Source organism: Chroicocephalus ridibundus, chromosome 3 (assembly GCF_963924245.1).
Source record: "Chroicocephalus ridibundus chromosome 3, bChrRid1.1, whole genome shotgun sequence".
Taxonomy (NCBI): domain Eukaryota; kingdom Metazoa; phylum Chordata; class Aves; order Charadriiformes; family Laridae; genus Chroicocephalus; species Chroicocephalus ridibundus.
In genome coordinates this window covers 127,628,866-127,696,755 of record NC_086286.1, presented here as the reverse complement: position 1 = coordinate 127,696,755, position 67,890 = coordinate 127,628,866, and the positions used below count along the sequence as shown (strand labels likewise).

At 53.7% G+C, this 67,890-nt stretch overlaps 3 protein-coding genes across 7 annotated transcripts; 2 read left to right on the top strand and 1 right to left on the bottom strand.

Moving 5' to 3' along the window:
• The first annotated feature begins 9,031 nt into the window (after nucleotides 1-9,031).
• ZNF395 (zinc finger protein 395) lies at nucleotides 9,032-25,265 on the top strand. Of its 2 annotated transcripts, none has more exons than XM_063330736.1 (10): nucleotides 9,032-9,188; nucleotides 14,207-14,465; nucleotides 16,458-16,687; nucleotides 17,075-17,187; nucleotides 17,925-18,160; nucleotides 18,283-18,383; nucleotides 19,427-19,691; nucleotides 20,682-20,774; nucleotides 20,994-21,097; nucleotides 21,258-25,265. In XM_063330736.1, the coding sequence occupies exons 1-10, from the start codon at nucleotides 9,082-9,084 to the stop codon at nucleotides 21,367-21,369; spliced, it is 1,620 nt and encodes a 539-aa protein (XP_063186806.1). In that variant the 5' UTR covers nucleotides 9,032-9,081; the 3' UTR covers nucleotides 21,370-25,265. The 2 variants fall into 2 exon arrangements, with proteins under 2 accessions (XP_063186806.1, XP_063186807.1); XM_063330737.1 differs by lacking the exon at nucleotides 9,032-9,188 and adding an exon at nucleotides 9,486-9,524.
• Nucleotides 25,266-27,074: 1,809 nt separating this feature from the next.
• PNOC (prepronociceptin) lies at nucleotides 27,075-36,720 on the bottom strand. 3 transcript variants are annotated; one of them, XM_063327874.1, is made up of 4 exons: nucleotides 36,679-36,720; nucleotides 32,762-32,898; nucleotides 28,769-29,275; nucleotides 27,075-27,758 (listed from the first exon to the last, which is right to left on the bottom strand). In XM_063327874.1, exons 2-3 carry the CDS (start codon nucleotides 32,879-32,881, stop codon nucleotides 28,793-28,795), a joined length of 603 nt encoding a protein of 200 aa, XP_063183944.1. In that variant the 5' UTR covers nucleotides 32,882-32,898; nucleotides 36,679-36,720; the 3' UTR covers nucleotides 27,075-27,758; nucleotides 28,769-28,792. The 3 variants fall into 3 exon arrangements, with proteins under 3 accessions (XP_063183944.1, XP_063183942.1, XP_063183943.1); XM_063327872.1 differs by having other exon boundaries at nucleotides 28,840-29,275; XM_063327873.1 differs by lacking the exon at nucleotides 27,075-27,758 and having other exon boundaries at nucleotides 28,476-29,275.
• A 10,358-nt stretch (nucleotides 36,721-47,078) lies between these two features.
• LOC134512486 (serine/threonine-protein kinase PDIK1L-like) lies at nucleotides 47,079-56,613 on the top strand. 2 transcript variants are annotated; one of them, XM_063327870.1, is made up of 5 exons: nucleotides 47,079-47,110; nucleotides 49,563-50,189; nucleotides 51,212-51,428; nucleotides 53,407-53,659; nucleotides 56,502-56,613. In XM_063327870.1, the coding sequence occupies exons 2-4, from the start codon at nucleotides 49,644-49,646 to the stop codon at nucleotides 53,640-53,642; spliced, it is 999 nt and encodes a 332-aa protein (XP_063183940.1). In that variant the 5' UTR covers nucleotides 47,079-47,110; nucleotides 49,563-49,643; the 3' UTR covers nucleotides 53,643-53,659; nucleotides 56,502-56,613. The 2 variants fall into 2 exon arrangements, with proteins under 2 accessions (XP_063183940.1, XP_063183941.1); XM_063327871.1 differs by lacking the exon at nucleotides 47,079-47,110 and having other exon boundaries at nucleotides 49,450-50,189.
• Nucleotides 56,614-67,890: the final 11,277 nt, after the last annotated feature.

Below are 67,890 nucleotides of genomic sequence, written 5' to 3'. Positions count from 1 at the left end.
GCTGCGGCGAGCGGCTAAAAGCACCGTTTCCGCCGGAGAAACATGGCTGGGGCACTTACATCGCGATTTGGAAATGCGGGTTTTGGGACGAGCTCTTTAATGCAAGAGTGGGCTCCGCTTCCCCATGGGTGTCCCAGCAGCCGCTGGAGTGGGAGCTGGGAGCCAAGCGGCTTTACTCCCTTCCCCCTTCCCAGCTCCACCGGCAGCTTGTTGAGACGAGCCGGCGCTGGCTGCTGCACGCTTGCCAGCGAGGGAGCGGGGAGCTCTGCCCAGGTTTGGCTGGGCATGTTGCCCGGGTCGCACGCAGCAGATTTGGGATAAAATACACTAAATACATCGTCTGCTTGTAATTTGGGGAACAAGGAGGTGCCATGGTGGTGCAGGCACACCAACACAGGGTGCAGGCACAGCCGATATGCAGTGCCTGGCAGATGAAGTATAACCAGGCATGGTCCCGTTATCATATCAGAAAAAAATTATTTGGTTACAGAAAACTGTAAGGAAAGAGAAGGGGGAGCCCAGGGATCCCTGGATGATTTTAAGGTGATTGTTCCCCAGATGAGCTTTTGACGATGGGGCTCAATCGGTGACCTGCAAGAGAAGAGCCCCTTTGCCAGAGCAGGTGCTGGTTTGGGGGGTTTTGCTTTTACATGGCCCATGTGGTGCCCGTCAAACGCTGTTTTTTCAGACTCTCTGGGAGCACTCACATCACATTTCCAAACATTTTCTCACTGGCATTAGAAAAAGCAATTTTTTTAACGTGTGAGTAGGGCGACTCCGTGGGGCTTAGTTACACTGTGACTGAAAAAAGCACCCTGACACTGATTTTTCAGGTAATGGTGATGCATCATACAAAAAAAGATCATTTCCCCTGCTTTTTCCCCTCCCTAACTGCTTGTTGCATCAAGTAGGGGCGGAGAGCCAACAGCTGGAAGCAAGCGAGAGGCAGCGGAGGCAATTGGGAGATTTGCAACCCGGCCAAGGGCTCTGCAAACCTCTGCCAGCGCCTGCCTCTCCTCCTTCCACGGCCCCCTTCAAAAAACAGGGGGAGAGGAGGCGCAGGCCTGGGGCGCCGGCAGCGCTGTTCCGAGCCCGCCACGAGGACGGGCTTCGTTACCGATGTTTACATTGTTCTTTCCTGTTTCCTTTTTTGTATTACAATTGGAAATCCCAAGCGCAGCCAGGCTGCTGTTGAAGGCTGCTCGCAGCCACGCCACGAAGGATAAACAGCCGGGGAGCCCCTTCTTGCACTATATATGGGCAAGGAGTTGAACGCCCTTTTTAATTTTGAAACACCCTCCCACCACAAAAAAGTGCACGCTTTCTTTTTAAAACCTGCTTACTCCTTGCAGTTGGTTTCATTTGAGACAGCTCGGCTAAAAAGCATTCCCTACAAACGCAAAGCAGAAGCGCAGCACAGAGCAAGCGTCCAGGGCACTGGTTTCTGCCTTTTGCATGAACTGTTGCAGGCTGTTTTGTTTATGATGTTGAAAAGAGCCCGGAGGGGCATTTGGGAGGAAGCCAAATTGCAAACGGCTGAATTGCATAACCAGGAATCACGGCCGCGTATCACCATCTTCCTTGCAACTTAGAAACGACGCAGCAGCAGCCGGGAGCCGCAGGACGTGCGTAGCTCAGAGCTTCCTCCATGGATGCTGACGTGACGAACCCCACCGCCTCCGCGGAGCTTTCCTGGGTCCCCCTGCTTGTGCGAGACACTGCAAATAACCACATTGCCGAAAGCTCTCCCGACGTCACGTTTTGCTTCGCCATACGCGGCTTTGCGGATAATCTTTTCAAGCACCTCCCAATGTCCTGCTCGGTGTCCGGCACGCTTCTGCATGGGAGAATTGGCAAAATTGCATTAAAAGGGCGTTAGGATCAGACCATCAGCTTTTGTGTCAGTGACTGGAACAGCTCGCTGAAAAGAAGAAAAGAAAAAAAGCTGGGATTATTTCATTTAAAAACAATAAGCACGTAAATTATTCTTCGCAGACACCTACTTCCCTTCTCCTCAGACCAGCCCCTGACCACACAGTGTTTACCGCAGCAGCTCTGGATCAGATGAGGGTTCGTAGCTGCTTGTAAATCTGGGAGGCTTTTCCCCCTCCAGCTGGTCCCGAGCATTGAGCCTGGGAAGGTCACATAATCTGCTCCCAAACAGAGCCTGCGCTGAGGCACACGCTCCAGCCCACTGACCTCCTGCTCACTACAGCGTGCAGGAACTTCATCTCCTCCCAAGGGCCCAGTTCAAGCTTTTCCTATACATTGGAAGAAGTTACACTCTGCAAAAACAGAGATGAGCACGGCAGGTGCCCTGAATCCCGGCAATTGGCTGCTTGCAGGAGATGATGCTCGGCCACGGCTTCCTCTCGCAGTTCTCAGCTCGCCAGAAGTGTCCACGGGGAGATGAACCACTCCACACGGTCGCCACAAAAGCACTCCCATCCCACGAGAAGTGGTTTTGCAAGCCTTGCTGCAAGAAGGTAATTAATCGCTTGCAGCATGGGAAGTAAGCAAGAAGTCACATTGAGACGTGATTAACTTCAAATCGATGGAATCGCTCACGCTGATAGCACAGTCCTCAGCATAATTTTGCGGTGGGTCGACTTGTACGCCTCCAAATAACTCCCAGGAGTTAGCACGGGCTGTGGATAACTTCCTGGAAGGAGCTGGCATAAAGGAACTCTTCTCCTGAAGCTCAGAGACTTCAGTAGCGGGGATGTGGCCAGACTTTGTCAGTAGTTCTCAAGGTGGTGTTGAATTCACTAATACCGTTGTTGCTATTGAGGTTAAAACAAGGAAATATAAGGGAAACTCTCGCAAATCCAGTTGTCTTTTGTTAAGGCCAGGATTTTAGGCAAATATTCTATGCATGTGCACCAATAGAGCAGGTGTTCAGGCATTGCACGAGAACAAGGGGTTGAAGGCAATAATTTTAGAAGATGTGGTCTCCGTTTTAGCTGGACACCGTGTCCCACCGCAGAGGCTCCTCCCTTCCAATGGCCAACCTAAGAGTTCTGACAAGCTCTGAGGTCCTGTGGGATGAAACACTCCAGAAACCAGCGGACAAGTCTGGATTCCCAACCAGATGGCCCCTAGAAGATGTGACTTCAATGAGTGCCTGCGCCTTGAGTCTGGGAGGGCTTTTAGCTCTTCTTCTGCTGGTCTCAGCTGCTGACACTCGATTTGGGAAGCAGGGCGATGAGCAATGGTGGGTCTGTTGACTTGCATAAGTCAGCACAACTGCAGCCGTCAGGAAGACGAGCTTCTGTGTCTCAGGAAACCCAAAGGGCAGCAGCCAAACTCACAGAGGATGCTTTTTAGGAACTTTTCATACTTTTCTTCAACTGCACAGTCAATAAAAATTGACGTAATTTTCTCCTCCCCTCCCCACATTTCTTCCTCAAATGTTTTGATCCCATGAGCTGCAGATTTTAACAGCATCGCGTTCCAAAGACTGCAAGTATTAGCAACTTTGAGACCTGGATTTTCCCAGTCTGGAGTTGCTCAGATCACAGTACGTGTCGGTCCTTTTATAACAGCAACGAATGCAGGAAAATCTAGTAAAAAAACCCTCCAGTTTATTTGGTTAATTTGGTATCAGTGGCTTGGCTCCAATTCATCTCCTATCAAAACAAAATGAATGATATTAATAGATTCAGAATGTCAGTTAAGCAGTTTATCGTGAGCTCGTGTATTCAGAAATGAGTAATCTCTTGAGGTCGAGGGACAGAGGCCAAAGCGAAATGTCGGGCAGAGCAGTGGGTGGGTAAAACCAAGCCAGACTTATTCAACTGCTCAGCGTTGTTGGACTCGAACTAACATTTAATATTAATTGAAATTGAAGCTGTGAGTAATGGTCATCCTGTGGACATGGGTTTTTTTATGTACGGCATTTTTTTCCATTGTGTTTTTTCCCCCGTTTTAAAATGTTGCACAATTAATTAAAAAATTGGGTGTGTTGCTCACATCACATACATAGCAGTATTGGGAACACTACAGAGAGTAACAAAAGTAACCACCAGAAATAAGCATACCTTAGTTCTACTTACATAAAGCAGGCTAAACCATCACTAAATGTTTTTAATTGGGATTTTTCACTTACGGGTTCATGGAGATTCACCAAGATTCCCTATAAAACTCAAGGTTTCGTGGGATAGGAAAGGAAAACTCTGTTGTAGATAACTGGTTTAAAAATTTTGAGAAACCAAGGGTAGGAATAAATAGTTTCATGTCTATTCCCCAAGGCAAGAGGCTAACAGATGGAATCCCTCATGGATCTGGGCCGGGCGATCTGTTGTTCAACACGTCATTACAAAATCTGACCAGGGAGTGAGTAGTGAGGTGACAACGTTTACAGGCAAAATTATCCCAAACAGCCGTGCCTGAAACCAGGGAAAGATCTCACAGCACAGTGCGATGAGGGGATACAATGGCAGATGTGATTTCATGTCAGAGAGAAACACATCTTGGAAAAATTACGCTAATCATATGTATATAGTTGTGGGCTCTCAATCAGCTATTACCTTGCAGGAATAAAGAAATTTGGGGGTGATTGTTGATAGTTGTCTGAGAAGATCAGCTTAACACTCAGCAGTAGTCAAATCAAATGTTGGCAGCTGTTAGAAAAGAAATAGAAACCAAAACAGTAAACATCATTATGCTGGTGTATAAAATACCACATTTTGATGACTGATGCCGATCCGGCCACCCCACCTCCAAAAGCATATGTAAAACTACTAAAGTTACAGCGAAGGGTTATCATGGTTAATCAGAGGGAGAAGTCAGCTTTGGCACAGGGAAGACCAGAAGTCTGCGAGGGACGTGACTGGTGGGGCAGGGAGGGAGAACATGATAGAGCTCCTGAGTCACGAATACTGCAGGGACAACGAAGGAATAATTAGGCAGTAAAACCTCAGACAAAAGCTGGAGACACAGAAGAAATTCCCAGGCAAACAAAAGCAAGAAAGTTTTTCACGTAACGCGTCGGCCCCCGGTGAAGCTGCGGTGCAGGATGTGGTGGAGACCAAGCGAATTAAAAGGGTTTAAAAAAGGGACTAAAGAAATTAATGGATTAGAGGTGCATTAGTGCTATTAAACATGATAGGTGGATGCTCTCCAGATTAAAAGTGGACTATTAACCACAGAAAAGCCTTCTACCCTCTGTGAAATGATCTCAGTGCAAGATTTCAAAGGCCGGTCCCGCGACACACACGCTCATCGTTGGTGCTACCATGCTCTTAGCAGAGACGCCACAGGGCGTCAACTCCAAATCCAGCCACGGACCTTCTCATTTGGGGGTCAGTTACACCAAGGTATCCATGAACTTTACACACCGGTACCAATCACGTTACATTTTATTGGTGTACAAAGGAATTAGCTGCCCAGGACTGTGTAAGTATCTGGGATATTGAAGCACTGCATCGCACACACATACTGTTTTCACCACATTATTAAACTCTATATAATACTACAGCTATACCAAGCCTCTAAATCTGGACTATATACAGTCACCATTAGTACTTTTCTCCTCAGATTTAGCCCATTTAGCTTACTTTCAGCTAAGATTTAACCTGACATCAACCCCAAACTCTGACAGTAAAGGTAGAATCTCAAAACCGTTTGGGTGGGAAGGGACCTTTAAAGGCCATCTAGTCCAACCCCCTGCCATGAGCAGGGACATCTTCAACTAGAGCAGGTTGCCCAGAGCCCCGTCCAACCTGGCCTGGAATGTTTCCAGGGATGGGGCAGCCACAGCTTCTCTGGGCAACCTGCAGAATTAGTAGCAATGACAATCAGTAAAGCTGTGAGAGATCAAACAACGTCCTAAGGTGAGGGTTTTGCATGATCTTGGAAGGATTTTGGAAGATTTAGGATATACAGTTGATTGGTGCCATTACTTACTCACTCTTACACATTTATGGTATCTTTTTTTTAATGGGCTGTAAACCATTTTTTACAACACTGGGCCGAAATGTCTCTGGAAGCAGGAAACACCTGTGCGTGTTGCTGTGGCCACACTGCATGCCTGGGCTGGGTATCCAGCCTGGGCAGCACAGGGCTCACTTGCCACACAGGCAAGTGCCTTGCACTCAGCACCTTTGCTTCCTCCACTGAAAACAACAAAGTGAAAATACAAGATCACACTCCCTAAATTTTAACCGAACTTTTCCCCCTTTTAATAAAATAAAACTAACAGTCACCACACACCAACCTGAGGTTGAGCCCCCTGCCTTTATTCCCCTCTGCCCCCTTCTGAAAAGCAGCCCACACCACCCCTGGGCTGTGGCCGCGCCGTGACTGAAGGCTGCGCTCTCCCCTTCCCTCAGAGGGAGCTCCCACGCCTCTACTGCGGAAGGGACGGCGGGAGAACCAGGCCGGGCCCTCACTGCTCCTCAGGGACGCCGGTCCAAGCGGTGTCTCCCTCACGGGAGACACTCCCGGGCGCTGGACAAGGCCCAAGTGAGGCCTCACACCACCCCCCACCCCCCCGCCAGCTGAGGCGCTGGCCTGGGTGACCGGTCGCCGGCGCCGAGCCACAACCCCCTCCGGCTGCTGGGAAAGGGGCCAGCTCCTTCGCACCGCTCCCCACGGGACGGGGGACAGGGGAAGGCAGGAACCTCTGCCTGCCCGCCCGCCAGCCGCGGCCGCTCCGAGCTGGCGCCGCACTCGGCCGCAGCGCCGCTAGAGGCGGTGGGGGGGCGGGGCCTCTCCCGCGGCCCGTCTCGCTATTGGCCGCCGGGCGGTGCCGCCTCCCGTCATTGGTCCCTTCCGGCTGCCCTGCCGCCTGCCGATTGGCGGCGTCTCCACCCCCCCCCAGCCCCTCCCGCTTTCTCCCGGCTCGCGGACGGGGGCGCGAACGTGCCGGGCGGGCTGTTCCCTGGCCGGGGGGCGCGCGCGGCCGCCACGTGGGGAACTGCACGTAGTCAGGGCGGGCAGGGGGGGGAGAGCACGCGCCGTTCCCGCCAGCGCCGGGCGGCGGAGGGGGGGGCGTCAGGGACGGCAGCGGGAGGGGGAGGGCGAGGGGCGGCCATGGGGAGGGAGCGGCGGCCGTGGGGGGACATCCTGAGGGGAAGATGAGGGGCAGCCGTGGGGGGAGAGGAGGGGCGGCAATGGCAGTGGCAGCCGTGACGGGAGATCATGAGGGGCAGTCATGGGATGGGGGAGGTGGCTGTGAGGGGAGATGATGAGGGGAGATGAAGGGCGGCCATAGGATGAGAGAGGCGGCCATAAGGGGTCATCATGAGAGGAGATGAAGGGCGGCCATGGCGAGTGAGGGGCAGCTATGAGAGGAGATCATGAGGGGTGGCCATGAGGGGAGCTGGTGAGGGGAGCTGAGGGGCGGCCATGGGATATGAGGGGCAGCCATGAGAGGAGATGATGAGGAGAGATGAGGGGCAGCCATGGGATGTGAGGGGCATGGGATTTCTATGAGAGGAGATCATGAGGGGTGGCCATGAGGGGAGCTGGTGAGGGGAGCTGAGGGGCGGCCATGGGATATGAGGGGCAGCCATGAGAGGAGATGATGAGGAGAGATGAGGGGCAGCCATGGGATGTGAGGGGCATGGGATTTCCATGAGAGAAAATCGTGAGGGGCAGCCATGAGGGGAGGTTATAAGGGGAGATGAAAGGTGGCCATGGGATGCAAGGGGTGACTGTGAGGGGAGATGACAGGCGGCTACAGGGAGCAAGGCACAGCCATGAGATGTGAGGGGTGGCCATGAGGGGTGAGGTGCAATGGCAGTGGGGTATAAGGAGCCGCTATAGGGGGAGATGAGGGGCAGCCATGAGTGGAGATGATGAGGGGTGGCCATGGGGAGATGAGGGGCAGCCCTGAGTGGTGGCCATGGGGATATGAGGGGCAGCCAATGGTGGGAGATGAGGGATGGACAAGCCAGGTGAGGTGTGATGGCCGCAGGGGTGTAAGGGACTGCCATGGCAGGAGATGAGGAGAAACCATGAGGGGTGAGGTGCGATGGCCACGGGGACATAAGGGGTCACCATGGCGGGAGATGAGGAATGGCTGTGAGTAGTGAGGTGCAATGGCCATGGGAGTGTCAGGGGCTGCCGTGGTGGGAGGTGAGGGGTGGCCATGAGGGGTTAGGGGCAGCAGCCATGCAGTCTGAGAGGCCACCTTGGATGGAGATGAGGGGCAGCCATGGGGAGATGAAGGGCAGCCATGTCTGCTTGTGAGCCCAGGGGAAGGTGACTGGCATTGCATCCCTCTGAGGAACAGGGCTGAGGAACCACCCACCAGCTGCTTCCCCCAGAGCAGCCAGCACCCACTGCCCACGGGAGTCCTGCTCGTGGCCAGCCCCGCTCCTCTCCCCCAGCCCCAGATCAGTGGAGACCCTGGGAGGCCTCTGCCAAGGCTGGTGGTGTGTGCAGTGCCCTCCCGGCCCCCGTCCTGGATGCTTTGCAATGGCTTCGCTGGCGTGTAGCAGCAGCACGTCTGCAGGGAGCAAAGCTGCCTCCTGACCGTGAGGTGCGTGAGGTCACGGAGCGAGGGGTTTCATAGGCACCTGCCCTCGTCTGCATAGGTAGTAACTCGCTTTTCATTTTATCAGGTATGGAGGTGACTTAGAAATCCCAAGTCCGAGGAGGCAATTTAGGAGAATTGCTGGAAATGGAAGATTTTGGCTCCTGTTTGGGTGCTTTGGAGAAGGTATCTTATTTTTCCTGGACAAAAAAAATATGTATATATACGTTGTTGAGAAATTAACTAGAGCCCTTATACAGACAAGGCAGGTTTTTTTATACACTGAATGGATGATAGCCCCTTCCTGTCCCAACAATTTACCTTGGGTGGTAAAATCCTGGCTGTGTCGTGTACAGTGATAAAAATACACTTTTAATTTATTTTTTTTTAAAGCCGAGAAATTAGCGGTAGGGTTAAAGGCAAACCGAGAGGCTCGGAGGGGAGCGCCGGAGCGGATGCGCCCACCCTCCCGCCTGCCTTCCCCCCGCGGTGGGCGGGCGGGGAGCGCCGGCATCCCCCGGGCCGGGGCGTCGGGAGCGGCAGCGGCGGGGCCGGGGCTGGTCGGCGGGGGCGTGCATTTAAAGGGAGCCGCGGAGCCAATGCGCAGGAAGGGGCCGAGCATGTGGGGAGGTTGTTTACACCAGCCCGGCCCCGGGAGCTTTAACCCGGCCGGCGGCGAGGCGCGGAGCGGGGCTCCACGGACGCTGTGAGTAGCGGGGTGGCGGCGCCGGGTGTCCCGCCGCACGGCCTCCTTTCCTTCCTTCCTCTCTCCCTGCTCGGGGGGAAAAAAAGCGGAGCGGGGGAAAGCAAAAAAAATAATAATAATAATGATTAAAAAAAAAAAAAAACGCGCGCGCGGGAGCGGTGATTCCCGCCCGGCCGGGCCGCGCCTCCCCCAGCCCCGGCTCCTCCCCGCCCCGCCCGGCGGGGCTTCAGCGCGGGGCCGCCGCGTACGTGAGCCGGCCGCGGCGGGGACGGGGATTTCAAAACAAGCTGCGGCGGGGGAGGAGGAGGGCGGGGGAAGGCGGGAGCCGTGCCGGAGGTAAGCGCCGAGCCGCGCCGGGCCTGCTCCCCCGCCGTGCGACCCCCCCCCACTCCGTCCCCCTCCTTTCCTCCGGTTCCCCCCTAGTCTCTGTCGTTCTCTGGTGAGCGCACCCCCTCCCCCGACTCCTGCCCGCTGCAGGTTCCCCCGGTCCATGTCGTGTCCCCCCCCCCCGGGCCTGCCCGGTACATGCATACCCCTACTCGGTGTCTGTCCCCGTCCCCCCCCTGCACCCCTCCTCCGCCCTTTGCATGCACAGCCCCCCCTGCCCGGTGCACGCACCCCCCCCGGTGCATGCCCCCTGCCCGGTGCCACGCCCCCGGCCTGCCCGGTGCATGCACACACCCCCGTTCCAAGTCTCTCCCCCCTCCTTCCCGTGTACGTCCCGCCCAACGGGGCCTGTGCCCGGTACATGTCCCCCCTCCTCTCCCTCCCGGCATATGCCCCGCCCCCCGGCTTGCCCGGTGCTTGTGTGTGTGTCCCCCCTCCCCGTGCATGTCCCCCGCCCCGCACACACGTGCCCTGCCCGGTGCCGCCCTCCGCGACGGGCCCGGGCACACGCCTCCTCCTCCCCTGCCGCCGGCCCTGCCATCTTCCCCACGTGTCCCGCACCGCCGCAGGCCCCGTAATGCATGCACGCACACATATACACTCATGTACACATGCATGCCATGCATGCCCTGTCTCCTGCGGCACGCTCGTCCTGATGCCCCTACGATGGCTTCAAGTCACGCTCTGCCGGCACCGCTCCCAGAAAGCAGCAAACTCCCGCCCTTTCCTTCCTGGCTGCCCTCGCCGCCGGCATGCAGTGGCCCGCTGATGCCCGGGGAAGTCGCTCTGCCTGCGCCAGCATTCCTGCTTGTGCCGGAAAACGTGTTTTTAGGCAGGCGGGTGTTCTCCAAAAGTGTTCTCCTCCAGAATCACCCGTCAGTGGCAAACGCCAGCATGGGCAAAATGGTGGGGTGAGGGTTGGGGAGCCCTTCCTGGCACTGCTGGTGGGGATATGGTGCAGCCCCGTGGTGACGCATCCGCGGGCAGAAACTGAGTGGTGGGCACCGAGGTGAGATTAGGAGGAAACTCTTCAGGAAGGCGCCTGTTTTGTATTATAGTCTGTGAGGGTTAGGTTGCGGGTGGGTTTGGCTCCATCTCGGGGTCAGTAGATCCTTGGGTTTTTTGTTCTGGTGGGTTTTTTTTTTGTTTTTTGTTTTTTTTTTTAGTAAAGGCCCAAACTTTGCAAACCGCTCCATGCAGATATCTTGTTTTCCAGTCACAGGCACCAATGGGTGCGGAGCCGGAGTGCAGTTTGTAAAGGGCTTCAGGATGTTTTGGGCTGAGAAGAGGTGTTTTGGAAACTGTCGGCTAGGAGACAAGATGAAAAACTGGGGTTTGTTATCAGTTATTGGCACGCTTAGGGTCTCTTATAGGGTCGACTTTGCAGTCTGGGTTGCTGATCTGTGGCATGGTGGTCTGTGGCAGGAGTTAGGCTGGATTTGAGGGAACCTACCAGCATTTATTCCTTTTTAAAAGAAAAAAAAGGGGGGGGGGAAATGGGCTGTGCTATAATCGCGCATTCTCTGGGGAGAGGATTTGTGCTGGTGGTCCTGGTTTGTGCAGCACCATGGGCGCTGGAGCTGCCTTTCTCCTGACAAACCCCAGACAAACAGCAGCCGGGGTGAGCACTGGGGCATGTGCCCTGCTTTGCCATGGCCCCCCGACCTTCCCCACTTGCTAAATGAAGCATTCCTCACTTGCCAAACGAGGCACTTGTTTTCCCAAACCTCCACCCGGGCTTTGCTCCACCGGCAGCAGTGGCAACGCCAGTAGGCACAAGGGCTGACGTTTTTCCCCGGCGAGAGCTGGAAAAACGCTGTCCAAAATACACGCCCGGCATTGAAGCAAGAAATAATTTGGGATCTGTGCCGGCTCTGACCCCTGCGGCGCGTGATTGCTAACAGCTGGGAGGGCTCGCGGCAGCAGCGTGGCCTCCCGGCTCCGCCTGCACTGCTGACGCCCTCCCAGCTCTTGCTCCTCTTCTTGCTTTGTGTTTTGGGGCATGGCGGGGGAAGGATTTTTTGGCGTTGGCATGTCACCCTCAGCTATGGGCTGAGCGCTGAAATGGGATCCGGCATTTGAAGGTCTGCTGGAAGCAGATGTGGCGCTGAAAACCGGCTTTTGGGAGGGTTTTCCTTTCCCCGGTTGTGAGCGTGCCTCTCTCCTCCTTCCCGCTCCCCTCCCCAGACTGGAGGGGGAAGGAAAGGGAAGGCGAAATGAAACCCCAAAGGAAATGAGAAGCAGCCTCCCACCTTCAGCGCTGCCCTCCCCATACCTGGCTGCCAGCCAAGCGCTGTCTTGAAACTGGCGTGCGCAGACCCTCGAGGAGCCAGCGGAGATTCAGTGCCGTTTTCTATGCGGTGGCGGCACCGATGTCGCTGCATCGCCTCTCTGAGCCCTTGGAAGGGCAGTTCCCAAACCCCAGTGCCTGGGATATCAGAGAGCAAGGTTTTAAGGTGACACAGGAGGAAGCGTGGTCTGGTGGTTAATTCCTGCGGTGAGGTGGAGGGGCTTTGCCACAGCTTCGTTCTGGGATTTGAGGCAAACCACTGTGTCTGCCCCCCCACCCCTTTTGGTCTTCTTTCGGATCAGAAAGACCCATAGAGGAGATTTGGGAGCAGAGCTGTTTGGCGAAGTCACTTATGTTCATCAGAAAACATGTTGCACCATGAAAAAAAGACATTATCAGACAGAGTGGGCTCTGCAGTATCCCCCAGTGATGCCTGTACGCTGTAAAGTCCAGAGTGTTCCTCGGGCAGAGTGAGATGAGACGGAAGCCGGAGGAGCGGCTCTGCTCGGCCAGCCGCCGCAGCCTCTTTGATCCTGCTCCAGAGGGAAGGCGGCAACCGTGGCGAAGTTCCCATGCGCTGTGGGACAGGCAGCCCTGGCGTGAGGTGCTTTCCCCGGCACACCTCTATCCATTTTGCACCCTATCCAGCTCTTCCTGCTCTATTCTTTATGGCTCCTAAATCGCTGTTAATTTTCTACTTGGGGATGGCTGAATTTCAGTGGAGGACAAAGCAAGCTGAGTGCATTCCGTTATTCATAAAACTGCTTGTAAATCTTGGATGTCCTTTGAAGCAGGACGTGATTTGGAGTAACTCTTCCGAGGGTGGTCGGAGGGTGAGAGGAACAGCGAGCTCCCCTTCCTTTCCTCAGGAAACTTTTCTCGTCCGAGATAGTGTGCGAAACAGCACTGCATAAATCAGATGTCATAAAGAAATTCATTTGACCTGCCATCAAAATGTGGCTGCTTCATGATGGGGAACAAAGCATCTCTTGCAGCAACCCTGTGTGAGGAGGGGAGGGTCTGGTCGCAAGTACCCGATGGCTTGGGGTTAATCCTTCCTCTTGCACAAACAGCAGCTCCTTGTACTTGGACCAGGTTATGCTCTAACACAGACACCCAGCACACGAACACCCGTAGCCCCCATCCAGCTGGGTGATGCTTGCTGACATGCCCAGGCAGGGTGGCAAAGGTGACAGGTTTGTTGGCGGTTCAAAACAACGTGGCTTTTCCGGTGCACCCCAAAACACGTGGCTGCACCGAGCCTCTTGCTTCCTCTCCCTCCTCCAAAATCCCAGGCACCGTCACCTTTCGGCCTCGCCACGGTGTGCATCCTTGCTTCCCGTGCTCCTTGGAGAGGGTGTTGCAGCGGAGGAGACTTTGGGAGGAGGATGGGATGGAGGAGGACAGTGAATGCTGATGGAGCTGTTGGATTTGTTGGGGCTGGGTGCATCGACTGTCCCTGTGACTAGGTGTCCTTTGCTTTTAAGGAAACCTGTAAACACTTGTTTGTTTTAAAACAGCAGTAAAATCTGCAAACCCAAGCAAACGAGCCAGGCAAGCTGCTCTCTGGGTAGGCTTGCTAGCAGAACCACACAAACACAAGGAAAACCTATGTCAGAGGGAAAGCAAGCTATTTTGGGGGCAAAAATTGGTTAAACATAGTTACAGAGAAACAGTTTAGGATAAAAATGCACCAAATTCTTCCTTTTCTAACAAAGCAGAGCAGGAGGATGCTCCTGTTTTGTTGCGAGACTAAGCCTGGGAGTGCTGGGCATGAGCTGCAAGCTTGAAGAAACCTCTCCCAAAAAGGGGAGCATCGGGGTGCAGGCTGAGAAGGAGCACTGGGTTTCGCTGCTGGAGAGCTTTCCTCCCCTGCTGGGGTGCAGGCAGGGGAGTTGCAGGACTGCAGTGGGCACAGACCCAAGTCTAGAGGTCAAGGTTGAAGAGCACCGATGGCGGGTTTCAGCGAGACGGGTGGGAATAGCAGCAGCCGCCTCATGAGTGTGCACCGGCGGCAGCTTGAAGTGGGGGAACACGGGCTCCAGGGGCTGTCCCCATTGCGACTGCGGGGTTTCCTTTGGTCTGGCTCATCCCTTTTTTGTTCCAGAGGAGTTTAGAAATGACGGTAAAGAGCTTCAGGGCAGGGGGAGCTCAGGCACGACACTGTCCTGATGTCCCTGAGATGTCTCAGCACTTAGGGGCTGAGCCCCTGAGCAAGCACGTGGGTGCTGGAGCAGTGGAGAGCTGCTTTCTCGACTCTTGGGGTGGTGGTGGTAAGACACTGGTTGAACATCGCAGTCCCGCACTGAAGGTAACATCCCCATGTCTTTCTCTTCTGCAGCGTGTCCGAGATGGCAAGTGTGCTGTCCAGGCGCCTGGGGAAGCGTTCTCTGCTTGGCACCCGGGTCTCTGCCCCCAGCACCTTGGCTGAGGGGGTACTGGTGACCACTCAGATCCCCAGCTTGCAGACTGACCTCAACCGGGCATCTGCCCACGCGGCACTGCGAGAGGATGGATCCTGTGCGCCATTGGTGGAAGAGAGCTGCCAGGCACCCAGGTTCCCCAGCCCCGGCCACCAGCAGCTCTGCGCTGGGCAGCAAGTACGTAAGGAGGCTCTCTGTGTTCTTGGCTGGTGGAATGCGCTCCAGTGGGGGAGAGAACTCCTGGGGCTCTCCTAATGTAAGGTGCAGTGGGGATCTGTAATTACTGAGAGTCATTAATGGGTGTTGGCATTAGTGCACTTGGCTTTGGCTGTGCCTGATGGGTTTGGACCATACCAGCTCAAGCGGAGATCCATCTTCTCCAGGAGATGTCTCCAGAGAAGAGGGTAAGGCTAAGGGAGATGTTTTCTATAAACTTAGTGACTTCAGTGGACTTCTCTTCCACGAACTTATCCGGTCTCCCGATAAACCGCATTAACATCTGAAGGCAAGTGGCAAGGAGCCAGTGGCAAGTGGCAAGCCCCCCGGCTTAGCCACGGGTGGCGATGAGCCTCATGGCACAGGTCTCAGCGCTCAGTTTGCAGCACTTTTTTGCTGCGGGGTTGAGGCTTGATGGTGCGGACAAGCGTGGTGAAGAAGCTCTTGGGGAAGAATGAGGCACGATGGCTCATCCAGAAAGGACATCTAGTCCTGCTGGACCCCACCATTTCTTGTGCCCCGGGCTCCTGATGCTTAGGAGGGCCATGCCTTGGCCAGGATGCTGCTTGGGGCTGGGAACAGTGCTTGTTCTCGATCCCACCGGAACGGTTCCCATTAATGCCTGCCCAAGCAGCACTGTCTGAGGGGAGCTGTGAGCTGCTGATGTAGAGCCTGTTTCTTGGCTGCTACCTGCAGAACTGTAAAAGTTTTTCTGGGCAGAGCTTGTGAAACTGAGTGTAAGTAAGGCCCCCGTTCAGTTTTCTGTTTTCTCCTGCTCCATGTTTATTAACAACAGGACAGTGAGAGTTGTTTTTCTCCTACTGTTCCGTTGTGGAGGATTCTGCTTGCTTGCTTTGCTGCTGGGAACAGCATAAAAATAGTGATGGAGTGCCTTCATGTCCCAGTGACAGCCAGGATCTGTGCCGGTAGCTGTGCAAAGCCGAAGGAGAAGTTGGCTCCTCATGCCGGGCGCGGTGTGGGGGACAGCCCATGTGGTTCATGGGGAAGCCTTGCTCCTTGTTTTCAGAAAGCAGGGTCAGGGTCTTCCGTGTCCTCATCCTTGCAGTGATCCCCTTAACTCTTGTCCTGCTGTGGGTGGCTTTTCCAGCCCCAGTGTTTCTGCCCAAGGTCCTACCTGAGATGGTCTCGCAGGCTTCTCCCCGGTCAGGGTATGGCTGTGCATGTCCATCCCATATCGGCTTCTTGGTGTGACACCCGTGGCACTTCCATAAAGAGATGTTCCTGTTGCTATAAATAGCCGGAGACACATGTAGTGTCTTTTGACACAGATACATTTCCATTAACAGAAATAGGCTCATGGGTGGTAGTGATGGAAAACTGACCATCAGAAGGAGTTTGGGACTCTGAAGGAGAAGGTGAGGTTTGCACATCTCCTTCTCCTGCCTGAAGGAGCTGGGACTCGAGGAGACAGGTGTGAATTCAGGATCGCTTCACCCAGGAAACCTCTGTTGCCCCGTCCCCCTTTGGCTTTTAATCCTTTTATCTATGTACTTTGCCAGGGTATGTAATAATCATGGGAGCCCTTGCAGTAGGATGGCGTGAGAACAAAGCCAAAGCAGACAAATTTATTGGAGAAAAGTCCACTCGAAGTCATGACACTCAGGGAGGGGGCCGATACCTGCTCAGAGAATCCCTCAGTTTGGGATTGCTGTCATCAGGGAGCTTGTGCCCAGGAAAAGCAGATCCCTTAGCGGTGGGGTTGGGATGAACCTTGGCCACACTTTTGGTTTACTGTGATAGCAGTCTGAAGTCCAAACCCTTCAGGACAGGCTCTGCCTTCGTCCTAAAGCCCTCTGTGGCCCCCACCCCTGGGGGAGGAGGCGAGGGAATCCTGCAGTGGGCGAAGGCTTGCTTGTGCTGCAACAGGACATCCTGTGGGAGCAGCGGGGTGGTGAGTGGCACTGACAAACCACCCCTCGTGCTGTTTTTCAGGTCCTTGTCACCTACAGTGGGCAGGAGTGTGCCGGCCTTGTGGAGCAGCCCAACCTGCTGAATGACAAAGCAAAGGTGCTGCTGCCGGAGCAGGGCTTGCAGGCATGCTGGAGGGTGCAGGACGTGCGGCCGGCCGCGCTCCAGCCCCCTGCCCTGCCTGCAGCTGGCGGTCCTGGCCCTGCTGAGATGTTGCAGAGATCTGTATCCAGCAATATCGATGTACCCAAGAGGTTTGTGCTGTTAGATCGTGGCATCTCATTTGTAGGGCAGAGGGGCTCTTGGCGGCTCCAGCAGCACTCGTGCTTGGTTTTACATCAATGGAGAGAGCGGTGATGCTGGGCATATATCCGCCTTCCCAGCACAGGATTATCCAGAGGATGGTTAAGTTTAGGATTAAGGGGATTTTTAATTTTTTTGCTCCAAATGGAGAGAAAACATCCTTCCCAATGACTTAAAAATGTCTCAGACTTCATGGAGGGAGACAGTGGGGGGGGGAACCTGTGCAGCTGCTACAGTCTGTGCTGCCCTTTGGGTGCCCAGTGACTTCCCTGGTTGTACCTGGGTTGTTTCTCTGCTTTTTCCTCCACACTTGTCACATCTCTTCCCTCGTGATGCAGGAAACCCGATGCCGCTGTGGAGATGGATGAGATGGTGGCAGCCATGGTGCTGACGAGCCTCTCCTGCAGCCCTGTCGTGCAGAGCCCTCCCACCAGCGAGAGCGGCATCCCCTGTGAGTGTGCGTTTAAAATATACGTATATATTTGTTAAAAAAAACATCTGAAACAAAAGGAGATGCGGAGGAATGTGCTGTGCCCTTTGGATCTCAGTGCCAGGGCTCTTGCTTGTGGCAGAGGTGCTTTGCTGTGTGCCAAATAGCTGCCAGGACAAGGGACTATGCTGGGCTGGAGGTGGCCAGGGAGCAGCATCAGGGTCATGGTGGAGCCCATGGGTGCCGGTTGGGGCTGAACAAGTCAGGACACCCCTTGCAGCACCGTGGGGGTAACCCTACTCTCTGCAACCGTCCCTGGGGGCCGGGGAGCCCCGTGCAGGAGTCCCAGTCTGGGGAGCACCGCCTGGTTGCTCCTTTTTTTAGAGGCAATTTCATTCCCGAGGAGTCAAATGCAGCCAGAGGGATAAAAATAGCCGCCTAGAGCCGTGGGAAATGTGCGTGCCCCGATACTGGCTGCTTGCCGTGTGCCGGCTGTGCCCTCGGGATTGCACTGATGCCAAGGAGGATGGGGAGGGGGAAAAAGGGATAAATGACCAATAATTGGGAGCTGTCACTGAGCAAAGGTGCAGAATCTTCACCTTGCAAAGTTGTTTTTTTTTGTTGTTTTTTTTTTAAATAAATAAATAAATAGAGGCAAACTGTTGTCGTGGGTTATCCAGCCTCGGGGCTGATCTCTCCCCTGGGGGGGTTTGGTTGGTCCTGAGGTGAGGGTGGCAGCGTGTGTCCCCTCCCTGCAGCCTCACGGGCAGTATGCGATCCCTGGAAGGAGAGTGGTGACGTCTCGGACAGCGGCAGCAGCACCACCAGTGGGCATTGGAGCGGGGGCAGCGACATCTCCACCCCTTCGCCCCCCTACCCCGCAGGCAGCCCCAAGTACTCCAGCGAGGCTCTGAGCTCTTCCCAGGTGGACGACGGCTTTGAGACCGATTCTGACCCATTTCTCCTCGACGAACCTGCTCCGCGCAAGAGAAAGGTACTGCTGCACTGGTGGAGGGGGGGTCCCAGTTCTGGGGGGGTGGCTCAAGCTGAGCCAGTGTCCTGTGGAGGGGGATGCTGCTGCTAGGCTGGAAGTGACAAGGTCTGTCTCTCTGCCAGAACTCGGTGAAGGTGATGTACAAGTGCCTGTGGCCAAGCTGCGGCAAGGTCCTGCGCTCCATCGTCGGCATCAAGCGGCACGTCAAGACCCAGCACCTTGGGTAAGGCAAAGATTTCACCTCCTCCATCCCTGCCTGACCACCGAAGCCACATGCCCTGCCACTGTGTAATTCGTAATTCCTGCAGCGAGTATCCCCAGTATCTGTACACTGAGCTTGGCAGTTCTTGGCCAAGCAGTCTGTGTCACTGAAGTCACTGCTGTATGTGTCCACGTCTTCAGGGAGCCCAGGGCTTTCTGGGAGGCATGGGAGCCCCATTTGGGCTACAGTTCTGCCCAGCTCGGATGTGCGTTTTGCACTGGGGGAGTTCAGGTTACAGTGAGCCCTGGGCTCCTGGGCAGAGGCAGAAAAGCCCGTCTGGGTTTTGCAAGAGCTGGCAGCCTGAAAGTTGTGCCTGTGGCAGCCAGCTCCAGCCCAGCCGTCGGGACTGGCACGGGGATCTGCGTGCCAGTCCGCCGGCAGCCGCCCCTTTGGCAGTTTGCTTTGCTTTGGAGTTCTGATCTCATGTGAATTCTTCCCAGAATACAAAGTGGTGAGGGTGTGGGTGTGGGGATCAGCTTTGCTGTGCTCTCCTCCTGTGGCCCCATTGCATTTCTCACCCCAGCCTCAGTTTTCTCTTGCTTTTGTCTGTGTTTTGCGGTATGTATTTTTCTCCTCCCTTGCAAACATGAATGCTCTGGGAAAGGCACGAACGCAAGCACCGTGGTGCAGTGGGCAGCGCTGGACTGCCATCCAGTGCCGGATAAATGCTCTGGGAAAATAATAAAAGACTTCAAGGGGCTGTTTCCTGCTGGGTGACCCACAGGCCTTCGATTGCAGCTGTGCTAAATGAAGTCCATTAGAAGTGAGCAGGGGATTTTCATTGGTGCCTGGTGAATGTGCCAGTGCTTTTAAAGGCCCTGGAAAAGGTATTGATCTTCCTTGGAAGCGCAAAGCGCTGCTACAGAGGCAGTTGGCTGTTGCTGATCATAGCTGACGTGATGCTTTGGAGCCTGGGAGCAGAGCTGCTCTGCTGAGGAGCTCATCTTCCCCATGGTGTAAACAGGCCTGCCTCTTCACTGCTATCCCCCTTTTCTCCCTGGCAGGGACAGCGCAGACTCTGACCAGCGGAAGCGGGAGGAGGATTTCTACTACACCGAAGTGCAGGTGAAGGAGGAGCCGGTGCCGGAGGTGGCTGCCGCTGCCAGCCCCACATCCGCCTCCGCTCCCATCATCATCCAGCAAGCCCTGGCAAAGCCAGAGGCACTGCTGGTGGAACAGCCAGCACTGGAGCCTGCCCTGGCCAGCAGCACCCTTAGCCAGTCTGCCCCCAGCTCCTTCTGGCACATCCAGGCTGATCACGCCTACCAGGTGAGCTGGCAGCATCTCCTGGGGACGGGTCACCTCCCAAAATCTTGCCGAAGGGCAGGTCGTTGTCCGATTTGCTCTGCAAGTCCTTGCTGCAGCAGGGGCGTTTCATTGCCAGCCGCACAGCATAGAGAGACTTTGGCGCTGGTGTAGCACCGTGCGCTGCCTGGCTGCCCTTCAGCCCCTGAGCAACCGACTTCATTAACCTGTGGTTAAGGGGCTTGTGGGCTTCTGCCGTGGCTGTTCCCGGGCCAGGGGGGAGCTGCCGGCCTCCGCTCCCCTGCAATTACCTGGTGCTGGTATGCAACACGCCCTTCTGCCGGCAGATAATGCGGGGCTGGAATGCAGCCATGCTGGATCCTGCACGTCTCCGCTGCACGCTCTCCTGGGCACAGGCTTTTGAGGCACAGAAAACTTGGGGACCTGGAGTGGTGGCCCTGTGAGCACCCTGGGCCAGTGGCCCTTGTCCCAGGGGCTGCTGGGGAGCTGAGCGCTGTTCTAGAGCTGCAAGCTCCTGCAGGGACAGGATATATAGATCCATAAGCTGCACATATATCCATTCCCATCCCAGGGAACGGATGCAACATCTAAAAGCAGAAAGCCTATGTAAATAGGTGCAAAAAAAAATATGTATATGTATATATATGTGTATATATGTGTGTGTGTATATATACATATGTATGTGTGTGTGTGTGTATATATATATATAGACCTGGAATGGTGTATGTGGTTTGGTATTGCAACCGAAAGCAGCTGTGGGAGTGGGGAAGCTGCTGTGCCCTGGCGAAGGGTGAGACAGCACATGTGCCATGCCCCATGTTAGCAGGGTCCGGCACTGGAGGAGAGGTTGCACAGATATTTCCATCCCGCCCCCAGTGCTCCCAGTTTGCAGGTGCTCCAGGCTGGTCTTCACAGGGAGGTGAATGCCTGTGGGGTGGTGTGTAGGAACGGAGGGCCTCCTGGGCTAATGCTGACCCCTGTTTTCCCCCACAGGCGTTGCCCTCGATCCAAATTCCGGTGTCCCCCCACATCTTCACCAGCATCAGCTGGGCCACTGCCACCTCAACTCTCCCGTCCCTGTCACCGGTGAGTTCTGTGTGCGTTTCCCCTTCATCTGTTTGGAGTGCGGGATTGGGCTGGGAGATAAGGGGACCTTGTCTCCGCTCTCTCACTCCCCACTTTAAATGTCAGGATTTGTGGGCTGGGGACACCCTTGTCTCCTGGTGCTCCATCACAGCATCCGGGCCCCACACAGGAGGGGAACTGTGTTGTCCCACATGTCCTTTGACACCTGATTCCCTGCAGGTGCGGAGTCGGTCGCTCAGCTTCAGTGAACCCCAGCCACCAACGCCAATGCTCAAGTCCCACCTGATCGTCGCCTCACCACCCAGGGTGTCCATTGGCACCAGGTAAGGGTCCTGCTGGCCGGAGGGGAGCAGAAGTGGAGCCCATCAGAAAAAGGGATGCAGAGAACGGTGTTTGACTGTGGTTATGGGACTTTACCCTTAGATACGTGACCAAAGCTCTGCAATGAGTGGATAAATGTTATTTCTTCTTCCCCTTTTGCAGGAAAGTCCGTGGTGAAGCCAAAAAGTGCCGTAAGGTGTACGGCATTGAGCACCGGGACCAGTGGTGCACGGCCTGCCGGTGGAAAAAAGCCTGCCAGCGCTTCCTGGACTGAGCGCAGCACCTGCGGTGCCGCGTCCCTCCCCTGCTCCTGCCCAGGGAGCACCGGAGTCCCTCACTGCTGCAACCAGGGACCTTGGAGGTACCTCCTGTGACCCCAGAAGACACCTCCAGAGCTGCGTGTAAATTCCTCCTTCTGTATATTGTACATCTGCTGGGTTTGCTCTTTTTTTTAAAAGAAAAACTTTTTCCAATTTTTTTTTTTTTTTTAAAGAAACCTGAAGAATATCTCCCTTTGTATGGTAAAAGCTGGGGCTGGGAGGGAAGGAAGCCGGTTTCTTGGGGTTCAGGGGAGATTGTAGGCGATCTGGGGACCAAAGAGCTTCTGCATTTCCCAGATCAGTCCTAAAACCTCCCGACCTGTCACAGCGTGGCTGGGGTGAGGCGCTGAGGCAGCTTCCTCTGTCCTTTGACTACCTAGAAAGTGCAAATCCCTTGTATCCTTTAAGGGAGGGGATAGGCGACAATTATAGCTTTAAAAAAGAAATGCTGTTGGGTTGCTGTAGGCAAGGCAGGAGCGGTTCTTGGGGCAGGAGTCATAGGTTTCTCTCCCTGCGTGGATGTGGTCTTTGCTTGTGTCGCGTCACACCGGTAGCTTGAGCCTGTATGTGCCTCTGGTCGGTTCCAGCGCGTCGTTTTTTGGAGGTATTTGCAGGGAAAAAAACCACCCAAAACGTTTTAATCAGGAAAACTATGAGAACTTTTAAGGCAGAACCTGGTGTTCCTTCTCATTTTAGGCTTCGTAAGTCTGCTTAGCTCTGTGAAAAATCTACGTTGTGGCCCTTGCTGTGTCTTCAAAAACTAGACTGAGCAATTTGGTTTTTATTTTTATTTAATGATTCCACCAGTAAAGGAAGCTGGGAGGACTGGGAAGGGCTTTCCCTTAGCGTCACCATATGGCCCCAATTCAGCAAAACAACTCCAATATTTGCTTCCGAATCCCATCGAGGCTGCTGGGAGTCAGTTTTCTGACTTCGTCCTTGAAAATATATGTTATTTACCCAACCCAGAACTGCTGCTGCTTTCCTGTCCCTGTCGCGGCTGTCCCACCTACACCAGCATTGCCGGCAGTGTCAGGGTGGGATGCATGCGGCTGGGGAGCCGGGTTGCCCCATCGGCCCTCTCCCCTTGCTGGAGCAGGCAGCCATTTGGATTTTTTGTTTGGTTGTTTTTTTTGCTGCTTTTTTGATAATCATAGGCCATAACCCACAGCTGTCGAGCCGAGAGCAATCCCTGCATGTGGCTGGAGCCCAGGGTGTTTTTAAGGACCCTGCACCAAGGCTTAATTTTCCTTAAAAAACAAATCAAGAGGATCAGATATTTCTCCCTGCTCTTGAAGTCTAGTTGTTGAAGGGATCAGGTAGGCAGGCGAAGCGGGTTGAACATAAGTACGTGTTCCTGGTGCTTGTCGACGTGTTTGGGTTTTTTTTTTTTTGGTTGGTTGGTTGTAACTTTGTACATATAAACATTATATTGTCCTGCAACCTGATCTTCTCTCCGGTATCCAACTGGTGGATGCAAAATTTGGCCGCTGGAAAGCAGGAGCAAAACTGTGACCCCGTGGGGTTCCATCCCTGAGTGGGTCCGGCTCAAATCCCTGGAAAGAGAAGAGGTTTTGCTCCTTGAGACCTGTTTGCTCAGGCTCCCATCCCTCCTGGAGCGTAGGTTTCAGATTAAAATGTCGGGAAAAGCCTTTTCCTCTTCCACCAGCGTCGGGGACTCTTTGCAGGATCCCAGGTTAAGCGTTTTATTGTGAGAATGACTTTCCAAAGCGCGTTGCAGGTCGGTGCTCTGCATCCTCAGTCTTGGTAACAATTAATTGCGTGGTGGGGTTGTTGCACTACTCAAAAATAGTTAATCTTTGTTTGTTTTTTTTTTTTTTTTAAATATAAAAAAAGCCCCCACGCATGTGCTGCTGTCTGACCGCCGGCGTTCTCCGACCTGCGTCACCTCGCGTAGCTCAGTGTGTTTATCATTTTGGGGAAGGGCCCTGTGATGCCAGGGTGCTGGTGGTTTTCGGCGATGCCAGAGATGCTGGTGGCTCTCTGGAAGCGAGCGACACTTTGGGAAGTCCCACACAATGCCTCGCTTGCATTTTCATTTTTCAAGTATTTTTTAAAAACAGGGCTTGAAGCAGCGCCCAGAGCACGGAAGGAAAAAAAAAAAAAAAAAAGTTTGTGCTTTCCTCAGACCTTGTGCCTTTGCCCCCACGACTCAGAGAGACCCAGGCAGGACTGGAGACTTTTACTGCTCTCTTTTTATGCCCTTTCTGCCCCAAAGGCCATTGGGCAGAGCCGGATCCACGCCGGTGCTGGCCAGACACCACTCGGCTCCCAGCAAAATCACTCAGGAAATGTCAAAACAAGCCATTCGGGGTCGGCATTGGGGTTCATCCCCCAAAACCGGGGTGCAACATGTGGCACCCCCGGTCCTTCCCAGTGCAGATCAGGGTTTTCACTGGTGGGAGCTTGGGTGCCCGAAAAATAAAGCAAAAATGACTTCCTGCTTTTCTGTTAAAGATGATTTCTTTTTTAAAAAAAAAAAAATATATGGAAGGGAAGGAGGAGGTGTTAATGACTTTGGAACAAGCAGGTGTGCACAGCGTGCAACATCCTCAGGTGAGATGGGGGAGCCGGTGGGACCCCTCCAAGCAAATAGTGGGGATGCGGCCCCTGCAGCCCCCTCAGCCCTCGCAGTGCCGCCTCCTCCCGCAGCACATAGCACTTACTGCCCGGAGAAACTCTTATCAGTGTTTTATGGGGGTGGGAGGGGTGGGACGTGCGTACGGCTGCTGCTCCGAGGGCTTTTGCGGTACAAAAACTGGACAAAGTTGTCCTTGTCTTCGTGGCTCTTTTCTGTTGGTTTTTTATTTTCAATGGAGAAAATGGTGCAGGGTGGGTTGGGTTTTTTTTTTTTGGTTGGTTTTGGTGGGTTTTTTTGGTTTATTTGCCCCCCCCCCTTCTGGTTTGGAAGTATTTTGAAATTTTTACACTTTTAAAAAAGAAAAATTTTCTCGTATTTTTGCAGAAATGACAGCAGGCTTCCACTGTGTCTATTGGGTTGGCTGGCACTGAAAATATATATATTTCCCCTATTTTTTTTTTCCCCTTTTCTATTGTTTTTCAACTGGCTTCCAGCCACCTCCCGCCCATTGGACTTTTCCTCCCGACACTCGAGTCTCGCTGGTCTTAAGGAAACTCGTCTTCGGCCCCAACCACGGGTGACCCCCACCTGTAAATCCAGCCCGGAGAGTTTTCCCTCGGCCATCCCCCTGCGGAGCATGTATATGTATGTACATAGGAACCTCTTAATTGGGCACTAATTAATTGGAGGCTGCTCCCCCTGCCCCTCTCCAGCGAGACCCCACACTGTCACAACCGCCCCGTTGTCACCGGCGGGAGATGGGGAAAGGCTTGGGGAGGCTTGTCACCCGGCCGAGCGGGGACGATGCCGCATCAAGTGAATTTTCTGTCGTCTTGGAGCTTTTCTCAGCTGTCTTCCAAGTATTATTTTTATTGTTTAAAAAAACAAAAAAAACCAAACAAACAAACAAAAAAAGGTTTAAAAAAAAAAGGTAAAAATAAAATAAAAATGTGAAATGTAATTTTTACAGCAGCAATATGAAATATATTTTATAAGAAATAAAAAGAAAAGTTGCCTGGTAGCTGCCTGGCTCTGCCTTGTCCTTGTAGCCCGTGTTGCGGGGATGCCTCGCTGTCCCCTGGGGACCCCCCCGCTGTCCCCTGGCCCGGAGGTGGGGACGCTTTGTGCGGTGCTCGGGGAGCCCCTTGGCACAACCGTTCCTGGCACCACTAGATAGCAGTGTCTGCCCGGCGCTGGCGGTGCTGCTCCTGCTGGAGCGCAGCAGCTGCTGCCTTCCCTTTTTTTTGCTGTTTTTTCCCCCCAGAAAAAAAAATTAATGAAGCTTTTAGCCTGGAACGTGCAGGGGGACAGTGTTAAGATGTGCTTGACCCCCGTGTTCCTGCCGTGGGGGGGCTCTGCAAAGTCTTGTGTCCGGAGCCCTCCCTTGCTGTGGGTCCAACGTGGGGCTGAGAAGTTGCATTTTGATGCAAAAAAAGCCTGGATAATGGTTGGTTTGGGGTTTTTTTGATGCATGTTGAGGTGAAAGAGGAGCTGGCAAAGGGACCAGAGAGGGGAGGGGGCTGAAGGGGGACGCGAGGGGGGGGGCAATGCCTCCCCTCTATCAGGAAGTATATTAAAAATTGCAAAATTTAAAAAAATAACAGAACAACTCAAAAAAACACTATTAAAAGTTTCCCCAAATCCATGCAATTCCTACAATTTCTACAGGGCCATGGCTGGCCCCGCACCTTGAGCCCAACCCCTCCCGCGGGGGAGCTTGGGTACCCCCCCCCCCCCCCCCCAACTCACCATGAGCCAAAGTCTTCCCCCAGTTAATTATTTTTTTTTTAATTGCCAACCGCTGGCCAAAAAAGCAGATTCCAGCTTTCTTCCCGGGGCTGGAGCCCAGCGTTAACCCAGTTTGCCAACTGGGACCCAACAGGGGACACTGGACCCTACCCCTCCCGGCTTCCTGCCGGCACCGTTTCCGTGACAACGCCGAAATTAACGCTTGGGGGGGGCGATGCTGCTCCGCTCCCCAAAGCCGGGGGGGCTCCTGAGAGGGGTGAACCCCCAGATTTCCAGCGGGGTCGGGAATGCCAGGGGGCTGTGGATGCCAGAGCCTCTGTTATCCCTAGGGAAACGGGCTCTGGGTGCGATGGAGCGGGGCAGAAATTCCCCTAAAATCCTTTCCCCCCCTCCCAAATAACCCCCCCCCCAATCCATCCTGGTTTTGGCGCATGTACCACAGGACCCCCCCCCGCAAAAAAGATGGATTTCTATCATCCCAAAAGCCCCTGCTCTGGAAATAGCACAAATGTACTAAAATCTCCCTTTTTCCCCCCAAAACCAAACTATTCTCCAGCTGAGCGGGGCGATGCGGTGGCGGGGGGGTGCCGGGGGGGGGGCAGGGCCCTGCTCTGCAAGCCTTGACCCAAGTGACGGTCGCCAGTCGCAATAATATCGTAGAAACAGTAAACTAATTTATTAATCCTTTTGCTATGTACAAGTTTAATGGAGAAATCTTTGTATGAAACAATTAGAAAGAACAAGATCTTGGAATTTTCTTTTTTTTTTTTTTTTTCCCAATATTTTTTTTTTCCTGGGGGGGTATTATGTTATTTTTATTTTTTTTTTTTTTTACAAACAGCGAAGGGCAGACCCGGGCGAAGTCGCTTCCCGGGGTACGCGGGGAGGGTTTTTTTGGGAGGGAGAGCAAATTAGGCAGGAGAATCAACCGGCTCCGATGATCCTCCAAATCCAACCGCGTCCCGGCGTGGGGACCGGGATGCGACACATGCCAGGGTAGGGGGACGGGGTGGGGGGGGAACGACACACACGCAATGAAAACCCGCGCGCGGTTCGTAATTGCTGAGCAAAGAAGTCAACCCCGGGGGTTTTACAAAACTTCGAGGAAAACACTTTAAAAAAAAAAAAAAAAGGAAAAAGGAAAAAATACATTTTGGAAACTGAAAAAAAAGTTTCAAAAGGGAAAAAAATATTTTAAAAAGGAGCAAAAAGTATTTTAAAAAAGGAATAAAAATATTTTGAAAAGGGGAAAAATATTTTAAAAGGGAAAAAAATTTAAAAAGAAAAAAATTTTAAAAAGGGAAAAAAACTAAAAAGGGGAAAATATTTTGAAAAGGGAAAACATATTTTTAAAAGGCAGAAAATATTTCTAAAAGGCAAAAAAATCTTTTAAGAAGGGGGAAAAATTGAAAAAGCGGGAAAAAAATTAAAATTTAAGATTTCCAGGTGGTTTCTGGGCGCCGGGGTGGGACGAAGCCGCGTTGGGACGTGACCCCTCGGCACCCCCCATCCAAAAAGCTGGAAATCAATCCCGTGGGAAGCATCCGGCGGATGCCGAGCGCTGCACTGGGAACGTGGCGTTGGGGCTGATTTTCCGCCGGCTCCAAGGTGGCTTTTTCACCCCCCAAAAAAAATTTTTAAAAAAATCCAATTTTTTTTTCTTTTGTTGGCAAAAATCCCTCTTTTTTTCCGTATTTCGTTTAAATTTCCGCCCGCTCCCCCGCGGCCCTTGCCCCGGGTACCCCCCCCACCCCCACCGCCGCCACTTCCCTCCCCCGGCATCTCGCTCCCGTCGCCGGCGGAGGCCGAAATTCGTCGGGTCCTGGTTAAAATCGGGCTTTAGTGGGTGAAGAGCAAAGTGATTTCGGAACGCGTGCGAGTCTGAAGCGCTTTGGGGTCCGTCAGAGAGAGGATGAGGCTGCTGGGGCGGGCAGGAGCAGGGCTAATTTTGCCTGTGCCTGGCGGAAGGTGCTGGGATGCGGTGCCGGAACGCTATAAAAAAAAAATAAAATAAAAAAAAAAAAATAGAGAAAAGAAAGGAAAAAAAAAAAAAAAAGAAGAAAATAAGAAAAAAAAAAAAAGAAAAAAATAAAGGAGGGAAAAAAAAAAAAAGCAGCTGAGCCGAGAGCGGAGGGAGGGTGGGGGGCTCTCTCCCGGGGCTGGGGGGGTGGATCCCCTAATTTTGGGAGATGCCACCCAGGGGAAAGAAAAAACAAGGAAAAAAGAATGGAGAGAGAAAAAAAAAAAAAAAGGGTGGGGAAAAAATTTTGAAATTCTCCCAAATTGTAAATTTGGGGGGGGGGGGAGGGTTGGGGGTGGGTGGTCTCGGCAGCTGCAGGGTGGAGGGGTCGGGGGCTCCAAGCATCCCGGCGTGGAGTCGGTGCCGGGGGGGGACACACACCGTGGGTTAAACTGCCGCTCAGTTTGGCAATGTGGGGCTGGAGCGTTTGGGGAGGAATTATTTAGTTTCGAAAAGGAAAAGGTTCTGTTTGAGTTTCATCATTTATTTTCATGTATTTTCATTTATTTTCATTTATTTTCCCCTTTTTTTTAAATTTTCAAATTCATTTTGATTTCTAAATTTATTTATTTTATTTTTATTAATTGACATTTTAAAATTTTTAAAATTTAATTTTAAATTTTAATTATTTTTTTTTTTTTACGTTTTTAAATTTTTTAAATTTGGGAGTTTTTTTTCCCCCTGCTTTTTGTAGGACTGAACCGTCCCTCAGACCTACTTGGCGTCGAGGACAAAACCTTTTTTTTTTTTTGCCCACCACCCCTCGAGGGCTGATGGCAAAGGGCCTTTTCCCCGGGCAGCCTCCGGATGCCGAGACGCCGCCGGCCGCTCTCCAGCATCCCTCCCCGATCTCCAATTCGGCATTTTCCAAGCCATTTCCGAATTTTTCTATTAATTTTTTTGATCGCCCCCTTTTCTAATTTGCACCTATGGACATGTGGTGTGGAGGGGTAGAGGGTTGACTTTTTTGGCCATGGCGGACCTCGCCGGGCGGCGCGGGTCTCCGTTAGATCTCGTTGTGCTCGCTGATGCCGCCGGGAATGTCGTACTCACTGGAGCGGGGCGACATGCCCAGGTACTGCTTCAGGAACTCGCTAAACCTCTTCTGGTTGTTCCACTTCCTCGCTGACTTGCGGACCCCGATGAAGCCCCCGTACCGCTTCTGCACCCCCCTGGCCGTCGGCACTGGCCACGAGCCGCGCGTCCCCCGTGGGAAACCGCCGAGTCGCCGGGAAATGTCCTCGGGTGGCTGCGGGAAGGCGCCCGGCGCCGGTTCCACGCCTTCGTCTTCGGCTTCCCGGCGCCGCAGCAGCTCGCTCACCTGCAGCGGGCTCACCGGCACCGCCGGCACCGCCGCCACCGCCTCCTGCCAGGGATCGCCGGCGTCCTGCAGGTCGCGGGGACGCGGGGCGGGTCGGCCGGCGGCAGCGGCGCACAGCTCCCAGGTGGCCCGTGGCACAGCTTCACCTTCGCACTCCAGGATGCAGACCTGCGCGGGAGACACGGGGATGGACCTCAGATGGGTTTCGGTCACCCCGGGACTGCGGGACACCGGGCAGCACTGGGTGGTGTACCCCAAATTCCAGGTGCTCAGGCATCCCCCCACTTCCAGCCCATCCAGCGATGCAATGCGTTGGAAGATGCCCATGGAAAGGTGCCGGCAGCTCATCAGCCCTTGCCTGGCCGCATTTGGTGAGGTGTCCCCTCCCAAAACCTGTTCCTGGGCTTCCAGAGGTGGTGGTGGTGGAGATGCTGGGGAGCCATGGCAGCTGCTCAGCATCCCTCTCCCAACCAGCCCTAGACAGGCTGGACACACTGGACATGCTCCACACTTCCCCGTTGATGTTCGTGCTCCCATCCCACCACCCCATGCTCCCAACTGCTGGGTCCTTCAGCTGGAAAAGAGCCCCAAAAATGACCGATTCATGGGACAGTGGAGGTGGGAAAGGACCTCTGGCATGTGCCCATGGCATGTCCTGGTGCCTGGAGGTGTTTCTCCCCAGGGGCAGGACTTTGCTCTTCTCCCTGTTGAACTTCATGAGGTTCCTACCAGAACATTTCTCCAGCCTGGCGAGGTTCCTCTGGATGGCAGCACGACCCTGTGGTCTACCATCCACACCTCGCTGTCCATTTATCTACCCTGTGCTTCAGCAGCTTGTCTATGAGGATGTCACAGGATACAATGTCAAAGCCTGATGAAAGTCATGCTAAGCTGGTTGTCTCGCTGCAGGAAGCTGTCAGGTTGGTCAAGCACGATTTCACCTTCATAAATCCATGCTGGCTGCTCCTGGTGACCTTCTTGTCCTTCGTACGTTTGGAAATCCTTTGCAGGATGATGTGCTTCACCACATCCCCAAGGACTGCGGTAAGGCTAACCAGCCCATAGCTTCTCAGATCCTCCTTCATGCCTTCCTCAAAGACAGGTGTGACATCTGCCTCCTCCCAGCCCCCAGGAACCTGCTCCGATAGCCACATCCCTTCAAAGGCCAACAAGAGCAGCCTCATCAAGAGGTGCTATCAGGTTTCCTCAGCACTCATGGGTGCATCCCACCACATTTGTGTCTCATCCCTTTCCAAGAGACCTCGTCCACCAAGGCAGGACACAGACCCGGCACCGCCGTGGGGTGATAGCCCCAAGTGGGCTGGTACCACCAAAACCAGCACCCAGGGGAAACCATCCAGCAGAAAATCGTAGAAGAACCACACTAAATAAATACCCAAAGAAACCAGGGCTGGAGGGCCCAGAAGAGAAGCGTTGTCGTCCCTCGCGTTGAAGTGTCTCCATCCCAGCGTTAGCTTCATGGTGGGCTCTTTTAAATGCTTAACACCAACTGGGGGGCCCCATGTTGAAGCAGGTTGGCGTGGCTCATTGCTGCAGGCCATCTGCAAGACCAAAACCCTTGCAAAGACGCTCTTCACCATGGGCTCGTTGACTTTGCCAAGTGGGAGGTGCTACGAGTCCCAGCGTGGTGTCTCAGGGCTGCAGCTCAAGCATGTGGCTCTGCGGCAATTGGCTCTTTCCATCCCCGAGGGCAGCCAGGCTTTTTGGACAAAAAGACAAAAGAAAAATAGTTGTCCCAAAGTGAGGTGGTGATGAGGTTCTTGTAGGCCAGGACACATGCGAGGTTCCTTGCAGAGACACCAGGGGCATCCTGTGCTGAGCCAAGATCCTGTCCTGCCATCTCCAAGGCTTTGGCAGGGTCTACAGCTGGACAGTGTCCCGGCAGTGGCCCGCGTTGGAGATGAAAGGTGATGGATCACATGCAGGTATCAGCTGTGATGAACACCAGCTAATAGGCTTCAAGAGGAATTACCCCAGGCGTCAGGCTGAAGACCACCAGTGGTCCTATCACCCATCCACAAAGCAGTACCACGAACATTGCAGTGTCCTCAGCCACCATGCTCTGGTTGTAATTCACACGGAGATGGCTTCTGCTCACAGTGTTTTGGGCGTCCTCAGCAAACACCAGCCAATGCTCCTCCATGTCCAGTGCTGAAACTACCGTGGGAGGCTCCATCTGATCTTCCGTTGGCATTAACAGTGCCACCATGGGTTTGCACCATCCCTAGATGTCTCTGGGGACCAGGATGTAGATGTTTCATCCACATCTTGAAGACCAGCTCCATCAGCTGGTCCCCGGCCTGGCCTGGCAGCTGCCGTGGTGGTGCAGCAAGGCTGTAACTTCAGGGGGATCTCCCGTTCCTACCTCTGAAGGATGGGTCAGCCACGTCGCCGATGGGAGTTCCTTGGCCGTTGCTTTGGAAGTGGTGTGGAGGGTTGTATCAAATCCCACCACGATGCTTCTTCCAGATGAAACAGCCTCAAAAAGCCCTGCGTTCCTCTGCTCCTGGTTCAAACCACTCTTGCTTTGAGATGCAACCTTGCACAGGACCCAAGAGCCACCAACCATCCCATCTCCTCTCCATCTTGCTAGGCCAGGGAAGACAGAGCAAAATGCCGCTCCAGAAGCAGGACTGGGAAGGAAGGGGGGGGACGTCCCTGCACAGGCGCTGGTGACTTCAAGACCGCGAAACAGCATTTTGGGGCAAAACCAGGGAGATGGCACCCCAAAACTTGGTGGCAGCAATGTGCGACCGCAGGAGACTTTGCCAGCAAGGGGGTGGCACTGGGGTGGCTCCAGCATCTCCACGGAGCCCTGGAAGTCTCTGGTCGCTGGTTTTGGGGGGGACATTTCCCAGTGCTGGGCGCTTCCCGAGCTGCCGGCTCCTTTCGGGCGGACGTCTCAACCCGCCGCGATTTATCGTCGTTAAGAAATAGGGGAGCGGGTGGGCGGGAGGAGGTGATGGATAATCCCCGGGGGCGGAGGGGAAACGGGAGGGAACGAAACGCTGCCGGCCAGGGCACGGCCACGGCTCAGCGGAGGGGAAAAGAAAGGATTAGGGGCTGGAAAAAAAAATCCAAACCAACCCAAAAATGCTATTTATTGGCTCTTTCCATCCAGTGTCGGAGGCAAATCGAGAGAGGCTGTGGGGCGCCCGGTCCCCCAAAACACCGCGGCTCGCTGGCCGCCTGCAAAGCCGGTCCCATCCTGATGGGGCTCAGAAGGGGATTTTGGTGGCTCCTCAGGGGTCCAGGGGGGTCCGGGGTTGGCGTAGGTGGGGACAGCGATGCCGTAAGCCATGGGGACAGGAGAGCTGGGGATGCTGGGGGTCTTGGGACCCTCCTTGGGCCATCGCAGCCTTGTCCCCATCACTCCCAGCAGCCGATTTGGGGTCTGCATCCTCCCTCGGGACCATCTCGTCCCACGGCGTCCCTGGGGGGGTGCCCAAGGAGGAGGGACAGTGGCGGCAGGTGGCACTTTCCCCTGGAGATTTGGCACCGCCCGGCAGCCAAAGCCCCCCCAGACCCCAAACCCCAACCCCGGCACGGGGAGGAGGGTGCTCACCTACTTTTTTGGAGGGGGGGGGGATGCTACGCATGGCAGGGGACAAGCCAGCGGGCAGAGGGACTTACGAGGACGTCGAAGCTGTCCCGGTAGAGGTGGCGGTCGCAGTGCAGGCAGTCCCCCCGGCAGTCGCCCCGCGCCCGGGCGAAGAGGCAGAGCAGCAGCAGGTCCCAGAGCACAGCCCTCATGGCGGCACCGGCAGCGGCTGCGGCACGGGAGAGAGAAAAACCCCGTCAAGCCGGGACGGCAGCGGCACCGCCGAGCCCCACACCTGCACCGAAATGTGCCCGTTCTCAGCCCGTCCTCCTTCACCCCCCTCCCACCCAGACACGCGCGTTCCCAGTCTCCCTGCCAAAATTATCCTTTCGGGAAAGGAGCCTGGGTGCCTCCCCCATCCCCAAAAGAGATCCGCCATGTCCCAGCTTAATTCTTTCCAGGCTACCTCATGGCACAAGTCCCGGCCGGGGCTTATTTTAGCAGGTGGACGTGGCGGGGCAGCACGTCCCCGGCTGTCCCCTGAGCAGGACGCTCCTTATCCGAGCATCGCCGGAGCTGGGAGAGGATGTCCCGCTCCAGTTTCCCCTCCTGGCCATTTTTAGGGTGCTGCCATTCCTGTCCCTGTCTCTTGGGAGGGTTCATCCATTGCTGCCGGCAGGGATTGAGCCCGCCTGGCACGGAGCAAGGAAGCCAATTCCCAAACTCCTTGTGTCCCGTCCGGCTTTGCCGACATTGGTGGCAGGCAATTAAGTGACAGGACCAAGGCCATGCGGGAGGCACTTCCCTCCTGCTTGCCAGAGATTCATCCCGATGCATCCCCCTGGCCATCTGCAAAGGGGAGGGTTGGTCCTCCTCACCCCCCCTCATCCCACCGGGAAAAGGGATCCGACGTCCCCGCAGTCCTTGGGAGCGGGTCCCGCTGCTGCACAGCGTCAGGTTTATAAGCCAGCGAGATGGAGGTGATGGAGAGGAGCAGGATGGGGACGTGAAGGTTGGTGCTACCCTTGGTGGCACCGAGGTCCCTCTGTGCCGGAGCAGCACCCAGAAACCCCCGTACCGGGACGCTCGGAGGTGAGGAAGACCTCGGTGATGGTGGCTTTGCAACCCCGGGTGTTGCTCCAGCGGCATTTCAGGCTGGTTTTTAGGGGGTTGAGCACCTGGACGGAGGGTTCCCATTTGTTTCCCACCCCACCAAGCTGGGAGGTCACCCCTGCTCCTTCCAATGGAGGCAGAGCATCCGCCGGGGTCTCCAGCCGGTGTCATGGTCACCTTTTGTCCCCACCAGCTGGGTGGTGACACAGAGCCTGACGGCTCCCGGTTGTCATTTGCTGGAGGGGACGAGGGGAAGCTGATAAGGAGCAGGAATTAAGGCTTAATCTTTGTTGAGTCTCATTAAAACTGGCTGGTGGTGTGAGTCAGAGGCTTGGCAGAAAGCTCCGGGGAGAGGGCAAACCCCCCCCCGAAAAATCCCTCAGCCCCAAAATGGGGTTCAACGGAGCCGGGGAGGGGGCTGCCACCCACCCCCTGCCCTGTCCCCATGTCCCCAGGAGAGATCAGCGATGTCCCGGCAAAAGCAGGTCACATCTGGCTGCGGAGGAACCTCCGAGATTACGGCTCGGCTTTTCTTCCCGGTTAATTGAAAGATGCTATCGGGAGGGTGGGATGCGGTACCCCGCCAGCATCACCGGCCGGGGCAGGGCTGGGAAAGAGGGGAACAACCCCCCCTTTGCCCATTGCTGCCCCCCGAAAAATTAAATCCTCCCGTGAGAGGGGAAGGAGCCCGGCGCGGTGGATTTTTTTCTTGTTTCTGCGCTTGGGTGTTCGGGGCGAGGGGGGTGGCAGCGTCGGGGGGTGGTGACAGCGCAAAGCCCCTTTCTGAGTGTCGCAGCCACAGACCCACGAGAGAAAGAAAGATGCCTTTTTTTCCCCTTTTTTCCCATTTTCCCCATTTTTTCCAGTTTTTCCCATTTTTCCCCAGTTTTTCCCATTTTTCCCCCTTTCCCCCCTTTTTTCCCATTTTTTCCATTTCCCACTATTTTTCCTCATTTCTCCCACTTTTTTTTCCCTATCTTTTCCTCTGGAAAAACCGAACCTGAGCCCTATTTCCCAAAGGATACACTGGCCGGTCCCGCTGCCCTCACACCCAGGGATGCCATCGACCCCGGCAAAGGATGTGACACCCCTGGCGTCACACCACAGCCACCCCCGCGGCTCCTCGGGCACCGAGGCTGCTCCTGGGCACAAACCTTCCTCTTCCTCCCTGAAAACCAAACCTATCCATTCCAGGCGGCAGGATACAGCCGCCCCATCCCGCAAAACGGCTTTGAGACCCCCCTCGCTGCTACGGGCTGCCCCAAGGAGGCATCCTCCGGAGTTTTCAATCCGGTTAAATTACCCTCATTAATATTTTTTGGGGAGGAAAAAAAGGGTTTTTTCTAGAAATCCAGCCTGCGGTTCAGATAACGGCGGGGTCTGGTTATCCGTCAGGACAAGCGGATTTATTTACTGCTCCGGGTGGGATGATGTGGGAGATGCGGCCATACAAAAGGGCTGAGTCGGGGGGCAGCGGGAGGGATGCGGGATGCGAGTAACCCGAGGAGAAGAGGTAGAAGGGGAAGCAGGTGCTTGCTGAGATGGGTTTTATTCGCTTGATTTGATGCGATTTGGGTCGGGAGCTGGCGGGCAGGGCTGGGGAGACACTCCCTGCCTCTCCCCAGGGATGCTCCATCCCCTCTTCCCCCCGGGAGACGCTAACGGCGGGGATTATCCCGGCAGCGGGATCGTCGTCCTTCCCCTTTGCAGGGGTTTAAACCCGGCCACCCTCTCGCTTTCCGGGGTCAGGATCAGTCCCGCCACGTGGGGACCGCATTTAGGAGCTCCTCGCTTCCCACCCCCGGAGCTCAACCACCCCCAATTAATTTTTTCCCTGCTAATTCCCGCACCGCCCGAAGCCAAGGCCTGAGCCAGCAGGGCAAGAGAGACGCCACGGGGCAGGATCTGGCCCGGCTGGCAGCCAGCATTGAAGGAGTCAAAGCTTTTTTCCAGCCGAAAAAGCGCAATATTGTCCAACAGTGTCCCCCACTGGCACCGGCTAAAACACTTCCCCGGCTCCCCCAAACCGTGGCGATGCCCCATGGCTTTGTGCCGGCAGCTTTCGGGGGGATTTTAGGGAGAACCGGAGGGATTTGGGGAGCACAGGGGGGGTGGGGGGTGGGGGTTGGCTGCAGATGCTTGGTTCTCGCCGGAAAAATAAGCATTTCCTTTTGTTGGTCCCCCTCAATCAGGTAATTGGTCATAATTGGCCAAAATTAGACGCCGCGGCACGACTATAAACACAGATGTGGGCTCGAGAGGCTGAGAAAGGCTGTTTAGAGGTAAAAAAGCTCGGGAAGAACATTTCTCCCCGTGTCCCCACTTCTCAGCCATTCATTTCTCCTTTTTCGGGGAGGGAGTAAAAAAAAAAATCCAAGCAACAACAAAAAAACCCCTATTTTCCGCCTTTTTCTGCTTCTTTGGGGGGGAAAAAAAGAGATTGCTCGCAAGCCGGGCATCTCCCGGATCATCCCGCAGTGATGCCGGTGAAGTCCTGGCTGGAAGAAAAAGGGGCAGAAATACTGAACAGGGAACGTCGTGGTGCGGCGGCTCCCAAAAAAAGCCCCTAAAAAATCCCACCCATCCCGGAGGAACCCGCCGTCGCCCCCCGGGCTTCCCCACGGCCTCGGGCAGGCGGCCCGTGCCGACTCCTGTTGCATCCCTCCAGCTCCGCTCCGCTTCATTTTGGGGCTGGATGGTGAAGCCAAAACTTTTCCTCTCTTGGGATAGAGAGGAAAAAACCATCTCTTTCCCTCCAGGAAGGTATTTTGTTTCCCCCTTAGCAAGGCAGGGAATCTCTCTCCGTGAATCGAAGCCGGGTGGACCGTCCTCGGACTGAAAAAAAAGCAGCCAAGCCCCCCCAAGAAGGATGGAAAATTGGAAGAGGATTTCCTACCTGCGGGTGTGCTGTCGGCTGCCGGCTCCTCTGATCTGTGACTCCTCCGGCGCCTGTGCCACGGTGGTATATATAGACGGTGTACACACGCGTCCCCACACCTCCCTCCCCGCACACGTGCGTCGCTGAGCCCACCCCCGGGGGCTGCCGGCGGAGGGATGCGCCAGCCGGCAGATGTGCATCCTTCCCCGCCATCCCCGCAGCCTTCATCCCTTCCTCCTCCTCCTCCTCCCCAAATCTTGCTTGGGGGAGGGGGCGGGGGGGGGACACGGCCCCAAAAGAGGTGAGGGGTGCCGGCCTCGGGGTTATCCAAAAATTTGGCGCCTCCGAGCATCCCGGGGATGGGATGGAGGTCGGGGGGGTGTGAAGCCGCTGCTCGGTGGTCCCAATGTGCCTGGCCCAGACCTTGGGCCAGAAGGTGCCAGCAGCCGGGGGAGCCCCAAAATCACCCCCACACCCCTGTGGCAGCCCCCAGCCCTTCCCAGGGGGCTCTTTTCTGCCCCCCCGCTCCAGACCCCAGGAGGAGGTGAAGGGGGGGGTCCCCAACCCCGTTACCATCCCGCTCTGCCACGGCTGCGGCAGCACCCGCGCGGCCACCGAGCGCGTCGTGCATGGATGGCAGGCGTGCGGGTGGGATTAATTGATTTCGGGCTCAGCAGATGATGGAGAGGGCCTGGGAGCGGGGGTGGCGGGGGGGGCGAAGTAGGGGGGAGCAGAAAATTCCAACTTCCCATTTCAGGGATGATGGAAACGCCTGGCGAGCCAGACGCAGCCGCGTGCCGGCACCTTGCGAGACGCAGAGCCGGGTTTGGCCGCTCCGGTATCGGGGTTAGATCCTGCCTTTGGTTTGGAAAGGCCACATCGGCCTCAACCTTCAATGGTTTCTCCTGCAAACCGGCGTCACCCCATTTTTTTTTCCCCCATTTAGGTGACCTGCAGCGGTAACGCTCATCCCCGCCGGCAAAGAGCCAGGACCCCCCACAAGCATCTCTCCCTGCCCCACCTCGGCAATTAAATAATAAAACCTGCCGCGGCGCTGCGATCCTATCTCGGTAATTTCTTGTAACGACTCCCTAGGAAGGGCTGGGGATCGGAGCGAAATGTGTTTCAGTTTGGCTACGGCTATTAAATAGTTGGGTTTAATGCCCCCAGGTGAGACCTCGGATGCGCCGGCACTTGGGCAGGCGTAAAAAAAAATAATCTAGAAATTGATGAATATGCCAAAAAAGTGGTGAAAGGGCATGGCAGGAGTGGCTGGAGGGGACCTGCCCGGTGCTGGGGGCAAGATGTGAGCCTGGATTTGGGGTGTTTTAGGGGAAATTAGGGCTGGTGAGCAACGCCGTGCAGGACCCACGGGCAGCCTGGGGTGAAGCGGTTCCCAGTCAGACTCCCAGGCGAGTGCTGCAGATAGGGACGCTGATTTTTTTTAAAAAATATATATATTTCTTATATTTATTTCTTAATTTTATTAATGTGTTTTATATATATTGCTTCAGTCTTTCCTTAACCACTAGGTTTTTCATTAAGGACATATTCCCCGGCTTTTATGCAAAGCCGAGCAGCAGCCGAGCCGGAGTGGGAAGGCTTCGTGTTTCTTTTGTCCTCTCCTGGGGGAATTTTACAAGCTCTGGGGGGTTGCCGTTCACCCTGCAGCCCCCCAAAATATTCATTTCTTGGCATTTATTGAAGTGCTGGAGCGTTTTCTCCCTAACCCGGCCGAAGGGGACGGCCTCCCCGGCCCCGTGTTCGAGCCGGTGCTGGTGATGCTGTTGAGCTGTCAGGAGCAGGAGGCAGCAAATGACATCGGGGTGACGTCGTTTATGGTCTCGCTAATTAATGGGGGGGGGGAGGGGATGACTGACAGCCAAGGTGCCCAAAGCCAGCACGCCAAGAAGGAGAAGTACCCATTTTTGCAGCGTTTCCAGTTTTTTTCCAGGTCCACGTGGGAACCAGCAGCTAAACCTCCATCAGCGGTACCGGGGAGGGAACGAGTTTGGGATCTGGGGATGACTCACCCTTTGTAAAATTAGGATAGAAAATACAGATGCGTATCTTTTTTTAAGGTTTTGGGGTGTTTCTGTTTCAAAGTTGGGTCTGACCGAGCGCTCTCCTCCACGGCTGGCAGGGGGGGAGAGCATCCCTGGCAAGGCGGAGCAGGAGGATTCGAAGTGACAGGCAATTAGCATCGAAAAGCAACGATCCTTTTCAGAAAGAGGACATAAAGCAGATGGGATCTGGCACAAGGGAAACATGGAGAGGATTCAAAAGCTGCCTGGAGGATGCAGGAGCTGGAAAACTCAGGAGCTGGGAAGTTGTGTTGTTCCTTTGGTCTCGTGGATCCCTTAAATGTCACAGTTGGAGGGGCCGAGGACATACCCAAGCCTGTGTGATGCATCCCATGTTCGCTTTTAGATGCTGCCTGATTATTTTCCTAATTAACTCCAGGCACGTATAGGGCAGTTGTCCCCTCCATCAAGAAAACCGTCTCCCTGAGCACCACCTCATGCCCAGCCCTGCTCGGGTACCACCGCTTGGGAACAAGCCCCCAAGCACCACCTCCTCTCCTGGCCCCTGCTCGGGTACCACCATCCAGGAACAACATCCCCGAGCATCACCTCCTCTCCCAGCCCTGCTTGGGTACCACCATCTGGGAACAACCCCCATGAGCATCATCTCCTCTCCCAGCCCTGCTTGGGTACCACCTCCTGGGAACAACATCCCCGAGCATCACCTCCTCTCCCGGCCCTGCTCGGGTACCACCACCCGGGAAAAACAACCCCCCGAGCATCACCTCCTCTTCCAGCCCTGCTCGGGTACCACCACCCAGGAACAACCCCCATGAGCACCACCTGCCCTCCCAGCCGTGATCAGGTACCACCACCTGGGAACTACCCCCCAAGCATCACTTTCTCTCCCAGCTCCTGCTCGGGTACCACCGCTCAGGGACAACCCCAAGTATCACCTCCTCTCCTGGCCCCTGCTCAGATACCACCATCCAGGAACAACATCCCTGAGCATCATCTCCTCTCCCAGCCCTGCTTAGGTACCACCTCCTGGGAACAACATCCCCGAGCATCACCTGCCCTCCCAGCCCTGATCAGGTACCACCACCTGGGAACAACCCCCTGAGCATTACTTTCTCTCCCAGCTCCTGCTCGGGTACCACTGTTCAGGGACAACCCCGAGCATCACCTCCTCTCCCAGCTTCTGCTCAGGTACCACCGCTCAGGGACAACCCCGAGCATCACCTCCTCTCCCAGCCCTGCTCGGGTACCACCGCTCAGGGACAACCCCGAGCATCACCTCCTCTCCCAGCCCTGCTCGGGTACCACCGCTCAGGGACAACCCCGAGCATCACCTCCTCTCCCAGCTCCTGCTCAGGTATCACCGCTCAGGGACAACCCCCATGAGCATCACCTCCCCTCCCAGCCCTGATCAGGGACCACCACCCGGGAACAACATCCCCGAGCATTACCTCCTCTCCCAGCCCTGTTCTGGTACCACCACCCGGGAACAACCCCCTGAGCATCACCTTCTCTCCCGGCTCCTGCTCAGGTATCACCCACCGGGAGATGATTTTCCAGGAGCTTTTCAAGAATCAGGCGCTTTATGCCGGGGCCGCATCCTGCTCACAGGCAGCCTCGGTGAGATGCTTTAATAGGATGAAGCAGCAGTTTAAAGGGCTTCGTTGTGCCCCCATCCAGGGTTGGTAAAGGCCAACGGTGGGGTACAGACCGGTGCTGCTGATTTACTCCCACTGGCAGTGACGGGGGGGGCTTTGAGCTCTGCCCCCGCGGGGTGAGGATGAGCGTGATGAAGGCTCAAGGCATTTCTACACCCCTGCAAGCAGCTCGTGGCCAGGCAGGGGAGCGGGGCCGGCACACTACATCCCCTGGCCAAGCTGGGGCTTGCATGGCCACCGAACACCGCAGCCAGCCGAGTCCTGCTGGGTGGCAGGCGAGGACTTGCCGGGCACAACGGGAACCCGTTTGCATCCTTCGCTGTCGATAAACCTTAACCAGGGCATCTGGCTCCACGCCACGCCTGGGGACTGCTGGCAGCCCTGCCGAGGATGTCCAGGGTTGCCTGGAGACCTGCCTGCACCGAGCAGGAGGCAGATGCTCTGAGCAGGGGTGTGGGCAGGCAGCGACCCCCAAATTTAAATGGTGGGGGCGGGGAGGGGGATGGGAAAGCAGCTCTTTGCCAAGCCATGGGGACGAGGCGCGTCGGAGGTACCCTCTGGCTCCATCACTGTCGAGGCAATGGGTCCCGCGGGTGATACTGCAACTGGGCTGGAGCTGATTCAATTCACCGGGTGGGAAAACAAACCAGTTTTTGCTCAGGTTGGTTTTCCACCACTTTAGTGAGTGGGATGAGCTCGGGAAGGGGTCTGACGGGCAGCGGGAGGACGTGATGGGGCAGAAACCATCCTCCCCTGCGGATGCAGCTCTTCACGGGCAAAGCAGCACATAATCCTCTGCCTGGTCTCCACCATAACATGGGCAATAATGGCTTCACCGCTGGGTCTCCAGCAGGTCCTGGCTGAAATTAGGACTCTGAGGTCAAAATGGATGAGTTGAGGGATTTGGGACACACGTTAAGAAAAAAAAACAAGACATGAAAGGTAGGGGAGAGCAATCCCTTCCTGTACTTTGCATCAAGCAGGAAAGAAGGAAAGATGATATTCCTACACGGGAAGAAGGACTAGAGCAATCCAACTTGGGGCAACATCTGAGAAGATCAAAATCTCTGCATGGTGCCCTTCATGCCTGCTGCCGGGAAGGGCCAGTTTGGACACAGAAACTCTATTTTGCATTGGGAAAGGGAGATTTTACCCCCAAGGCCCAAGGGACGTGGCTACAACCTCACGGTTTCTACTACAACCTCTGCACAACCTCAAGGTTTCATCCTTGGAGATGCTGGAACCGCGTCTGAACGGGCACTGAGCAGCTTCACCTGCTTTGAGGTTGGCCCTGCTTTGGGCAGGGCTGGGACCAGAGCTCTGCAGAGGTCCCATCCCGCCTTCCTGGGACTTTCTGACCCAAGGGGGATGAAAGGTAGCGGGGACCCAAAACGGGCCAGGAGGACCTTTATTAAAAATAATAAGGGGGGAAGGGTACTTCACCCCCTGCCTGGAGTGATGCCCAGGAGTAACAGGACATGGCCATCTCCACCCATCTCCATCTCCGTCTCCATCTCCGTCCCTGAACTGGTCCCAGTGGGGATGTGATGGCTTGGGGACAGCTGCAATAGCTGGGGAGCACCTCTGGCCCACAGCAAGGCGATGGAGACCACCCATCCTGGTGTTTTCTGAACTAATTTGCTAGACCAACCTGTCCGGACCAGATCAGAAACCCTCCACCAGCAACACTTTGCCTGGAGATGGACCTGGAGACCCCACCTTTCCTCCGGTGTTGGTTTTGGGGATCCTGCCACATCAGCCCTATACAAAGATCAAAGACGGGTGATATCTTTTCTTCGATTATCTTCAAATTTGCCATTCAAAGTGATTTTTGCCCCCAAAGCTCTTTGTGCCAGCATCCCAGACCTTCTTCCTGGTTACCCCATGCTGGGACACACCATCCCCCAGACGTCCCCATGGCTCTGCCCTCCTCAGCTCTGTTCTCCCATGGGACACGCGGATGTTAGCTGCCACCACCATCACCACGTACCCACCTCGGTGTGAACCCACAAAGCAGAGCACAGCCGGACAACAGTCTGCGGTCTTCTCCAAGCAGAACCATGAATAGGTTCCTCAGGAAATAAAACCGAGGGGAGATACTGTCGGCAACACGAGAGCTCTGCCGCTCGATGCTCAGCCTCGGCGAGCGGTGGGGGCTTGTCGGGGCCCCGCCAAGTATTCGTGTCATCTCATTAGAAATTGCAGTTTTATTGAAAGCCCGATTGCGCTCATTTAGCTGTCACTCAAACCCTTCCGCAGCCGCTTATTAGCGCTGGAGCGGGGAGCAATAAGGCTGTGCTGAAGATCACCCATCCTTTCACAAATTACCTCTTACTGATGAATTAAGGCCGTCGAGACGATGGTGCCTGAAAACCGGGGGGATATCTGAATTTCAGAAGAAGTGCCTGAAGCCATTCCTCCTCTCTATTCATCACCCTTGGAGCCACATCTGGAGCGCTGCACGGGATGCTCAGCTCCGAGGAACAACGCAGGGACCGGGAGGCCACGGGGATGGTCGGAGGCTGGAGGATGGGGTGTTGGAGGAGCTGTTAAAAAAGGCTGTGGCACAGTTTTTTGTTCAAATGGAGGAAAAAAATGGTAGATCTACCCCAAATATGCTCCAACATGTGGTGTATCATCCCTTGTACGTCCCCTCTTTGCCATGAGCAGGTGGTCGGGCTGGAGATCAGCTTGAACCCGACGTGGGAAAATCCCCTTATTAGCACCATAGGCTGCTTTTTGGGGGGAGAAGCTCTTGACTTTAGGCAAATCCAAAAAAAACCACTTCAGGGCAGAGAAAGGGCTTTGTAGGGGAAAGATTTGAACCCATGGCATGGGAAGTACGGGCACGTCCACATTCATGTACGTGGGTTCAGGGCTCTCAACAGCATCTTGGGACCAGCCGAAAAATTACTGGCTGAGGCTCTCTGCCCCCGCAAAGCTTCCAGGACCGATGATGCCGTTACCCCCCAGTTGTTATATTTCCGTTCAACCCCAGGAGCCAGCACTGGAAAGATGGGAAGGGTGATGTTCAAGCCATCTACTCGCTTCTTGCTTCGGGGCCATGGCACCCCCCGTCTCCTCCTTCCCGTGAAAAAAAAAATCTTCCCTGGGGAAAAAAATCTGCTCGGCTCAGCCCCGTCTGATGGATGGCGGCGGGGATGGGCTGGCGAGAAACCAGATTGAAACTGGTGACTCATTTCCCACCGGCGGCTATTTCAGGGGGAGAAGAACGGCCGTCCCCCCCCTCCGACATCTCCAACATCCATCAGGTGGTTGGAAAGTCCCCGCAGCCACCTCCGACACCCGCCGCGCTGCCGTGGGGCGGACAAACGAGTTTTCACCCTAATTGGATCTTTTTCTCTCTTTTCTTGCATCCCCACCCAGTGCCATCCTCTGCCAGACGTGGGATGAGGATGCAGCTTCGTCCCTGCTGGTACCCAGACCCCCTGTGTCCCCCCAGGGCTGTTGATGGGTGACATTTGGCTGCGATGAAGCAGCTTTCCCCGGGAGGGGAGGTAATTAGCAATCAGCTTCCCTCGGAGATTGCCATCGCTTATAGACACTGCGATGGAGCCGATACCGACCCAGAAATACCAGCCAGCACAGATGCCCTGGGCGGGGTTTTGGGGTCAGTATTTGGGTTTCGAGGTGCTGATGATCCCACCCGAGAGCGGGGGATGGCGCTGAGCCCAAAGCACCGACCCGCATCCATCCCTGCGCAGCCCCGAGTGCTTGCGCTGCCTCCGGCCGGGTTCGCATTGGGAAGGAAGAGCTTGAAGTTTAATGAAACAGGTCCAGCAATCAATAATAATAAAAAAATAACTATAAGGGATTTCTTTGCTCAGCAGCAACTAAATTTCGCCTCCTGCCCATCAGCCGACCAACCTCGCCCCATCGCTCCCAGCGCGGGTCTCAGCATCGTCCCAGCAAGGAGCCAGGGCTGGTACCCGCTAAACCGCGATGCACCAAAAAATAACCCCCAAATCCCATCATTTAGCGCTTTGCGAAAGAAAAACTGCTACATCACTGTCGTCTTTAGCACATAAAACCTCTGAGTCACCGGAGGAATGTGCAGCGCTTTTTAATAGAGTCCAAACTGTCCCAGCGGGCCTGATGGTTAACATTCAGGGCTTCGATTTATTTTATCTTTATTTATTTAGTTTGGTCCACTAAAATATCCCCCCCCCCCAACACCCCGACATGTGGGACGACGGGTTTGCGGGAGCAAAGGGGAGCCGGTGCTGGATGCCACACGGGCGAGGAAGGACAGACCGACCTCACCGCCGGGCCTCTTGATGCTTAATTATTTTTTCTAACCCAAAGGTAAAAATAACAACTATCCCCGATAGCAGGACTGGTTTTCTGGACGATGCTGGGCGAGGGGTGGGAAGGATGGGGTGGTCTCCCAACGAGGGATGGGGAAAAAGGCAGCTCAGGGCAGATGTGCTAGAGGTCTATGAGGGCCTGCCTGGGCAGAAAAGTTAATAAGAAAATGATTATTTTCCAGGATAAAACACAGAAACACAGGGAGCAGATGGGCGGCTGGAAGGGGAGAGGAGGAGGGATGAGCCACGGGCTCCTTGCTGCGGGACATCGCAGCAGCTGAAGAATGCTGCCATGATAAGAAGGGAATAAATATCCAGAGAAGGCAATTAAAACTCTCCCTGCCAGCCGGACACGGTTGGGAAGGCGATGGCGTGGTACCCGACATCCCACCAGGTTCATCCTCCCCGTAGCATCTCCACGTGGAGCCAGGATTTGGGGCTGGGGGGGTCACACCACATCCCTGGGTCTGGCTCCTTGTTTTTAAGATGGAAGGAAATATTTCAGACCGATGCTGTGGTTTTATTTCATATCGGGAGCGCCGGCCGTTATTAAAACCAATATTGAGGGGGTGTGATGGGCGTGCAGAAATGGGCCACAGGGGAAGCCTCCCCAGCCTGGCTGATCAACGTCGAGGGACTGGTCCTCGGGGTCGGCGCCAGCTGCGACCCTGGGTCCCCAACTCTGGGACGTCCCAGGGTGACGCGTGGGAGCACCGTGGGATTTTATTCGGTTGTAATTCCTAATGCAGGCGCAACCAGGGTGGACATCTCGAGTGTTTTCTCACCGAGGGATGACAACAGCCCATATTGCTGGGATGGAGATGGTCCCAGCTGCCTCTTGCCAGTCCCTTTTCCCAGCCCCATCAGAGATAAGGGCTTATTTAGGACACAGATATAGAACCATAGAATCATGGAATGGTTTTGGTTGGAAGGGATCTTTAAAGGCCATTGAGTCCAACCCCCTGCCACGAGCAGGGACATCTTCAACTAGGTCAGGTTGCTCAGAGTCCCGTCCAACCTGGCCTGGGATGTTTCCAGGGATGGAGCATCCATCACCTCTCTGGGCAACCTGGGATGGGGTCTCACCATCCTCACAGCAAAGAATTTCTTCCTCGGATCTCATCTCAATCTCCCTCTCTCAGTGTAAAACCCTTCCCCCTCGTCCCGTGGCTCCCCTCCCTGCTCCAGAGTCCCTCCCCAGCTTTCCTGGAGCCCCTTGAGGGACTGGCAGGGGCTGGAAGGTCTCCGCGGAGCCTTCTCTTCTCCAGGCTGAACCCCCCCAGCTCTCTCAGCCTGTCCTCCCAGCAGAGGGGCTCCAGCAGCTCTACTGAAAGCCCCAAAGACACCTCTTAAAATTGTGCTAAGTTCGGAAACGCGGCCAGGCGGAGTTAAACAGGAGCAGGAACAAAACGTGGGATGGCCTGAAGTACCCTCCCCCCGAGAAATTTGCCCCTCCAGCTACGCAACCAAATCTAGTCGCTTTCTACAAATTAAAATACCAAATGTCTCCCTTTTCCGAGTCATTAAGGACTGTTTTAGTTTATGAATTTCTGCAGGTGAGGTGGGGACCCCCCCCCCCAGCCCCAACCCGTGCTTCAAACCAAGAGAGATGAGCTGGAAACCAGCCCGCCCATGGTGACACCAGGTCCTCTTCCTCCTCCTCCTCCTCCTCCTCCTCCTCCTCCTCCTCGGCGGGGTGCGAGCCCCGAGCCAGGGCTGAGAAGAAGGGGGTGACCCACCGTTCGGAGCGATCCTTTGGGATGGGGGGGCAACATCGCGCTGCTGCCCTTCCCGAGGCGTTTGACGCCACCACCTCTTGGGGGGGGGGGGGGGGGGCTTCACCAAGACCCTGGTTTGGGGGGAAGCGGGACCTGAGTGGGGCTGGGCACCCTCTCGGTGTCTGCCAAAAATTGCCCAAAAAATTGTATTTTTTTTTTTTTTTTTTTTTTACCATCGGAGACAAATGGGGGGCAGGGGGCGCAGGCAGGGGAGCGGATGCACTTCCCCGCGTGAATGGCCTGGCGAACCACGGCGGGGACGCGGGGACAGACCGACGGACGGACGGGGGGGACAATACGGACACGGCCGCGCCCCGCGCCGCTTTTCGCGGAGGTCTGTCCTTCGCGGGCACCCGTCGCCCGCCGCAGAGCCTGCTGGGAGTTGTAGTTCTCCCCCACGCTGCCACCGCCACGCAGGCGCAGAACTTCCCTGCCCGGCCCGCTTCAGCCGGGGAAGACGAAGCGTTCGCCGATTGGTCCGGCGGTGGCCTCAACCCCCTCCCTCTCCCCTCCTCTCTGACTTGTGATTGGTTCGTCCGCGACTCCTTCTTTCTGGTTGGCTGGCTGTGCCCAGTGGGCGGGGTCTCGAGGCCGTGGCGGGAATTCCGGCGGCGGCGGAGAGGGCTGAGCGCGAGCGGGTGGTGGTGAGGGGGCGTCGGTTTGTGGGGGCGGCTGGGGAGGGGGCCTGAGGTGGGCCAGGTGCTGGGAAGAGCTGGGCCTGAGGGAATGGTGGAGGAGAGGAAGGTGCTGGGGCAGGGATCCCAAGTGGGGAAGGGAAGGAATCTTAGGCAAGGAGCAGGGAAGTGCTGGGCCTGAGGAGATGGTGGAAGGGGGCTGAGGTGGCCACGGGGTCTTAGTCGAGATGTTGGAAAGAGCTGGGCCTGAGCGGCTGGTGTAGGTGGGGAAGGGCTGGGGAAAGAGGCTGAAGGGGAGAAGGGGCTGAGGTTGGGAGGTGGGCAAGGGGCCTGAGGTGGGGCAGGGGTCTGAGGTGGCAAAGGGAAGGAGTTGTAGTCAAGGAGAGGGGAAGAGCTGGGCCTGAGGGGATGGTGGAAGGGGGCTGGGGGTGGGGAAGGGGGCAGGGGCTTGGAGGGGAAGGGGGCTGAGGTGAGATGCTGTGAAGAGCTGGGCCTGAGGGGCTGGTGGAGGTCGAGGTGGGGAAGGGAAGGAGTCTTAAGCAAGTAGCAGGGAAGAGCTGGGCCTGAGGTGATGGTGGAGGTGGGGAAGGGGCTGAAGGGACAGAAGGAGCTGGGGGCTGAGGTGGGGCAAGGGGCTGAGGTGGCGAAGGGAAGGAGACTTAGGCAGGCAGCAGGGAAGAGCTGGGCTGAGGGAATGGTGGAAGGGGGCAGGGGGCTTAGGGGAGATGCTGGGAAGAGCTGGGACTGAGGGGCTGGTAGAGGCAGGGGAAGGGGATGGGGAAGGGGCTGAGGTGGGGCAGGGGCCTGAGGTGGCCAAGGGGTTTTAGTTGAGATGTTGGGAAGAGCTGGGTCTGAGGAGATGGCAGAGGCGGGAAAGGGGCTGAGGGGAGAAGGAGCTGGGACTGGGGGATGAGGAAGGGGACAGGGCCTTGGAGGGGAAGGGGCTTAGGTGAGATGCTGGAAAGAGCTGGGCCTGTGGGGCTGGTAGAGGCAGGGGAAGGGGCTGAGGTGGGGCAGGGGCCTGAGGTGGCCAAGGGGTCTTAGTTGGGATGGTGGGAAGAGATGCGTCTGAGAGGATGGTGGAGGTGGTCAAGGGGCTGAGGTGGGGAAGGGAATGAGTCTTAGGCAAGGAGTGGGAAAGAGCTGGGGCTGAGGAGATGGTGGATGGGGGCTGGGGCGAAGTGGGGTAGGGAAGCGGGCTGAGGTGAATAGAGACGGGGAAGAGGCAGGGCTGGACCTGGGGAGGGGGTGTGGTTATTCCATGGGGCTATGGTGGGAGTGGGTTTGGGGAGAGGATAGGGTTTGGACTGTGGTGGGGGCTGCTTTGGAGAGGAGGGGTGGGGGCTGAGGGCTGGAGAGTGGGGAATAGAGTGGGAAGAGGGTTGAGAGGGCTGGGTGAAAAGATGAAAGATTTGGGAAAGGAGCACAGCTGGGAGATGTGGCTGGAGGAGGGAGGGGGATTAAGAAGGAAGCTGGGCTGGGAAGAGGGAGGTTAGGTTGGGTCAGCTGGACCGAGAGTTTGCGAAGGGAGAATTTGGGTGGAAGTGGGGGCTTTGAAGGCAGCAGCAGGTGGGGTAGGGTAAAGGGGATTGGGAAAGGAACATGGGGGGCATGAAAGTAGAGAAAAAATGAGTTGGGAGAGAAGAATTAATGTGTTGATTAAGGAGCTAAACTTGGGCTGGTGTTGAAGAGCTCTGCAGTAGGGAGAAGTCAGATGAGGGACTAAAATGGGAGTGGGATTATCAGGGGATAGGGCTGGGGAGGGGGATTGAATGAGGGATCACGAGAATTGCAGGGAGAGGCTGTGCTAGAGAGTGAAGTGAAGAACAACCTGGGGTGGGTGGCCTGGGAGTGGGACAGGGAGCTAGAGGTGGAGGCGAAGTGCAGTGTAAGGCTTGTGAAAAGGGTTGGGTGAGCTGGAGAAAGAGGGTGAGTATCAGGGACTGGATTGGTAGAAAATTGGCAGTGGAAGCGCAGGGACATGATGTGGCTGTTGATGGATAAGTACATTTACAAGGGGGGAAAGTGAGGGTGAAAGATTTGGTGCCAGACGGGTACTTCTGGCTAACTTTATTTCTTCAAAAGTCAATTCTGGTAACAGTAAGTTCAGTGGTTACCCAGGAGGTCTTGTCTTCCCTTTCCTGCCCTGCTTAGGAAACGTGTCTATAATAACTCTTTTTCTTTCTCACTAAGCTTTGTCCACTGTGGACAAATCGATGTCACTTCCCAGGTGGTTGTATCCCACTGTGCAGTCAGGATTGTACTTGATAATGTCTCAAAGTTGCCATGGATATAGGCTTTCTCTTAAAACCCCGTTTTAGCTGTCAGTCCTTGTGCAGCCGCACAATATACCGATGCATATACTGCTAAAATTGATTCCGGTTGGAAGTATTTGCAGTTGATCGTTGGTAAGCTGCTTTGTTTGGGTGAGTTTTAAGCTTTTTATCCCCTTCTCTTCCAGGGTTTTACTGCAGGTGACAACTGCTTGCCATGAGTTCAAATATTTTCCTCTGATTTGCTGTTCACTGGGCCAAAGTGAGGGATGGCTACAGAAGCCAAGTACAGCATCGTTCGAGAAGTGGGCCGAGGGAGCTATGGGGTTGTTTATGAGGCCATCGTTAATCAAACTAGAAGCAAAGTAGCTGTAAAAAGGATGCACTGTAACGTGCCCGAAAACGTAGAACTGGCTCTGCAAGAGTTCTGGGCCCTGCAGAGCATCCAGAGGCAACACGAAAACGTGATCCAGTTGGAGGAATGTATCCTGCAGAATGGCCAAGTCTTTCAGCCAATTAGTCATCGATACAGAAAATCAGACAACCATTTGCTGCTAATTGAGACCTGCCTGAAAGGGCGGAGGTGCATGGATCCCAAATCGGCCTGCTTCCTGTGGTTTGTGATGGAGTTCTGTGACGGTGGCAACATGAACGAATACCTGCTGTCTCGCAGCCCGGATGCTCAGCTGAATAACAGCTTCATGCGGCAGCTCAGCAGTGCCGTGGCTTTCCTGCACAGAAACCAGATAGTGCACCGAGACCTGAAATCCGACAACATTTTGATTTCTCATAGACGTGGAAGTCCCATAGTAAAGGTAAGGGAATAAAACTTTGCTGTAACAAATATCTGATCTACATGCTTATGCATCATGTGCTTTGGAATGAGCTTTTGGTCTTGTGATACTTGTAATAAGCGTACTCAGGACATCTGATATCAGTTGCGGGCTTTTTTTTTTTTTTTTTTTAGGAGTCTTGGAAGGAAGTAGAGGTCACGATTCACGATGATGTGTTTCTGTAACGTCTTTCATCCACTGCTTATCCTGTTGAGAGGAGCAGTTCAGGGCTGTGAACTTGTGCGCGTTAGATGATCATAGAGATCGCAATCAGTCAAAAATGAAGTAATATTTTTCTGTGCCCTTAAACTTTAAGAGTGTACTGCCCTGTTACAACAGCTAGTGCTTCCAATATTGCTGCCTCAAGCACATACTGATGTTTCAGGGGAGGTGGGGAATGTTTTCATGCTCATGTTGGTGCCCTATTGAGGTAAAGACTGAAAGTCTGTTCCAGTTCTCCAAAAAGCTGGGTCCAGCTCTCTTCTGAACTTTCAATCCCGAGAGTTCCAGTAGTTACGAAGTAAAATAACAGGTTGGCGCATTCAGATAATTCATGTCTTGACCATTCAGATCAATAATGGTATTTGTACTTCGACCTGTAGAGCCATCAAGGGACACTTAAATCAATGTCATCTTAATCGCTATGGGTAATAATGGTAATGCAGGAGATTCAGTGCACTCACTGTGGAACAGTAAGAGCCATTTCTTTGTAGATGTTGTTCAAGGTATGTTTATGCCCAATTAGATGTAATTAGAGTGAACTTCACAGAAAGATAATGATGCCCATCTTAGGAAGGGGAACAAACAACCAAAAAGGGGTTGGGGAATGGACAGCTCAGAGGAAATGACCAGCTCTTTGTTTCACCAGGGCTGCCACTCCACGAGTGTCAGTGCCATGCTGCGGTGGATTTCAGAGCGGATTCACTGTGCTGCTGTTTGTAAACACACTTGTAAATGTGATGTTTGTGAATAAGTTATTTTGCTTTTCTTCTTATGCATTGCAGGTAGCAGATTTTGGCCTCAGCAAGGTGTGTCAGGGGAAAGGGAACGTGAACCAGCATCGCTTCTCCTCTGCATGTGGGTCCAACTTCTACATGGCTCCAGAAGTATGGGAAGGTCACTACACTGCGAAGGCTGACATATTTGCCCTTGGCATCATTTTCTGGGCTATGGTGGAGAGGATCACCTTCCGAGACAGGGATACTGAGAAGGAATTGCTCGGTGAGGATCAGATCAGTGCTGTCCTGTTGTCAAAGGGCATTCTGGATCTGTAGGGAGGTGTTTCTCCCAGGCACAGTTAAAAATGCTGTGGTACATATGCTTTGGATGTGGCTTTTTCCAGGAATTTGCAGGCACTTTGCAACCCAAAGAAACCCGAAGTTGGAGGGTTTTTGGGTGTTTCGACTTCTTGTTTTTAAGAGAACTGCAAAGAAATCTCTTTTTCTTTAGCATGCATTACTCCTAATTTGGTTGCTTCTCATGTGGGGTTCCCAGGTCTTGAAGAGACAGACTAAGGCAGAGGGAATGCTTTATATATTTATAAATTGTTTTATTTGGAAGATCAGTCCTTCTGCCAGAAATGCTCTGTGGGATTTAAAGGTTAAGGGAAAGATCGCTTCTGGCTTCTCTGCTGTCAGGCCTCCCTTACCCTAAGGAACGCTCTTCAAAAATGGATTTGGCCCTTATTGTCTCTAAAGAATTGTAGGAAAAAAACCTTGAAGCCGTTGGTGAGGCATTTGTCTTGCAGCTATGCTCTTGACAGAGGATTTAGTATCCGTGTGCCTCCATTTGCTCGGAAATGCTTTTAATGCTCTTAAAACCAAAACCTTTCTGGAATTGGGCTTATGGGTTCGCATGTATCCTTGACTTGGCATAACCAAGGGATGGGATCACTCGGAGCACTGAAAGGATGTTCCAAGGAGCCAAATAATAAACTGGGAAAGGATGTTTAGATAAGCTTCACTGCCATCTGGCTGAGTTTCCTCACAGTTTGGAGATGGAAGATCTCACAGGGATGACTCCTCCGATGGCCTGCTCTCTGCCTCTCTCCCCGCCTCCGCCAAATCCCCCACATATATCCACGCTTGAAATACTTTGTACTAAATGATTTCAGGAAAGTATATTGCAGTGTAAAATCCATCTCGAGAGGAGAGAATGCCAGTCAGGCACATTAGCATAATAATTGAAGACATCTACCCAGGCTCTGAGATCATAGTATACCTGTCTGTCTTCCTTTTAAATGTTTAAATTCTTAAAAGGAATTTCTGCGGAGGAACTTTGAGACACTATTGTGCTACCCCTTTAATTTTTTTTTTTTGTCTTCAAGTAGGCTCAGTTCTAATTCTATTATTTATTTCTTTTTTGAAATGCCAAATATTGATAAATGTTTTAGTTCCTGCCTACAGAAACAAGCAAATGGCTGCAGCTGAGACCAAAGCATGAACAGATTTCATTAAAGCAGCTACCCGCCAACTTGAGATAAGGAGTTTGCAGGGCCAACCTTGTCTATACACAGACAGGTCACTGCCTTTGAAACATTTATTCTTTGCCTGGTGCAGGGGCAGAACAGCTTGAGTGAGCAAAGCTGTTTTTACTGTCTGTTTTGGAAGCCGGTTAATCATTTTCAACAACCGGTGAAATTATTTAGATTACCAGGAGCAAATTTACATTTGCCTTCCTTAATCTTGCCGAGGAGAAGTTGGCTAACGGTAAATGGCATATGCTGTCATTTTAATTGAAAACTGTTTGACTAACTGAGCAAATAAGTTTCGTGTTTAACTCTTTCAAGTCATCTCAGCCAAGTACAGTCTCCCTCCCTCTCCTAGAGCTTAGGAGTCTCCCGGTAAGGTGAAATGGAGTAGGATGGAGGAAGTTCATTTCAGCAGCGTGTTTTCTCTGCAGATGGTCCATATAACTGCCTGACGAGCACCCCGTGCTTAAACTTGCTCCCTCTGTTCCATGCATGGTTACGCGCACAGCCTTGTGCAACATCTCGATTACTTTTTGAAAGTAAAAGCCTCTTCTGATAACAACCTCTCCCAATGTTTGACTTGGCATTCACCTCTTAATAAGTGATCTTTCCGGTAATGGTTCGGATGTGGTTTTTTTTTCCAGATTGTCTCTCTGTACTGCACATGACAGCATTTTGTGTAGACTTTTCTCTACCTGTATAACCTGACTCCTCCTAATCTGTGTTCAGGAACTTACATCTGCCAAGGCAAGGAGCTTATTCCCCTCGGAGAAGCATTGCTGGAGAATCCCAACATGAAATTAAAAATCCCCCTGAAGAACAAGAGGTCCATGCCAGATGATCTCTGCAAGCTCTTGCATGATATGCTGGCTTTTAACCCAAAGGAAAGACTGGATGCCTTCCAACTGGAAGTCCGAATCAGGCAAATCTCCTACGGCAAAAAGCGTCAACGCTCCGTCTCATAGAGACGAAGGACGTTCAGGTTAGTGTCTCTGCCAGGCCACTCCCTATTTAGTCTGAGCTTACAGGGGATTTGCCGTTATTGACCTCCAGAGCAAAGCCCTCTAAACCAAATGTGACCTGTAGCGGTTCTGAAAATTCAATGATAGACAAGTACAGTCAAACTAGAAGAAGAAAAGGCTTCGATAAACGTTTGGCAAAAGGAATTTAGTTGAAGTGTGTCTAACAAACTTTTGCCTCTTCAGTGGTGTTTGTTCAGGAAATTGGCTGTGTACCCGTATTTGGGCCAGCCTGTCCTTTACCCTAAACCTCATCTATTTCCACAAATGAGGGCAGATTTCTGCCTTCACCTCCAGCTTATTTGTTGCTTTTACAATATATTTGCTAATTAAATACGAGCTGAAGTGTGCAAAGTTACTGTATATTTGTAGGTGTGCATCTTAAATATGGTATTCGGATACGATAGTAACTGTCAGATTAGAGACAGATTTTATTTTATTTTTTAATTAAAAGCACTGTTAATGCTCAGAGCGTATCAGAACTGGCTGCACCAGATCACAGGGCAGCTTCCTGTCCTGAATTGTGTAAGGCCTTGAAGATTGTGTTGGAGAAGGCTGGACTGGAAATCTGGTGGTCTTGCCCAGTCCTGCAGTGAGACTGTTGGTTTTATGTGCCCGCTTTGAAAAAAGATTTGATCCCCTAATCATTATGAGTTCTTGATGGCTTCTTTAATATCTGCCTTGATGGAAATCTGAATGTCCAACATAAAATTCAAGATGGTCTGTCGGATTCTGTGTTTTTAAGCAGAGCAATGAAAATACAGAAGGGAGTTTCCAGGATTTTCTAGGCCTGTCTTCTGCTATCATGGGCTTCATACCCTAGAATTTATTTGATAAATGCATCATAAGAAATAAAGGGTTTGGTGTCTGAGTCACCGAGACTGAGAGCATCTGGCCGTCCTTATAGCTAAGGACATTGTCCTTTGCAACACAAATGCGTTTCTGATCGGTTTAATACTCTTGATCTTGTGACAGACTCGTGCTTTAGCTTAAAATGTTCTTCTTCTTCCTGGGTGTTTGCCCAGTTGTAACCTTAGCAGCATTTCTTCCCATCCAAGGTTTGCTGGTTCCATGAAGGTTGGCTTCTCCATCTCCAGATATTTTCTGCACTTACTCTAGACGAGCCTCTTCAGGTCCTGGTAAAGCGCTCGCGTTTACTATCTAGCCTGGAAATATTCCTCCTGATGTATTCCAGGATCACATCTCTCCCCTTTCATACCTAGATCACTTAATCCTCTCATAATTACTTTGTATCCTAAAGCCCTTTTTGACTTGATTTGCTTCAAATCAATAACATTCTGGGTTACAGCAGTTACTTTTGTTCACAGATGAATGACCTTATGTTTTCTATTACTGAGTTTCATCCCCTGGCAGTTAGAAGAAACGGTGAATGACCCTGAATATTTCCTCATCCTTTTTTATAACCGTAATACCTCCAGCTTTGTGTCATCGGCACACTTCGAATTGTGCCAAGGCTGTTAGTGAAAATGTTAATTAAACAAGTCTGTTGCCAGTGCCAATCTTGATAAAACTCCACTCTAGCCTCTTCATTTCCAAATTATCCGTTTCATTTTTCCCTTGGGACAGGTTAACTGCCTTACATCTTCCTTTTTCCTAATCCCAGTCTTCTCCTGTCTATCTAATACTTTCCTGTGTGGTACTACATCAAATACTTTACCGAAATCTCCGTGGACAAGACCAACGCTTCTTTTTATCTAGAAAAATCAGTTCTGTCGCTGAAAACTACTCAATGAGTCAGGTAGGATCTGGAGTTCGGGGACTCTGCCCTGAAAGAAGAGGCCTGGCATACTGTAATAGCAACAGTACCACTAGTTGGCAGGCCAGCCCTGAAGTGGTTCGCCTGCTATAGCGGAATTTGCAAGGATAAAGAGGAAAAAAAAGCTCTAGCGGCACAGTGTCAGGCTTACTTCTGTTGACTTTCCTTTTTCATTATGAAACCGTAATGGTAAATAGGTTTGCAGACTAGGTTTGGAAGAAAAACGCCAACGCAGTCAGGACATATCCCTGAAAACCCTATCTGTCTCAATTCTCTTCATTTATTTTATTTTCCTGTTCGGCAGGAAGCTAGCCGAATTACCTACTCGCTTTGGGCATGTAATCGGAGTTGATGCAGGAATGGCTTGTGGCACAGCGCTCCACACCATGAGGCGCTAGGCTCACGCTGTTGAAAATGCCGTCAGCTGCCGTGTCAGCGTGGACTGAAATGAAAAGCAACTCGCCTTTCTAAAACGGGGTCGCCTTAAACACCGAGTCATGGAGGCTTCAGTCCAGAAAACAGCCCCATTTCATATCCGGCTTTTCCAGTCTAAAATCGGGAGTAGCACAGCAGTCGAAAAGGGTTTCTTGCAATGCTAAATCTCAGTGCTTCAGAAGAAAACTTCCAATGGCGAGTCCAAATAAAATAGGAGATGCTTTTTTTTTTTTTTTTCCCCCCGTAATGCTTTGTTATCACAGGGCAATGAACTCTCCAGTGTAGGGCAGCCGAACTGTAAGTCTCCACAGAGCAGTGTGGAAAACCTCAAAAAGAGTTTTCTTTCGTGAATTTAAAGACAAGGGTATGGATATAACATGTCATTTAGGAAGTCCTTAAGTTAAACGTTGCTCAGAACTGTGATTTTTACAGATGAAAGCCTGCTTGCGTACCTGCCCTGCGCTCTTCCCTAGGCGTGTGTATGTTAGTGATGTCCCCGAGGCAGAACAGTGGGACAGGGGACCCTTGGTATGGGCCAGTGCTCTCAACAAGAAGTATTTTTATTTTGCAACTTTGATGCGTTTCCTTTGCAGGTGTCGTGTCCCGCTGTGATCTGGAGGCCTCGGAGGTGGCGAACAATTCTGCCCTCCTTTAGAACAAGCAGATTGATCAGAAGACCGTTGCCAGCTTCTGGTTTTCCTGAACGGTTATATTTAAACGGACAATAATTTTATTTATTTGTACAGTAATTTTAAGAGAAGAACTACAAAAAAAAATAATCTGTTTTTATGCAAACCTTTGGTGTTTTTACATTTGCGTTCTTTTAGGCAGTGGGTAGCGTAGGTGAAAACTTGGCTGAGGTGACCTTGACTGTCTGGCCACGCTCGGCAGAGTCGTAGAGGAGTTTCTGAACTTGCTCTTTTTAACCCAACCCTTGTGCATCCTTTTGTCGCATCTGTCCTGCGGCCGCCCTTTTGAAGGACGGCACAGAAACGTGCAGAAACCGTCAGGAGACGGGCTTCTCTGCCCCACGGCGTGTTGACTGCCTTTCCAGCCCTGGTTTCTCACTGATAATGCCGTGTTGCTTGTCCTTGGCACTGAAGTTGACTTTTGGAGGTTTAATTGGAGCTTTTTTTGTACATGTTTAATTCTTCGCTCCGTGTTGCTTGGCCACGTAACGGAGTGATGTCTGCTGAATGAGCTGGCAAAGTGTTCCGTGTCTATTCTGAAAAGTTTGAGCAGAAACAAAAATGTATTTTCTTCACAGTAGCTTTTGAATATTCTTGCTTAGATTAACTAAAATGCTTTCTTAAAATAAATACAAAGAATGTTAAAGATGCCAACTCTTGATTAGAACGTATGCGTCACTAACACTTAAAGTAGTTTAAGGAATCATGCTTCCTGCTGTGTTAGCTGCTTGTGCCAGCTGTTCTTACAAGGGAAATGAAAAGGACTGAACTGGAATCTTGGCAGGTAAATGGGGAGTCTAATTTGCACCCTGTTTGAAAAATATTTTAATGTATCTGTAAACTACTGCTGATCTTCGCTTTTCTTCAGGGGCTGGGAGCCCCTGGAAAAGGTTCCTCCTGTGCTCTTCTGTTGTGGAGAGGGGAAAGAGCCTCCTTCGGGGACAGCTTCCTTTTGTGGGAAAGGAATAAACTGCCAAAAGAAAGGGAAAATGGTGAGCCCCTCTGCGCCACCTGTGCCACACAGAGGACAGAAATACATATATTTCTCTTAAAAATAGATTATATATTTCTTCCTCCTGTCCTAGGCTCCTAAGGCTGTGGCTGCAGTGTAAAAGACTATTATAAGCAGTGCGTCATAAGCCAGATTCATGGAGAGGATCTTTCTTCCTGCCATGCCTTTATCCGGAGGCTCCGCTGGCATTCCCTGGGGAAGTGTAACATTCTCTCACCTGTAAAGTATGTTTGTCCCGCACAAACAAGTGTTAATTGGCCTCTGTCCCTGTACCAGATAACAAATGGGCTACCCAACAGGAGTCATCCCTGAAAAGAGCTGTTGTGGGAACACAGAGAAAAAATAAGTTAATTCAAATTGTTAAATTAAACTTGACTTTTGCATTCGGCGAATCCCTAGTCTGACGGCAGTAGCGCACGGGAAGCGTGTGCGGTGATGATAGACACGGTTGCTTTGAAGCTCATTCAGCTCCTGACACCTCTGTGCAGACGGACCGCGGGGCGACCGGGAACGAGCTGGAACTGGGGGTCTGGGTCTTTTGTTGTTCCGAGCCACCGTCACCCCCTTCTGGAGAGCACTTCTGTCCTCGGGTGGGAGACGGGTCTGGCTTTGGCTGCAGCTCTGCACCAGCAGCACAGCCCGGCCTCGCCTAAGACTAGTTGTTGCCTTGATTTCTAATTCCTCTTGGAGTTCTGGGGGATCATGACTTAGGACTGTGGGCTGGTTTCCCCCTGCACAGCTTTCGGTTACAAATACTCCTCTGCTTTGCAGAGCTGCTGGTCTGGAGTGAGGTTTCTTCATCCTCTTCTTTCTAATCCTGCAGCTACTCTTGTCCGCTTTCTGCCGCCTCTCCTCAGAGCACGCTGCTGGGCTTCCAGGGCTGTTTTCCATTGAGACCGGGTCCGTTTTTCTGGGCTACAGATAGGTTTGCCCACCCCCGCAACACCTGAGAAAACTGCAGGGCACAGGAATGGCTGTTTACTCATTTTCTTCCTTGTTTTGCCATTAGGTGAGTGTCCTCACAGCTGCTAGATATTTTTGGCTAGTCTGTACGTTCGCTTTAATTGCTTGAAACTCTGTATTTTTATAAATTAATAAAACGCGGTGGTGTTTTTTACTAACGCGTTAAAAATGTGTGGTAATACCGAGCATCTCTTTAGAATCACATGTGACTTTTTTTTTTTTTTTTACATTTTTTTAATAGGTACCACAATTTAGTGACTCTAATACCTAGTGAGTAAGTCAATGGATATGCAGTGACAGGCTCTAATTTAAGTGACTACTTGGTAGGGAAAAAGGGGCGGGGGGGAGAATCCTGGAGCTGCTGCGCGTAGCTCTCTGCAAACAAGCTCAATATTCAAAAGCGATCTAAAGGGTAAATGTAATGTCTGTAGCCGGGAAAGGAACAAATAAAATGGAAGAGTGCATGAATCCGTGGCATTCTCCTGTTTCAAAAGCTGTAGGCAGCTCATTAATAATAATATAGCTGAGAGAGAAAAAAAAAAAAAAAAAAAAAGAAAAATACAGAGAAGTTTGTCGAAGACCTACAGTTTGGGGATGGGGGATGGGAGGTTTGTTAAACTGCGTGTTATGGAGGAAACGAACTCTTGTTTATTGAGTGGGTGCTCCCCACCTTGTGCTATGAGAACCGGGGGTGGGTGTGTGCGCGGGGGATGCGCAGGTTTCAACAAACTCCTGGTGACCGCAGAAGAGTCGGAGGGCTTAAATCGTACCTACTTGTGGAAGAGAAATCCATCAGCAGTTCCTCAACAGTGGTTTAGAGCAACCTTTGCTTCAGGGAGCCCATAAACCCTCGCTCGGCAGCTGCTGGAGCCGCTCTCTCTGCTGCCCTGTTTGTAGACAGTTTTTCTTCCAGCTCCTGGGAAGAGATGGCGACGGTGCCGTCCCTTCTCACCGTGCAGGCTGGAGCGGGGCCAGAGAAGGGCAACGGAGCTGGTGAGGGGTCTGGAGCACAAGTCTGGTGAGGAGCGGCTGAGGGAGCTGGGGGGGTTCAGCCTGGAGAAGAGGAGGCTGAGGGGAGACCTTCTGGCTCTCTACAGCTCCCTGAAAGGAGGGGGTAGCCAGGGGGGGTCGGGCTCTTCTCCCAAGGAACAGGCCATGGCACAAGAGGAAACGGCCTCAAGTTGTGCCAGGAGAGGTTTAGGATGGATATTGGGAACAATTTCCTCCTGGAAAGGGTTGTGAAGCATTGGAAGAGGCTGCCCAGGGCAGTGGTGGAGTCGCCATCCCTGGAGGGGTTGAAAAGCCGGGCAGACGCGGTGCTGAGGGCCATGGGGTAGTGGTGGCCTTGGCAGGGTTGGGTTGATGGTTGGACTTGATGATCTGAAAGGTCCCTTCCAACCTGGGCGATTCTGTGATTCTAAAGCGCTGAACCCTAAATATTGCTGCCTGTCACTCGTCATGGAAGAGCATCTGGCTCTTGGTGAAAATTGCTGCTTTGGTGACTGAAGGAAGACGTTTGCCAGTGACAGCTCCTCGTGTGGCTTCGCATGGAGGAAGAGACCGGTGCCGTCAAGGGCCCAGCGCCCGGCTCGCGGGGCTTTGAGGACGATGATTTTTGTCCCTAGGTCAAAGCACAGGCAGTGGTGACTAAGGATGAACCACTCCATTCTCTTCCCTATGGTCATCATCTCTCCTGAAGAAAAGAACGGAGAGGAACGTGCATCCGTGATTCCGCCTTGTATTTTGAGTGAGCGGATACCGAAAGTGAAGCTTTGTTGGGGAATAAACGTGTAAGTTCTCCATTTTCCTTCTCTCCCCTGCGATGAGCCTCATGTGCGTGGGAGCCCTTTGTTAGCGCGGCCTCTCTAAATGCCGGAGTTGTCCATCGCGGCAGGCGCTTAAATTGATCGCTTTGGATTAAGGACGCTTCAGACTAGTTAATTTTTTTTTTTTTTTTTTCCCAATGGGACAAATAACATCACTCACTGAGACGCGAGAGAGCTGGGGGCTGAATTTAGCCGGGGAAGAATTAAATACTCGCTGCCGTCCCCAGTCAGGATCAAGTCAGTCAATACTATTCTATTTTTCTCTAAAATTAAGCATCGCCTCCAAATCATTAATTAGCAGAATCCTCCATTAATCATCCATCCCAGCGCATCGCGCCAGCCAGCAGAAGCAGAAGGTCTTTTTTTTTCCTAGGTCTCTTAAATACATCACCGTAGCTGGTAGTTTTACTGCTGCTGGGCAGCTTTTTTTGGAACTGAATAAATTCACGGGTCTGTTAATCACAAAGAGGAACGAAGGTGCTCCGGACGCCTGTCCGGGAGCAGTTATCCACAGGCACCCAACCCGCAGCCGGAGGTGTGGATGGTCCCGAGGGGGGACGGAGGAGCCGGTTGGATGCAGTGTCCCCTCTCAGCAGGGGCGCGGGACGAGATAAGGAAAGCCGATTTCCCGACCCGTTCTCCAGGCGTGGGAAGGAGGCGGGACGGCGCGTCCGCTGCTCCTGTCATCCCGCTTCGCCGACCAGAAACGTTCCCTTCGCGAAGGGTTCAGAGGAAGACTTTAATTTCTTCACGGCTGGAGAGGTAAGAGCGAAGTTCTTGACTTGCGGTGGGTGCGGAGGGGAACTGGCGTCACTCGTGGACTGATCGAATCCAGAGAAAGATTTTCTGCAAAAGAAGGGAAATGGGGAAACCTGCAGCTTAGCCCAGCGGCGATGGCTACAGACTGTTTCCTAATTAAAACCTTTAGCACTGGAGCGCTCAGGTCATGTTCGTCGTTCCTCCTCGCCCACCCTAAACTTCTGAACGTGTCGCTCCTTTGTTCCATCAAACGGCTGCCGCCTTCCCCCCGCCAAAGCAGCCCGTTTCCGCAGCGCAGAAACCGCGAACGCTGTCTTCGCATTCTGTTTGCGAAGCGTGACCCAGGTCCTCTCGCAGGCGAAACGCAGAGACACCCACGTGCCACGGCTGACGTCGCGCAGGAACGTCCCAGAGAGAGAGGAGCTGGGAAGGTAACGAGCTCGTGCGGCTCAATCCGTCAGTCCCTCTTGTTCTTTCAAGATTCTTCGTACACTCTTAATTGATTTTGCTGCGGCTTTTTGAAGCTGGAAGCAGCGGTTTGCTCCCTTTTAAGCTTCTTTAGCTTTCCTTTATTCTCAAAGAGCTGCAGGATCAGAGAACATAGATGAAATTGTTTTTAAATGGAAACAACGTGCAGTCTACTGGCACTATTCACACCTCCCCGCAGCGCTCCTGCTCCGCACGGCCCTGCGCCTGCTCCCGACGCCACGGGCTCTGCGCAGAACGGCCTGGGGCACGAAGCGAGCAGCTTCCCGGGGAGACGGGGGAGAGGGAAGCTGGAAAGCACCACCCCGGCGGGTGCTGATGGACACCCCGGGGCGTAAAACCCCACAGCCATCGACACCTGCCCTCTTGCAGCTTCCCCGCAGAGTTTCAGTTTTTGAGAAAGCGGTTTTCCAAAGTGGCTTTGTGGGTGTCTTGCAAGCTGTGCTGAGCCGTGCGGTGGGGCCCAGCCCCATAGCGAGTGACGGGGGCACCCATGTGCCAGATCAAGACCCTGGTTTCGGTGCCGTGCTACCTCCGGATCCCCTAATCCCAGCAAACCTTCTGGGAGAGTCGGCTCCCAAGGGAAATAGAGGCACCGAGGTTCACTTAAAGGCACTATCCCAACAGGAGGTGAATTCCTAGAACCGCCCCGATACACGCGACGGGGCAGGAGCTGGAAATCCCGCGGCAGAGGAGAGGGAAGGGGCTCCTAAGGATGGTCCGGCATGAGGAGGTGTGTCCCAGGAACAGCGTACTGGGCTTGTGTTTCACCACCGCTGGCTGCCCGGGAAGTGATCGGAAAAGGCCGTGGGATGCATCCAGTCCTTCCGGGGAGGAAAATACGTATATGTAAGGTTTGTATGGTGTGTATGTGGGGCTCGGCCCTAGATCTGGCGCCCAAGAACCATCAGTGGGTGCATAGGACAGCTGCTGGCAGACATGGCCAGAACAAGGCTTAAATTTAACTTTCATCACGTCATCAGCTGGAGTTGGACAAAAACCAGATCCGCACAGGTTCTGGGAGGAGGCATAAATGGAAACAGGCGCCTCCAGAGGAAGCTGTACCCATTGATTTCAGAGGTTTTGCTTTTGTTTTAACCTTTTCACTTAAACCAGCGCCAGCTTCTGCTGAGGACGTGCTGCAGGACTCCAGCTGGCAGTTCGTGACCGGGTAGTCTCAGCCTTTTGCTTACATCAAAGATTGAGGGTAAAACCGCCGCATTTGGCTTTTTACCCCAACCATAAACAAACTGAAAGAGGGAGGAAAAAACCCCTGAAGCCAAGCGTGTTGCTGCAGGAGTTTAAGAACCACCGAGGGGGCTCCGTGGGTCAGTGCAGGGGCTGGCGGCCTGTGGAAGGGGACCCGGGGCGTGAAATCCCGCGGAGCCGCGGGCGCCCCTGCGCCAGCCGGCTGAGCCGGGGGAGGGACAGAAGGGGAAGCAGGCAGCGACGTCGATAAATCGATGCCAAACCACTTCTTTCCCCTTTGGGAAAGGACTCGAGATGAGCCCAAAGAGTTCGTGCTGCTCTTTACCCAAGGTCTGAGCGGTGCCGTTTTACCTCGACTTTGTTTTTCCCGAACCGCTGACTCCTTATGCTTATTAACCAAAGCTGATGAGCACAGCCGGATCGTGACTGCTGCGTTTTTTTAAAATCGGGCTCCTTTCTGGCTGCTGCTTCTCTTCATTTAATTTTCTCCTTTTCTTACAGATTCGCCGCAGATCCCCCGAGCCCCTGGCGTGACTGCTTATTGCACTGGAGGCGGGAGGCAGCCCCTGCTGCTGCCGCTCCGAGGATGCCAGCGAAGAAGAAAAACAAAATCCCAGCTGGCAGGGGGGGATCGATCCTCGAGAGCGGGTCAGATCCCCACCACCCTGCGCTGCTGGGCATTCCTGGCCCCTCACCAGAGCGGCTGCCCACTGTTGTTCAGTGTTTCTAGGTTACTTGGTTGGGTTTTTTTTCTTTATTTCTCTTTGGGTTTTTTCCCCTGTTCACTTTTCTCGTAACGAATAGAACTGCTGGGGCCTCGGGAAGCACCTGAGCGAAGGGTGGCTCAGGGTCAGCAGCCGGTGGCAGGATGTGTCGAATTAGAACCTAGAAACAGATATTCTTTTATTTTCCCCAAACTGAGCAGCATCTCTTCTGCTAAATTCATCCCGTTCAGACGTAGAAGGGTCTATTGGATGTAAAAATTGCCATTAACACTGTTGACAGCAGAGCAGCTGAGCCGCTCGTCCCCGGCTTTGCCATGTTTATCTGGGTGTTGGTGTCTTCTCGTTTTATGGCTCAGTTCCTGTAATGGTGACGCTTCACCTTGGCCACGTTAGGCTTGAACACCTCAAGATTTTGAGGTATCTCCCGGCTGCTCTTAAATTTCCAGCATCCAGCTGCTGTTAGGCTGTGGTCAGACATCCTTCTCCTGGAGCCAGCGCTTCTACCTTGTAGGAGCTACTGTCTGGAGTCATTCCAAAAGCCATCGGCACATCAGATCCCCTGGCTCCCGGCAACAGCTTTTTCTTTTGCCTGCAGACGTTCACAGAATCCCAGACCGGCAGGGGTTGGAAGGGAAGGGACCTCTGGAGATCATCCCGTCCAACCCCCGGCCAGAGCAGGGTCACCCAGAGCAGGTGGCACAGGAACGCGTCCAGGCGGGGTTGGGATGTCTCCAGAGACGGAGACTCCCCCACCTCTCTGGGCAGCCTGTGCCAGGGCTCTGCCACCCTCACAGCAAAGAAGTTCCTCCTCATGTTGAGATGGAACTTCCCATGGTCAAGTTTGTGCCCATTACCCCTTGTCCTGTCCCCGGGCACCACTGAGAAGAGCCTGGCCCCATCCTCCTGACACCCCCCCTTTCAGTATTTACAAGCGTTGATAAGGTCCCCCCTCAGCCGTCTTTTTTCCAGCCTGAAGAGACCCAAATCCCTCAGCCTTTCCTCATCAGAGAGATGTTCCAGTCCCCTCAGCATCTTGGCAGCCCTTTGCTGTCCCCTCCCCAGCAGTTCCCTGACCTCCTTGAACAGTGTTGCTGAATCCTTGTGTTCACCCGGTTCATCCTCCCTGAGCTGGGCTGTGTGTTCACTCGCGTCACTTCACGGGGCAGGAGCCACTTCTGTTCCACAAAGCTAGGGGCAGGGAGGACAGGTATCGCAGGGGGATGCTGTGGCCAGCAAGGCAACCAGCTGGAGGCACCCCCGGGCGCGTTTTTGCTGGGGGATACGGGACAGGGGGCCGTGCAGGTGCTGTGGCGGATCTTCGTGGTTTTTTTGTTAGACCTGGACAAGTCGGGTGATGCCCACCAGGTCCTCCAAGCTCAGGCTGAGCTCAGAAACAGAGAGGACAGAGGGGTCCAGAGGTGCCAGAAAAACGCAGGCATGGAATCATTTAGGTTGGAAGAGACCCTCGAGATCGTAGAATCCAACCGTTAACCCAGCACTGCCAAGCTCACCACCGACCCGTGTCTCTCTACATGTCTTAAATCCCTCCAGGGACGGTGACTCAGCCACTTCCCTGGGCAGCCTGTTCCAACACTTGACAACCCTTTTTGGTGAAAAAAGTTTCCTAATACCCAATCTAAACCTCCCCTGGTGCAACCTCGAGGCCATTTCCTCGTGTCCCTGCCCGTCTCCATGCTGCTAATTCAGAGATCGCTTGCAGCCAGGGCAAAAGCTGGGGGCAACAGCGTGTCCCCAACGGGCTCGTGGTACCCTTTACCCGAGCTTTGCCTTCTTCGCAGGTGGAGCCTGTGCTGGGTAGAGCCACCTGGATGCCTGCATGATCCAGGGCAGCATCTTTGATCCCTCCTGAAGCTTCCAGCCACCCGGTGCTGGTGGACGAGAGGCTCCACACGAGCCGTCAGTGTGCGCTGGCAGCCCAGAAAGCCAATCGTACCTGCATCAGGGCTGCATCAGGAGAAGCGTGGCCAGCAGGTTGAGGGAGGTGATCCTCCCCCTCTACTCCACTCTCGTGAGACCCCACCTGGAGCACTGCGTCCAGTTCTGGAGCCCCTACTACAAGAGAGATACGGACGTGCTGGAACGTGTCCAGAGAAGGGCCACGAGGATGATCCGAGGGCTGGAGCACCTCTCCTATGGGGACAGGCTGAGAGAGTTGGGGTTGTTCAGTCTGGAGAAAAGAAGGCGCCGAGGAGACCTTCGAGTGGCCTACCAGTATCTTAAGGGGGCCTCCAAGAAAGCTGGGGAGGGACTTTTTAGGATGTCGGGTAATGGTGGGACTAGAGGGAATGGATCAAAACTAGAGATGGGTCGATTCAGACTGGACGTTAGGAAGAAGTTCTTCACCATGAGGGTGGGGAGACACTGGAACAGGTTGCCCAGAGAGGTGGTGGAAGCCCCATCCCTGGAAGTTTTTAAGGTCAGGTTGGATGGGGCTCTGAGCAACCTGATCTAGTGGGAGGTGTCCCTGCCCATGGCAGGGGGGTTGGAAATGGATATCTTTAAGGTCCCCTCCGACCCTAACGATTCTATGGTGCTATGACGATGCCGCACGCCACCAGGAAGCAGGAGGTACGAGCTCCCCAGGGTCCATGAAGCAGCAGCCGGAGGCAGTCCCACATCCTCAGCAGGGTCCTTCTGCCAGCAGCTCTCCTGGGCGAAGACGGGCTTCCTCCCTTGGCCGTGGGGAAGCCACAACCCGCTCTGCAGCCCTTGTGCTCACCGCGGGAGAGCTCGGCAGGCGCTTTACTACTCGCTCCAGCACTGCCAAGGCAGGGCCAGGAGATAATTTTAAAGCAATAAGGAAAAGGCATATAAATAGAAGCAGGAGAAATATTGAAGCTGGCAGAGCTTCTTTTCACGTCACAGACACAAGAGCACAGCAATGAAATCACGGCGCGAGCCCCGGTGCTCCTGCCCCGAGCAAGTTATTACGGCTTGAGCCGCACCTGAGCTCCCGGCCACCGTGCGCCGCATCTCGGCCACGTCCCGCTGCAGGCAGGCAGACAGCGCTGGCGTCCCAAAAAAAGTGAGAGCGGGAGAAACGCGACAGGCTAAAATTAATGCAGAAATGAGCGTGACTCACCTTTTTCTTCTCCTTCAAAGCATTCGAAGCTGGTCACCGCCGTTTGCCTGGGAAAGGAGAGCGCAGCTTCCATCAATGACTCGCTTTCTTCACGCCCGCTTGCTTGTTTTCCTGACGGGCCGCGCAGGAGCTGGGCAGAGGCTGGGGAGCACGACCCTCGCCGGGGCGCTCCTGCTGGAAAGCATCGGCCTCAAAACCCTTTTGCCTGACGGAGGCCGCGACTACGGAGCGGGGAGGATGCGGCGCGAGCGCCCACTCCGCAGCAGTGGCCCCAGTCCTCCCTTGGCACCATTTTGACCCGGAACAATGAAATTTGGGGCCTTCCCAGTCCCGGATTTCATTTCCCTAAGCGTGGCACCGACCACAGCCCTTGGTCTGTTGGGTTTTACAGGCATTTTGCATTTTCTTGACTCTGTTCATTTTCTGGTCTGTGGGTTTTGGGTGGGTTTTTTTTTCGGTCTTCCATCTAGGAGGCTTCAATACCCTCCTCCTCGACCACGTCCCGCAGGAAAGATGCCGGGTTTGGCCACTGAAGGCAACGCCGTCTGCATTTAGCCGACCTCAGACTGCAGCCCCATTCACGGCTGCGCGAGACACGACGCGTTTCAAAGCCTCTCTCCCTTTTGCGATTAATTACAGCCCGTTTCCTACACGACAGCTCCCTAAGAATGATGTACCTACACGGAGACGGATGCTGCTCTCACAGAGGAGGAAAAAAAAACAACGCCAAACCTTAATATAATAATCCAAACTTCCAGAGTACCGCAAAGAAGAGGTGAGAGCCAACTGCGCAATCCCTTGGCGTGGCCGAGTGGTTACCAAGACCCTGCGACTGACCAGCTGGGCCAGGGAAAAGCCAACCCAAACCAAAGTTTTAGCCAAGCTAAACCGCAGCTGACGGTTTCTCTTATCATAAACTTTTTGGTGCTCCGCGTTGCTTCCTCCTCCCTGCACCCCCAGCGCAAGGCCCTCCGCTCAGCTTCACCCAGGGCCATGAACTTTAAAGCCCTGTGAGGGGGGTGGCGGGGGGCAAAACCCAACGAAACACAAAAAACCGAGACCGAAGATTTGTTTGAGTTATTTCCTGGCAGGGACCGCAGGAGAGGTCAGCCATGGAGCCTGCCAGCAGCGGGCCTGCACGGCGCCTGACCGCGAGGTACTCGTTGCGAGGCGGCACTAATGCCACGGGCACCGGCCGGGCCGACGAGCG

Coding starts and splice junctions, on each gene's coding strand:
- ZNF395 (XM_063330736.1), top strand. CDS start 9,082: ATGCGCAGGAAGGGGCCGAGCATGTGGGGAGGTTGTTTACACCAGCCC. Junction 14,466..16,457: donor AGCTCTGCGCTGGGCAGCAA/GTACGTAAGGAG, acceptor GCTGTTTTTCAG/GTCCTTGTCACCTACAGTGG. Junction 21,098..21,257: donor AGGGTGTCCATTGGCACCAG/GTAAGGGTCCTG, acceptor CCCCTTTTGCAG/GAAAGTCCGTGGTGAAGCCA.
- PNOC (XM_063327872.1), bottom strand. CDS start 32,881: ATGAGGGCTGTGCTCTGGGACCTGCTGCTGCTCTGCCTCTTCGCCCGG. Junction 29,276..32,761: donor GGGACAGCTTCGACGTCCTC/GTAAGTCCCTCT, acceptor TCTCCCGCGCAG/GTCTGCATCCTGGAGTGCGA. Junction 27,759..28,839: donor GGGCATGTCGCCCCGCTCCA/GTGAGTACGACA, acceptor TTTTTTTTATAG/CGTTCCGGCACCGCATCCCA.
- LOC134512486 (XM_063327870.1), top strand. CDS start 49,644: ATGGCTACAGAAGCCAAGTACAGCATCGTTCGAGAAGTGGGCCGAGGG. Junction 50,190..51,211: donor GTGGAAGTCCCATAGTAAAG/GTAAGGGAATAA, acceptor TATGCATTGCAG/GTAGCAGATTTTGGCCTCAG. Junction 51,429..53,406: donor TACTGAGAAGGAATTGCTCG/GTGAGGATCAGA, acceptor ATCTGTGTTCAG/GAACTTACATCTGCCAAGGC.